General features: G+C 37.9%; 4 protein-coding genes across 7 annotated transcripts in view; 3 read left to right on the forward strand and 1 right to left on the reverse strand.

The window, feature by feature from the left end:
• Window positions 1-16,000: 16,000 nt before the first annotated feature.
• SDIR1 (RING/U-box superfamily protein) lies at window positions 16,001-22,967 on the forward strand. 3 transcript variants are annotated; one of them, XM_089143662.1, is made up of 10 exons: window positions 16,001-16,188; window positions 16,854-17,005; window positions 17,236-17,729; window positions 17,852-17,906; window positions 18,043-18,095; window positions 18,207-18,435; window positions 18,611-18,725; window positions 18,966-19,011; window positions 21,609-21,734; window positions 21,875-22,967. In XM_089143662.1, exons 3-10 carry the CDS (start codon window positions 17,652-17,654, stop codon window positions 21,998-22,000), a joined length of 828 nt encoding a protein of 275 aa, XP_088999788.1. In that variant the 5' UTR covers window positions 16,001-16,188; window positions 16,854-17,005; window positions 17,236-17,651; the 3' UTR covers window positions 22,001-22,967. The 3 variants fall into 3 exon arrangements, with proteins under 3 accessions (XP_088999788.1, XP_088999789.1, XP_088999787.1); XM_089143663.1 differs by having other exon boundaries at window positions 17,555-17,729; XM_089143661.1 differs by lacking the exon at window positions 16,854-17,005 and having other exon boundaries at window positions 17,555-17,729.
• Window positions 22,968-24,884: 1,917 nt separating this feature from the next.
• On the reverse strand, window positions 24,885-28,748 carry LOC149023126 (abscisic acid 8'-hydroxylase 2-like). Its single transcript, XM_089143664.1, has 7 exons — window positions 28,042-28,748; window positions 27,793-27,942; window positions 27,428-27,679; window positions 26,933-27,022; window positions 26,621-26,806; window positions 25,969-26,087; window positions 24,885-25,352 (listed from the first exon to the last, which is right to left on the reverse strand). The coding sequence occupies exons 1-7, from the start codon at window positions 28,573-28,575 to the stop codon at window positions 25,238-25,240; spliced, it is 1,446 nt and encodes a 481-aa protein (XP_088999790.1). The 5' UTR covers window positions 28,576-28,748; the 3' UTR covers window positions 24,885-25,237.
• Window positions 28,749-57,765: 29,017 nt separating this feature from the next.
• Window positions 57,766-59,166, forward strand: LOC149023127 (small polypeptide DEVIL 11-like). Its single transcript, XM_089142758.1, has one exon. It carries the CDS (start codon window positions 57,999-58,001, stop codon window positions 58,245-58,247), a length of 249 nt encoding a protein of 82 aa, XP_088998884.1. The 5' UTR covers window positions 57,766-57,998; the 3' UTR covers window positions 58,248-59,166.
• Window positions 59,167-65,298: 6,132 nt separating this feature from the next.
• The window catches only part of LOC149023128 (FKBP-like peptidyl-prolyl cis-trans isomerase family protein), an 11,375-nt gene continuing 4,584 nt past the window's right edge, over window positions 65,299-72,089 (forward strand). The window contains exons 1-2 of one of the 2 annotated variants that reach the window (XM_089143668.1): window positions 65,299-65,480; window positions 67,823-67,954. In XM_089143668.1, coding sequence (XP_088999794.1) covers window positions 67,846-67,954 — 109 coding nt within the window. In that variant the 5' untranslated portion in view covers window positions 65,299-65,480; window positions 67,823-67,845. The remainder of the gene's footprint in view (window positions 65,481-67,822; window positions 67,955-72,089) is intronic. The other variant, XM_089143667.1, reaches the window with a different exon arrangement.

A 72,089-nucleotide genomic window follows, 5' to 3' on the forward strand; every position in this document is an offset into this window, starting at 1 on the left:
CCAAAGTTAAGAGAAACTATGACCAATCGAACAAGACTATGCAGTCGATAATGTTGAGTCTGAGAGCCAAACAAGGACCATCCTTGCTGGCTTCACTCTCCATTGATACAACAAAAAAATCTGCATTAGTAGTCCCTTTGGTTGCAACAAACTGAGAAATAGAATCCTAAATAATACATCTTCTTCCATCCTGTCCAATATCATTATTCCATGCTCCATCTACAAAGATGGAGAAAATATTGGCTAGTCTATGACTAACAATTTGAACAAGCATAGGTTCCAGTGGTACAACAATAAGAGCATGAGATGGAAATGGAAATTACTTTAGCATAATACAATCCGAAGGCTACCATTGTGTAATGTAAGACCAAAGTTACACCATGAATGAAGGATCTTAGTCTTGACTTCTAGAGTCACATCCACCTAGCTGGTATCCATCCACTCGAATACCCTAGGGAGGAATTCATGGTCACAAGATTCGGTTTCATGTCACATCACACACCATTCCACTTAATAACATAATCATGAACAAGAATACATCAGGTGTCCAATATTAGAAGGTAAAATGTAATAAAATAATAAGAGGATCTTAGAAGGCCCTCAAAACCATAAGCAGAAGCGAAGTTAGATCTATTAAAAATGATAATCCTCAAAAGAAAAATAAAATGTAAATGAATAAATAAAAAACAAGGTCTAATTTTTCCAATATTTCGATTTCTTCTCCAAACGTTTATACACTGGCATCTTCGGATTGATGTCTAACTTTTAATCCCAACGGCAAGTTAATGGTCTCTTATCATTGTTGATCAGGGCCGTTATAGTACTCCATACTGGCACCCGAATTGTACCACGATTCACAATAAGCTCCCATCGATTCCTCAACTGTACAATCAAAGGAAAATACCTTTGAGCCATGCCAACAACAATAATGTAGAAGAAAGACCAATTGACCCATGAAATATTAATGCATGTCTTTTAGTTGGATGTTGTTATAATGATGTAGACTGCTCTACCTATCAAGAAACCATTTGCCTCAGAATATATGCAAATGTATGTCCCTACATAAAAGAAACGATTAAATTCATTTTCGTCATTTTCAGAGTCTTTTTTCTACACTAGTTAGAAAATGTACATGCAAATACACGTCGCTCTGTGTGTACTATTAAATGATTATTGGTCAATTGGTCTATAGCTAGGAGTAATCTTATGTGTAGTTTTGCACATATTGGATGTTGGTTATGAGTTATCTTTGTTAGTCGTCTTTTTTGTTTTATTATCTTTAATGATTCACAATTTGGAATTTATGGTAGGTGGGGACCGTGAGGTTGCATTAATATTTCATTCACCATATGTTAACTATATAATTTGATGAGATTAGGACTTTTTGTCTTGCAAATTGCACATTCTTCCTACTTTTATTGTTTATTTTTAAATTATTTAATATTATCTAAGCTTCTTTCTAATTCATGAGATTTTTTTTTTTGAGTATTTCTTATGTGTAGGCTGACTAAATGCAATTTCAAGTGCATGCCCATTAGAAGCAATATCAAGAGAAAGCCAAAAACAATGTCAAGTGCACACTTATTAGAAACAATAGTACGTTTACACCCCCCAGAAACATTCTCTTGTGTAGGCGCATGAAAATCAGAATTAGAAGCAACCTCCAAAGAAACATTAGAGGGTGGAATCCAGAGAGAGCATTAGTAAGTACAAAGCCATCTTGTCTTAAAACCACAACACTGTGTTCAAGAATAAAAAAAAAAAAAAAAAAAAAAAGAGTAGAAGGTCTATTGGTGTTTGGGATAAAAAAAAACATATTATGAAGTGATTAACCAATTTAGAGAAAGAGATCAGTTGAAAACTGAACATCCTAAAACTAAATGAAGCACCTCAAACAACATAAATAGATCCTCTATGTACAAGGCATGTGTTTAGTATATGATTCTAAATAACTAAGGTGCGCAGAACCTCGAGAAGCCGGATAGGAGATGACCACCAAGAGCCTCCAACCAAGTGGAAAAGCGGGATGCCCGCACACACAAAGAAAGCAAGAACGGCCGGCCAGTTGGCCGGGGAACCGCCTCCGACGCCAAGTCAGCCTAGGCAACAATAATGGTTCTGAGAGAGTTCTCAAGAACGAATGAGTAAGTACTCGATAAAAGTCTCGACCTCTCCATGTAGGAGGTAGGTATATAGAAGTACCGGAGGCGGCGATCCTAAATCCGGACGAAGTGAGGAGTGAGGGAGAGTGGAATAACGGCTCCTTCTTGCGCACCCGAAACGCCGATGCCGACTCACCTCCCCAACCGGAATAGATATGCCGAGTGTTTATGCGAACTAACTCTCTGACTAGCAAGAGAGTCCCGAGAAATGCTAGAGTTGGAATAGAATATATCCCAAGTGGGCACCCCAACGAATAAATGAACCCGACCAAGAAGGAGGGCCTCCCGAAGAGGCCCCGGGACCTCTTAGGGATGAGGGAGCCACCCACATGGGAGGGCCTCCGAATGAGGCCCTCGGGACCCTCAAGGAAGAAATCGACAACAAAGAGGGGGCATCGCCCGAGTGAGGCACTCGGGACCCTTTATGAGGGAAGAGATGCACCAGCCCGAGGGAGGTGCATCTCTCCCGAGGGGGGGGGGGACTCGGGACCTTAGTTCCCCACAACACTAAGAATCCCTAATTCCTCATTTTTTTTCCAAAAATAATATTTGATCAATGTAAATTGTATAGATTCCTTCTCACTCTACTCCCCATGAATACTAGCACAAAATGCCCCACAATCGATCTTGGTTGTCGTTTTATTTCTTGGCTCCTTTTGATATGTGAATGATAGTTTCTACTCTAAAAGTTGCCTATAGAATTCTATATCATACAGATTCAAGAGTCTTTTAACTCCAATGGGTTACCGGTTACCCCTAGAACATGGTAGACAACTAAAAGGCTTTTAACTCATGGAGATATCTACTCTAGTCACATTCAATCAATCCTCTTGCAAGGTGCAAGTAACATTTGATAACAATCTCATTGGTTCATTGTGTAAGATTATGGCTTTACACTTAGAAAATTTCCATCCATGATACAAATCGTTGTAAATTCTTAATTTGTAAGGCAATTTTTGAAAACAACACATGATCATCAGCAATTGCTCGCAAACATTGTATTACTCTTCGTCAGCTTTTGAGCTGATGGAAATTCCATCAATATGTGCCTTATGCAGTGCTCTTGCAATAGAATTTAATAATAATATCAATATACTTGCTTACGCATTTGATCATTTTTGGCCGAAACATAACAGTTGACAATCTTTCTTGCTACCATAAACTGCAAAGTCTGAAATGAAAAGAATCACCATCAACTATAGTAGGAGCTCAATTACATGAAATGAGGGCAAGGTCATCCCATGGCTACATAAGAGCAAAGAAGTATTTGTACAAGGGCCTCCTATCTGGATCCAGGTTCTTGTCATATTGTCACCTCTCATAAATCATCATAATCCTCCTAAACGCAGACTTGGTTGTTCCTCTTCCTCACCCATACTGTAAGATATTGAACAATCTCTCTCTTTTCCTGAGATATTGCATGCCACCTTGTTAGATTAGAACCTCAATTGAATTAGATAAGCTAGCATCCACAATAGGTAGAAGATTCTTCATCTCCACCTTCGATAATTTAAGCTCCTTGCATTTCAATAAACCTTCATGTGACTTCATCTTATTAGAAGAGATAAAATCACTATTATCCCCTTGTACTATAGCTTAATTACTAAAAGGACCCCACTCTTTATTAAATTACTATTACCCCCCTCAATTCTAGAGTGTTAAGAGACCGTTACACTTGAATGTTTAATGTCTATTTTGTCCATCTAAAATTAAGAAGTCAAAACACAATACTATCTTCATTTAAAAAAAGAAAAACCCCATATCAATTAACAATTTTATAGTTGTATTATTATTTTTTTGAATTCCAAAAAAAAAAAAAAACCTAAATTATTTTCTTTCTTGTTAAGAAAAGGAACTCCTTAAAGTTGTAATGCTAAATTGGATAGTAAATAAATGAAAACCTAATGAAAGTGGGAACTTCCTAAAATTGATAACATCAAAATAGAAAGTAAATAACAAAATCTAAAAAATAATACCAAATTGAAACGTAAATTTAAAAAAATTAAAAAAAATAAGGAGCTACCAAATTAGGGATAATTTTTTCCTAATAACTAAGGTAATAATGTGATTTAATACAAAATGTAAATAAATAGAATAAAATCTTAGGGTTATTTTGGGATTTTTAAATAAATAAAAGTATCATGTCATCACTTAACTAAGGAGTTTAACGGTAGGGGGAAATAGTAATTATAGGTTAAGTCTAAAGTTGGATTAGTAATTTCAAAAAGTATAGAGGATAAAGTAATAATTAAACTATAATACAGGGGGCAACAACAATTTGCCCATAATAGTATGATATATAATTGAAACTTGGATTATCGACAAATGGCTAATCTCAAAGCAAGATATTATTGTTTAGTAAATTAGCTAACATGCATAGAACTTAACTATTTATGACCATTACTCAAAAAGGAAGATTGCACACTTGACAATAATTCAACATTGGAAAATTTCCTCTCCATGCAATATAAAAAATTAAAAAAAAAAGAAAAAAACCAAAGGAGTTTTCTTTCCATTAATGTATAGGACATTTGGCAATCGAAGGCCTTTTCAATATCATTTGACATGATCCTTAGAGTCGCCATCTCCTTGGTCAATTATCTTCTAAATAGGAAGGAAAGAATACTACCTATTGGTAATTAATTTGGATCTCCACGTGGTTCCTCATTGTCCTAACGATCATCACTTGGTGCTTTGGTTTCTTGGAAATCCTATTCCGTAGCTAATGCCATATGACAGGTTCTTCAAGATGAGGAGAGTTAATGCACACACAAATTTCCACACTGTTATTTACGTGTAAGATAAAGCTACCAAATGTTCACAAGCCAAGAACATTATTTGTTATTATAAATAGAGCCACACCTTCACCATTTCTCTTCACCAAGCGAGTCTTCTTCATTATGAACATGGTGATTAAAGCAACAAAGTTATGTTCCCTTCTCTTACTACTTTCTCTCTTCCTTTTTTCTATTGTATTGGCTTTTGCTGAAGGAGAAATTAGGCTTGACCCTCCAAGGAGAGAACATCAAGAATGCCAACGTCGTTGCCAACAAGAAGGGCGAGACCCTAGTCAGCAACAACGTTGCCAACACCGTTGTGAAGAGAGTAAGCACAATGTAGAACTTGACAACCAGCGTGATCCACAAAGACAATGTAAGCGGCACTGTCAACAACAAGAGCGGGATCCACGACAGCAACAACAATGTCGAAGTCACTGTGAGGAGAGATTTGAGCAATGGGGTTGGTATGAGGATGAAAACAATGAAAGCAATCCACGAAGAGAATATCAACAATGCCAAAGGCGCTGCCAACAACAAAAGGCTGACTCACGCCAGCAGAAACAGTGCAGGAGAAGTTGTGAGGATAGATTTGAGGAGGGTGGTCGAGATATGGATGAAGACAACCAACACAATCCTCAAAGACAACACCAGCAATGCGAAAGGCATTGCCAACAACAAGAGAGCGACTCACGCCAGCGACAACAGTGCAAGAGACGCTGTGAGGAAAGATCTAAGGAGGGGGGTCGGGATATAGATGAAAATAACCAACGTGATCCTCAAAGACAACATCAGCAATGTGGAAGGCGTTGCCAACAACAGGAGAGAGACCCACGCCAGCAGCAACAATGCATGAGACATTGTGAGGAGAGGTCTGAAGAGGGGGGTTTGGATATGGTTGAAGACAACCAACATGATCCTCGAAGACAACACCAACAATGCAAAAGGCGTTGCCAGCAACAAGAGAGAGACCCTAGCCAACAACAACAGTGTAGGAGACACTGTGAGGAGATATTCAAGGAGGGGGGTCGGGATATGGATGAAGACAACCAAAGCGATCCTCCAAGACAACACCAACAATGCAAAAGGCATTGCCAACAACATGAGAGAGACCCACGCCAGCAACAACAGTGCAGGAGTCAATGTGAGGAAAGATCAGAGGAGGGGAGTTGGGATTTGGATGAAAATAACCAACAGGATCCTCAAAGACAATGCCAACAATGTGCAAGGCATTGCCAACAACAGCAGAGAGAGCCATGCCAACAACAACAGTGTAGGAGATGTTGTGGGGAGAGCATTAAGGAGTGGGGTCAGAATGAAATAGATAACCAACGTGATCCTCGACGTCAACACCACCAATGTTTGAGGCATTGTCAGCAACAAGAAAGAGACCCAAAACAACAACGACAATGCATGAGACAATGCGAGGAAAGAAATTGGAATGAATATAAAGACAACCAACACGATCCTCATAGACAATATCAACAATGCACGAGGCAGTGCCAGCAGCAAAAGAGAGATCCAATGCAACAACAACAATGTCAAAGACGTTGTGAAGAGAGATTTGAAGAGAGCAGACAAATAATGAAGATAGAAGATTCTAGTGAGATCCTCATAAAGAATATCAACAGTGCAAGAGACGTTACCAACAACAAGAAATAGATTTGCATCAATAACAACAATGCCAGCGATGCTTTGAGGGGAGACATGACGTACAATAACGGTAACTATGCTTGTAGCAAGTGATTCATCAAGCCAATGAGTATGTAATAAATAAATGAAGAAATTTTTATAGCTCTTCATTTTTTATGAAACAAGCAAAAGAATAAGAGAAATTTCTCTATTTTGACATTATTGGATTTCTATTTGTTTGTAACTGGTTTTCCTATAATTCCATGAAATTCCGTCTTGAGATTTTGATATGTGGCTATAAAAATATCCAATGGCTTTGTTAAAAACTTAGATTAAAATGAACTCTCGTCTCTCCTAAATCCCCTCGACTAAAGTCTACTGCTTTTTCTTGCACATATATTCCTTGCCATTTCTTCTTTTTCTTGCTTCACAATTAACACAAGCCTAAAATTTGGGTTTAAAACTCTCTCTAGTTGCTGCAACATCATGAGTGTATGAGTAAGAGATGGTGTGAAGTGGGGGGATAATACCATATTTCCAATGGAATCGAGAGGACTCGTGCAAATTTTATCAAAAAGATCGGTGGCTTAACCCACCAAGTTTTACTTGGCTAAAAAAATATGTAACTGCATTAGAAGGATGTCCAATCTAGAGAGGTTGGACTAAAGTTAAGAGAAACTATGACCAATGAATTGTCAAACAATACTATGTAGTCAATAATGTTGAGTTTGAGAGCCAAACAAGGACCATCCTTGCTGGCTTCAGTCTCCATTGATACAACAAAAAAATCTGCATTACTAGTCCCTTTGGTTGCAACAAATTGAGAAATAGAGTCCTATATAATACATCCTCTCCCATCCTGTTTAGTATCATTATTCCATGCTACATCTACAAAGATGGAGAAAATATTGGCTAGTCTATAACTAAAAATTTGAACAAGCATAGGTTCCATTGGTACAACAACAGGAGCATGAGATGGAATGGAAATTGCTTCAACATAATACAATCCAAAAGCTACCATTGTGCAATGTAAGATCCAAGTTATACCATGAACGAAGGATCTTAGTCTTGACTTCTATAGTCACATCCACCCAGCCAGTATCCATCTACCCGAATACCCGAGGGAGTGATCCACGGTCACAAGATTCGGTTTCATGTCACATCACACACCATTCCACATAATAACACAATCATTAGCAAAAATAAATCAAGTATCCAAAATTAAAAGGTAAAATGTAATAGAATAATCATAGGATCTCAAAACCGTAAGTGGAAGCGAAGTCAAATCTATTAAAAATGATAATCCTCAAAAGAAAAATAATTTGGAAAGTAATAAATAAAAAACAAGGTCTAATTCTCCAATATTTCGATTTCTTCTCCAAATGTTTATACACTAGCAACTACGGATCCATATCTAACTTTTAATCCCAATGGTGAGTTAAGTGTCTCTTATCATTGTTGATCAAGGCCGTCATAGTACTCCATACTAGCACCCGAATCGTACCATGATTCACAATAAGCTCCCATTGATTCCTCAACTGTAAAATCAATTGAAAATACCTCTAAACTCGAAATTGGCTCTTCTTCACCTGTGTAGACATCTAAAACAACAAACCATGAGAGATGATCTTCAAAGAACTCAGTGAGTAATTCAAATAAATATGCATGTCCATCATTCAAACATGGAATAACAATAGTTATATGTTGATATAATATGAAGTTTTATGATTGTGCAAATGTGATGAAATAATGCTCCTATTGTCTAACCAATGCAGGTTTCTATCTAGGAAGACACATATTAAGATGTAACCCCAGCCTTCTCTCAGTAGTCTCACACAAACCTCTCATGGAGTCTCACTGATCTTGAGCATCATGACCGAGTTATAGGGATAACAATCCTCTCATCAACCATGACTGGGGATATAGGGCCACAATCTCTTACCACGACCATTGGCATGAGTATTGGTGCTTGTCCGGGAGAAACCTAACCCAATGCAAGTAATCTACTTAATTATATCATTCTAGGTTCAGATACCTCCCCTCATGCTTCTCGCCTTCTTGGTTCAGTATCCTTCCCTATCTAGAGTCAATGTATCCTATGGCTCCAACCAACTTGGACTACGCCTTCTCTCATATGTAATGGGGAGGAAGCTCTTATGTCCTCTCATGGAGTCTAGTCGATCTTGAGCGCTCACGAGCCTAACTCTATTATATGCAATCCTACCACTGAATGACCCCCACAATGTAGTTGTGTCCTCTCATGAGTTGGTTATACTGGTCTTGAGCGCCCACCACTTTACCCTACTGCCACGGTTCACTTGGCATCAATACCCCCGCCGATAAGGTAATGACATGACGAGGTGCTTAACCATGTTTCATCTAGACACCTAGAGATGTCACCTATTCTATATGCTCCTTCTAAGGTTCGTTCGGTAATGGTTAATCCACTAACCCAAATCAAGTCCACTTTTATTCCGACTCAATAATAACACTTATAATTCAGTAAGCAATTATGATTCTATAATTTTAGAACATTGAAAGAATATAAAAGTCTCTAAAAAATAGTATACAATTCAATATGCAAATCTAATATCATATTAGGAATTAAAAATAAGCATAAGTATATCAATGTCCTCACCTTGCAAGTAAATTGAACTTCTTCAAGAGAATCAAAAGATGATCTAACTTGTCCCAAATAATCTTATTTAAATGTTGGTTAAAAGTTAGAAACAACCCTAGAAGTCCTAAGTAAAAAATCAAAACAAAAACTAACACTACCTAGTATGGTCTCTTGAATAGTAACAGTATGGGTCTCCTAGGGAGACCTTGGTCAACTAACCCAGAGGGGGTGTGAAATTCCCTAGAATCCTAATCCATTAACCCATGGTTTTAAGTCTATGAACCTGAAGCTTGAGTAGAAGGCAACTCTGGATCATTGGAGTTGAGCCTAGGGGTTTGAAAATCGAACCTATGGAAGTGAATACCACAAAGAAGAATCGGTCACCCTAATGGAGTTCAAAAGAAGAGAGAAGATCAGTCCGAGAGGCATTAAAAGGAGGTTTTGGCATGCATGGAAACCTATGATAGAGGACTCAAATGTCAAGGTAAACTATACCGTTGATTAGGCTTATTTGAGGTTTCTACCCTCCGAAGTCCATTGGGATTGGCCTTCGCCTAAAGGAGATAGAGGGCCGGTTACACGGCTAGATCAATCACCCCCTATCCAAATTTGGGGAAGTTTTAGGATTTCGAGTTTAAAACCCTATTTAATGTGTCTTCTACCTGATAAACGCATTATTTGCTAGAGGGAGGCTGAGAGCTTGGGAGTGGTGAAGACCTTGAATTTTGGTGGGATTCTTGCACGTGGAGGAGTGCCAAAGTGCGATTCATCATGGTAAAAACATGTATAGGTAAGACACTCATGAAACCCTCTTTTGAAGGTATTTATGGAGATTGAATGCAATGTTGCGGTGGTTATTGATGTTGCGTAATAATGAATACTCAATCTTGTCTCCATTTATGTCTCTCAACCCCTTTGAATGTTGGTTCATGCAACACTTTGCATTTGAGACTTATTGGACCTCTTTGAAATGCCCACAAGCGAATCTTTGAGAGCCAAATTGGGGCTTTTTATTTGGGGACTTAAAGGGTATTTTTGGGACAATAGTAGTGTCCCATTGAAGTCACAAAACCCCCCATGTGAGTTGATTTCGAGAAGGGTTTGAAATCGATCAAACTTGGTTGTAGCTCGGGGGGGGGTCCACTGGTCCTGGGAGGCCTATCCAACAGCCCAGACTATGGGTGTGTGTTTTGGCCCCTATGATTTATGGTTGATCCCCGACTGATACCCATTTTGATCTTCATGTTTCTAGGGTAATTTTGGGTCATTTGCATTCTCAATTTGTGGAATTCTGGGACATTGGAGTTTATTTTTGTTGTTAATAGGTGAGGGACGCATTTTCATATATCATATAGTTAATTTGATTTTTTTTTACTTGTTATTATATTGTGAGGAAATACATTACCATATCTTTTGTATTTGACTTATTCTAAATTCTCAATTATATTGATGTTGTATATTCATTATGAAATGTATGAGGCTTTATATGAATGAAAGGTAATGATGGTTATGTTTATTTGTTATTCAAATTACTTGAATGATGATTGTGAACATGATATATTTGGATTGGATGGTAGAACACAATTCACTTATACTTATATGCCGACTGGGGTTGTGGGTTCGCCCATTACCTTGGTGACTGTACATTCACTTAGACTTGTTTGGTACATGGTCAATAAGTGTCTAGATGTGTTGGATAGGGAATCTTTGAGTACTACTACCCTTTCGGCAGGGGTATTAAAGCCAAGTGACTTGTGGTGCCAGTGGCTAGGTCCTGTGTGCATCAAGCAAGCCCACTGTCATCATGTGATGTTAGAGTTGCATATATTAGGGATGGCCTTATGGGGGCGTCGCCTAAATGACCATAGGGTTAGGGAAACAAATGCCTCTAGTTGATGATATTATTCCCAAGTGGAGAAGAATACTGGACCAAAAGAGCACTAGGCATGTGGGAAGGTATGCGGGCCACATGTAGTACAATACTTTATGACCTTGCATTAGCCTAGGATTATCCCTGATGCGTGCTAGTTCTTAGACCAATGGTGTTGTGAGAGAGTGGTGATCTAATCCCCAGCTATGGTCTGATATGATTTGACCCAATTACCGCAAAGAACCCAAGAGACGTCTCATGTTGAGGGAGAGTGACAAGATCAACCCAGAGGAGGCTAGTGTACAACTTAATGCGTATCTACCATGGAGACTTCATTGTTAGAGTTAAGAGCATACTTGCACACTCATTCATATATTCATCTCAGTTATATATATATATATATATATATACATAGATTGTTTATTGAAATGTGCGATGGATGCATGATATATGGTCATGTTGACCTCAATGAGTTTATATATATATACTTTTTAGATCTTATTACAGGTTGTGAGGACTCCATTCAAGTGGAGAGTACGCAACCCCATGAATTTTATAAGGGACCGCAGGCAAGGATGCGGGGGCACATGAAGACTCATGCCCATGTTCGGATTGCTCCTACGAAGTTGAGTACTATTGAGGCCATGGCGACCTCTTATGAGAATGTAATTGCCCTTGTGACCATTTGTTATATTCTTTTTATTGAACTGATAGATGGTGGCGCTACTTAATCTTTTGAACCTCTTCGAGAACATAAACTTCTACTAGTGAACAATTTTTTTTTTTTTTTTTAACTTTGACATTTGACTTAACTAATTTTGGATAATGATTTTTAATTCAAATTCTTGGATGATTATAATAACATTTTAATACTTGATTTGATACCTTTTTTCTTGCTCTTGGATTATGTTATGTCATATTATTATTATGGATTGACATTGAACCTAGATCCTGTAGTGTTATCAGCCCCCGGGTATTCGGGTGAGTTTGGATCCGGCTAGGTGGGGTGTGGGTGGGGTCACGTGATAGGAAGCCCATGTATGGAGACCCATGTCTGAGTATGGATAAAATCTGTTCCGACACTCAGACGACTTTGGGATTTGGTTCCAAATAACTTTCAAAACAAAAAGAAAGTTCTAAAAACACCTAAGAACAAGATCTATCAATAGGAAGCATTCAAAAACTCAAATTGAATCGAAAACTTAATGAATCTCAAATAGGTCTTCTCCAAAATTTATCCGGACATAAAAGGTAGAATGGAGTGATTGTGGCATCACTCTAAAGCAATAACAAAGATAAGGTTTAGGTCTCTTTTAATTAAGGATCTCTCCACAATGATCCACTAACGGTGAATAATCAAATGGAGATGAACTAGGCAAAAGGAGAAGTGAACTAACCTTATAAACCTCAGTTGGAACACAAAAAGTTCACCATACGATCTCCGAAATATTCCCTCTTCGCAACGAACTCTTTAACGCTCTCTGATGGCTTAGGAGTGAAATAACACATTTTAGGTTGAAAAAAATAAATACATAGGGGGTCCAAAATACTAAAACGTCCATCTTACACTCACGGGCACTAGTGTGGGTCACCTGAGGAGACCCATACCCCTAGAATTAATCTAGGAGCAGTTTCATGGGTGGTCTTTCCCTTGGCTCATCTTCAATGCTAACCCACACTTAGGTAGGTCTTACTTGATCTTTGGGACCTTCCAATGGTGCCGTCAATGAACTCTTAATCCACTTTCCATATTTGGCATTGTTCGAGTTAGATCTTCTTCCAAACTTTAACAACATTCCAATTTCAACTTCATCACCATCCACTTTCATTGGTTCAGGTTCCAATCTAATGGTCTCTATTTGCATGGCTCACAATACATTCTACTCGTGCTCTAGGTTCTCGGACCTACAATATGAATTTTTGGGCTAGGATCATGGGGGATTTCACATCTAGATTTGTCATGAAAGTTTTCCAAGAATACTATCAACCTATGCAATTGACTTAAAAGAAAGTATTTATCCCAAACAAAAGAAAAATAAAATAAAATCATGCATAGTAGGTCCTTTAAATTAAGTAGTGTCTAACCTCAAGGAAGGAGTTCTCCAACATGCACTTGCATGGTCACACCTAAGCATGAATATTAGATTCCACTTCACCACAAATTGGGCAGTTGTGGGAGTTACCTGACGCCTGAAGAGAGAATCAATGGTTGGTGGCAAGAATTCTTTGGCCACAACGCCATAAAAAAATCTTCAGTTTTGGAATAACATTCATTTTCCATATAGCCTTCCATAAAAGGGTTAGAAGAGGATGTAGAAGCTTGTATGGATGGTCTCTTTTAGATGAGATACCTAACCAACATGCAATCTTCACAAAAAAAAAGTAACAAACTTGGCTGGACCCTAAATCCAACTACTCATTCGACATTCCTCAGTGTTTTCTCAAGCTTAGGGGACTAGATGATCAAAAACAGCCGATTACCTTTTTTTGCTAGATTTCCCAAATAATCTATGACCATATATATTCAACATCTAAAAATTTTGCTGCTATGAAACCCATCCATTATAGCAAGGATTCCCCCATCAAATTCATATGAACCCCATCCATTATAGTAAGGATTCCCCCATCAAATTCAGTTGTATCCATTCCCAAACTTGAGGCTCTCCAGGTAGCCAATGCATGATGACACATGAATAGAACTAGCATGCTTAATTGTTCCTCCACTGGTACTTGCTAGTCTATTAAGTGATAGTTCACTACCAACCCCTCTCTCCTCCAATGCCATAAAAAATAAGTTTTAATTTTGGAGATACTGTTTATCTTCCAAATGCTTGTCCATAATTTCTGAATATTAGGATCTGTTGAGGTTGCACTTTTGTGTGATATTTTACACTACAACCGACATGCCGATCGGACGGTGGAGTGTCCTTTCGTTGTTCCAGTTCGTATCCATGTATCTTCTACTTCTTGAGTTAATATGAAGATACATTCTATTCATTGGACTTCCAATGGTGAGAAGAGCTTACACAGAAGTGATTCCTTCCAAGAGTTGGTATGCTAGTTTATGAGATCTGTCACCATATAAATATATTTGGTAAACTAGATTAGGGCAACTATAATGGCTTATAAACTTCTTAACTCACTACTTCTTTAGATTTTAAGATGATATTGTTTTTTCATTACTTCATCAAATCCCAATTTAGTTCATATTGATTATTGATGTAATGATTTGTAATATTGAAATTTTCAAATTGGAAATGGATGGTCAACCCGCAGATTCCAAGGTTCTCTTTGATTACCCAACTTCATATGGACAATAGATCATTGTTAGTAACAGAACTCACAGATTGGCCTAGAAAAAGGTGGAAGATTCCACTATTGTTAAACCCTCTCTTTCCTCCACAAACTAGCTTTGCAAGTCAAAGTATTCCCATCTATCTCAAAACACCCAAGATGAATGGATGTGTGTTGCATCTAGATCTGCCTATCATTTGGCTATGGCTAATGCATCCAACTGTGACCCTACACAAACTTCCACATCTACTTTGACAACATGGAAAAAGATTTGGAATATCAAGTCTCTTCCCAAAGTAAATTCTTTTGGAGAGCATCACATGAAACAATTGCCACAAATAGAGCTCTATCCTATTGCAATGCTAGTTATACAACTCTGTGTTTATTGTGTCTTACAAATGTGAAAATTGTGCCCATTCCCTCTTTCATTGTAACCTTGCAAAAGCTTACTGAAAAGTATCCCCACTCAGGCTCGATATGACTAAATTCAGAGATGTTACAATACATGACTTGCTGGAATTTATTTAAAATAGATACAAAGATTCGAATCAAATAGAAAATGTAAATTCTATTTGGGTTATGTTGTGTTGGGTTATTTGGCTGTCAAGAAATTACTATATTTTTAATGGTGTTTAGCCGAATTTGTCTAGTACATTAGCCCTCTTCCAAAACCTTTTAATGGATGTCAATTCTATTTCAGGTGACACGAATTTGGACTAGGTAGAGGAGAGGCAAGTGGTGGACATACACTGTCTGGATCCTATTCCAAGCCACTTCAAAATACACATTGATGCATCATGGTTAGCTGCCACAAAAGAATGTGGTCAAAATAATATCATTTGGGAATGATGGAGATGATTGATTTATTGCTGCCAGAACTGTTGCTTGCCATGGTCTATCTGCCATATTATTTGAAGTAGAAGCGATTTGGGATGCTTTGCACTTTGCTTTTAACTTAAAACCCTGTTTAATTCAATCCAACTGTCAACCAATATTTAGAACCCTTAATGGGCAAGTTCAGTCTCTTGATTAGGTTGGTTTGGGATTGGTTAAGGAGTTTTTATTTTTGGTTAATTCTTTTGAGTCTATGGTATTTGTGTATTTACTCAGGACTCTAAATGCCAAAGCATATTATTTGGCTAGAGGCGCTTGCAAATTTAGGAGGTTTGCATCTTTGGTGGGGTTCACCATCTCCTTGTATAGTGAACACTTCCTTGCTTTTCTCTAGTGTTTCTCTCAAGTGGCTTTTATAAATTCTCTTTGATAAAAAAAAGTTTCAACTTGTGAATTTCCATATGTCAAGGGGTCTTGTCTGTAAATCGGAGAAATTATATTTATTACATTTTCATTCTCAACCATCGGATCAAATCTCAAACACATGGCAACATCTAACGATGGCACGACAAACCGGGTCGCCGCACAAAGAATCCCAATCCAGCCCCACCCACTTCTTCAACCTAATAATCAGATGGAGATAAAATTGGGGTTCGTCAAAAATCGATTTTCCTTCCAGAATTTAAGCTAAGCAAGACATAACGGATAAAGTTGATAATACGCTTTAAAATATTAATAATAATAATAATAATAATTATTATTATTATTATTCTGACAATAAAAAGGGACATTTGCGAGAGTACGAGAATTTTCGGACAATATTGCAACTTTGGACAGGAAGACGCGTCGTCTTCTTCCAATGTTGGTTCTTTTTCTCTCTCGATTGTCTGAAAATTGAGGGGAAAAAGGAAACATAAGTCCGGTTTTTGGGTTTCATTTAATCAAAGACGAATCTAGTGTTGATCCATTCTTTTTGCCTGCTCGTGTTTTTTTGATTCTGTAAGTATCTTCTTCCTAGCTGTTTTTTTTTTACATCTTTGCATGTTGGATGAAGGAGATTCTCAGAAGAAAAGTTTTGCTTTTTATCCTTTTAAGATAAGATTAAAATTTTTCTTCTGGTAATTAGATGTCGGGTTTCCGTTGATTTGAGTTGTTTCATTGATGATATATTGGGTTAGGGTTTTGGGGATCTGTGTGGTGCCAGGATTCCTGCAATTGGTGTTTTCTTTCAAGCTGAGATCTTTTCGTTTTTTGGGTTTTGTGTGCGTTTTTGAAGGGGGGGGGTGGTCTTGGCTGTTTACAGTTAGGATAATTCCCTGAGTAACAAGCCCTATGTTCATCGAAATGCAATTTTTTTTTGGGTGGGGGTGGAGATGGTGGAGCATGTTGTAACGGTTTTGTTTTCTGGAACTGGATTTTAGCTGTTGTAATGTAAAAGCAACCAACATGATGCTAATTATTTTTCATCATGATAGTCCTGACAGAGATCAACAATTCCAGAATGTACAATTCCAGTAAGAAGGGTTAATTTTAGAGGAGTTGTAAAGAGTGAACCTTAGGATAGGTTTAATTGGTCAGAAGAAAAAACCCTGGAGAGGGGAACTGTAATTGACCGGAGATGACATCTATATGAACAGCTAGCCGATTCACATTGTTTGTTGCAGTGCAAGTTGGAAGGACTTGAAAGGGCAGACGGGACAAGTATGCCAACTATAGAGTGAAGAAAAGTTGGGAGGTGTGAGCAATGACGAAATGAGAGAGGGTCCACTGAGATGATGTGACATATATGGTGAAGACAGACGGATGCACTGATAAGGTAGATGTTTTGTCCTAATTGAGGTGCTAAAGTGCTTTTGAGGTGGGATGTGAGGGTTGAATACATTTTGGGTTGAGGTTGTGGGGAATTAAATTAATGCTTATGGCATTGAAGTGGAATGGCAAAACAGAAATTATGTAGCTGATGCCAATTACTTGGGAAATCTCTTTGTTGAGTTGTGTTCCAACTTCTACATATCTTCTCCACCTTTTTTTTATTTTTTATTACAGCAAGGTTGATGCCTATGGTGAAGGATACTCAATGGTGGAGGACCTCCTGATTATCCTTTCAATATTGGTGGTGTACAAGAATGAGGACATTCTTGGTGCAGAGATATGTTGATTTGGCCCATTTTCAGCCTTCTAAAATTTGATTCTCAGAGGGTTTAAACGTTCAAAAGTCATATCAAGCTATTCTGTTTTTGCATCTCTTCTGAGTCTGCAGAATCACTGATAATCTTAGACTTGGTGTCTTTAGGCATTTATGTTGGAACTCTATCTTCTAAGATTTAGGTGGCACCTGCATTTTTACATTTTGTAACTGTTTCAGGTTATTGCTGGTCTGGAGGATTTAGTAGAGATCTACACTTTATGTTTGTGGACTATCTGATACTCTTATCCAGGAAGGTTTTTTAGTTACTTCAGCCATGAGTTTTGTTTTCAGAGGAACTAGAGCAGATATAGAGAGTGGATTTCCTGGTTTTATTCCTGAAAGGCGTTCTGTGGTATGTTTTTTCTCAGATCTGTCCCCATACCATTTTTGGTATCTGAAGGGTATTCGGAAGTTTATTTGATTGTATGAGTTTAGACTGTTTACATTCTGCAAATGTTGAATCTTCTGTCTCAGCGTGTTCATGCAGCTCGACCAGTTAATACAAATTCAATGGCTTTTCTTGTTACAGGTGGGTTTTTTTTTTTTTTTTAATAATTAAATCCCTAAACAGAATTAACTTCCCTACTCTAGGAACTAACTTTTGTTGTTGCTTGTGTTTTTGTTATGATGGATCTCTAATCATCATTCTTCCCTTTTCCCCACAGTTCTTCTATTGTTCATGATACTAAATTCACACCAAATGTCACCGAACTTTCTGGTATTACCTATCTTTTTTGGGGATGTTCTTGCATCTGATTAATTTTTATTGTTGGATCATTGTTATTGTACAAATGAATAAATAAGTTTTTCCTAAATTTTTATTCTGCAGCTTTGGCTATTTCTTGGTGTCTTCTTAATGGCTACTAGCCTAAGGATGTATGCGACTTGTCAACAACTTCAGGCTCAGGCACAGGCACATGCTGCTGTAGCCAGTGGTCTTCTTGGTCACACTGAACTGAGGGTGCACATGCCACCATCCATAGCCTTGGCTACAAGAGGGCGTCTGCAAGGCCTCCGGCTCCAGCTTGCTCTTCTTGACCGTGAATTCGATGACCTAGGTATATCACTTTTGCTAGACTATTCCAAATACTGACAATTGACATGTTATGTTGACTAGATTTTGATGTCCTAACATACAAAAAGATGTTGCCCCGGGATGCATTTTCCTATCCATTTTGATCTTGTGAAGAAGGTACTATTGCTTAGGAATGATTTAGCTCTTATGCCCTGCAGATTATGAAACTTTGAGAGCATTGGATTCTGAAAATACTTCCTCAGCTGCTTCAATGAGTGAGGAAGAGATAAATGCACTTCCAGTTCACAAGTACAAGGTTACTGGTATACAGAGGCAAGTTGTCTTCTTTTTCCCACCCCTTTTTTTGAAGATTTTGTTTTCACTGTCTTCTAGAGTTGCTCTTTATCTTGCTTGCATACTGAATAAACCGTATAAATTTTTGGGTTCTGCAATAATGCTAATTGAGTAATTGTGGTTTACATATTTGGGCACTGGAAGAAAAATGTCATATATATGCTTGGTAGAAAATCTATTACGATGATAATGGTCTGATGTTAGTTGTTTTTGTTACAGTGATGGTTCCTCAATGCAACAGGCATCATCTTCGTCAACAACTGAGGTACTTATTCAGTTTATAACTGTTGAGTTGGATTTTGTTTGCTGTATTTTCTACACTGTCATGGATAACTTGCTGTTTATTATTTAGTTGGACAATTTTCATGTATTATAGTAAGGTGCAGCTTTGGCTGGCCTGTGTTGAGTAATTGATGAAATCTTGAAGCTCAATTGCTAGTCTGTTGTCGCAGATTGAAGCCTAAATTTCTGTCTTTCTAGCATTGGTTGCTTAATTATTCTGTGAGACAAGGTTTATAATTCTGGAGGAATGGTAGCAATAACAACAACCCAGCCTTATCCCAATTCCTAACTAAGTGAGGTTTGCTGCCTGAATCCTTTCAAAACAACTAGGGAAAACTGAGGATGTTGCAAAGATCAGTAAGATGGATGAAGATTAAACATGAACAAGAGAAAGGATCGATGAAAAATGTAAAAGAGAAGTGAAAAAAGAAGTTGAAATTAAGAGAATACCTGATACCCTTTTCCCACAACTTCCTTACTTACAATCCGTAGTAGTAGCCCTCTTTCTTCTCTCTCCTCCACATGGCCTTATTCTAGGTCCTAACACAGGAAAATCTTTGCTACATGGTGTTATCTAACCTGGATCATTTCCCTCCAGTAGCATTGTCCGAGGTCATTCTTGGTACAGGACCTAGACTATGTCATTTTTCACAACTTTACCTGTGGTCTTTCTGGGCCTCACCCTAGCTCCTTTCGTTCCTTTGATCAGAATCAGATGAATTGTCCTTGCTTGGCCATCCTTAGGCTTCTGTTGCCCATGGCTAGCCACCTCAAATGACATCCTTCAAGGCGGTCACTTATCAGGTCTGCTCCCACAATTGCTGTAATATGTTTATCCTTAACTTTATCCTTCCTAGTTGTTTGCCCATCCTTCTTAATACCCTCATCTCTGCAACACATAATTTAGCTATATGACGCTGTTCTATTGTCTAACATTCCACGCCAAAGATCATAGCAGGTCTTGTAGAACTTCCCATTGAACTTTAGAGGAATGTGTTGGTTAGATAGAACTTTGGTCTCACCTTTCCACTTAATCCTTCTTAATTGAATTCTTGGGAGACATCATCATCTTTGTCTTTATCTTTGTGTATAATAGACCCCAAGTATCTGAAATAATCATTTTCACCTTCTTATCATCCATCATTGGGTAGCTTTTCATACACTTTATCTTTGATCTGTTACCTTAAACCCTCTATTTCCATGGTCGTTCACCACATCTCTAACTTAGTGTGAGTCTTTGGCTCTTTGCTTTTGTATCCATCAAAACAATATCATCAGCAACGAGCATAAACCAATGATGCCATGGTACCTAATCTTTGATGTTCTTGGTTAATTCTTCCATGATAAGCACAAATAAATAAGAAATTAACCCTGATTCTTGATGCAACCCTACTCTAACTAGGAATTCCTTGCCTCGGCCTACCATAGACCATGCACTTCTCACCATGCCCTAAGATTATCCAATCGGGTCAAGTGGGCTTTAGAAAACTTTATTGAACCCTTTTGGGGTTCTATAGGCCATAGGCTTTTGAATAACTTATTGAAAAAAGTAAATGCTTGGTTTTTAACATGAAAAGACAATTTTGAATAACTTTTACTTTTCTCTTTTTTGTTCTCATTCTTCCCTTTCTGTTACCTCTGTTTGTTTTTAGTTCTTAAGTCTGCCTTCAGTTTTTTACTATCTATTGCTGTAGTAGATTAGTTTTAAGTTTGCAATTCTCAAACCTTATAGGGAATTTGTGTAGTAACTAAATAATACACAGTGTTTCTTCTTTCATGTTCTTTTGGTCCCTTTCATTTTCCCTTGAGATCACATTTAGTAACTTGATTGTTTCTTTTCTGTCCAGCCTTCTAATTGTCAAATAGCCCTACACATATAAATGGAAAACCAAAATCTGCTTTTGAATTTGCATTCATATCCATTTAGAAGAATTTGGATTGGTCCGAAACTAATCAAATACGGAAATGATTACCCTTCGTATTCAGCCAATTATTATCTGATTTGTTGAGCATCTGATTCTTTTGCCTTTTTGGATTTTATTTATAATTTTTGGGATTTTATAAGATAAGATAATCATAAATAACCGGGTACAAATATGATAATACCTCTTCTAGCTTTCTGCTTTTCTCTGTCAGTATGACTGTAAGTATAATCCCTAGTGGTTTCTCATCCTTCTGTTTTGCCAAATCGTAGATGTCTCTCTTTCTAATATCTTTCTGATCTTAGAATTTGGAGTAGAGGTAACCAGTATATGGTGTTCAATCATCTGTGTTTTGTTTCACTGCCCCTTAAAGTATTGATAGTTATTCCCATTATATTTCTCCTTTGTGCCTTTTTTACAGCTGATTTTGAGACATATTTACTCCACAAAGTGTTTCTTTCATTGTTCTGAATGGAAGGGTGGGGAGAAAAAAAGAGAACCATACATGATTGAGGGTTTTTTGTGGCCATTGGATATTCTCTCTGACACTAATTTGCAGCATGGTTAATGCATGAGCGAGTCAAGCTTAGCTACTTATAAATATTCTTGCATTTAAAAAGCGATTGATCAATTTTGATATCATTGTTTTGTCAAACAGAAAAAGCAAGACTCTTGCAAGGGTGATGGAAACATCAAGTCTCCAGATGATGAATTGACATGCAGTGTTTGCCTGGAACAAGTTAATGTTGGGGAAATCATCCGCAGCTTGCCATGCTTGCATCAGGTTCGACTTTACTGCTTTTTGACAAATAATTTTTAAAGTTCTGTATTTTCTATGATTCATCTGATGGTAACTTCAACTTAAGACTGTATATTGACTTTATCTGTTATTTGGTGCCAATGATCTACTATTCTCTTTTGAAGTTCCATGCTAACTGCATCGACCCATGGCTGCGGCAGCAAGGCACTTGTCCTGTGTGCAAGTATAGAGCAGGTTCTGGGTGGCAGGATGGTGGAGAGAATGGAATGGATGCATCCTACATGGTTTGAAGCAGCACCATCTGCATATTTAGCTTATAGTTTACCCTTTGTACACGCAGGAAAAGTTAAAGCTCTGACCATGTAACCTGTCATTCTCTTGGAATGGCGTGAGAAAATGATGGGATACTGGGTTTGGTTGCAGACCCAAAAAAAAGGTGAAAGAAAAATGTTTACTTCAAAGTCCTAATGAGAATGCTTTCAGCCATCTTAGAACTACATTGTTCATGCTGGAGAGTTCGTCATGAATGTTAATGCCTGACCGACCTGTAATCAACTTATTGTAAGTGAGTTGTTAGTTTATGAAATCCATAAATCATTTACATGTGCAATTATGCAAGGCACATGCTTTTCAACAAACTGAATTTACCTCATTCTCTTAGCCTTGCCTTCCTACTAGAAGAGTAGACCGAAATGCTCCTCATCCATGTAAAATGATAATAATGCCTCTCTCATGAAAACCCTAAAATATATTCAATTCAATTTTGAATCTAAACTTAAGAGAATCTTTGCTCTTTAAGTTTTAAGTTATTAGGGTTTTGTCTGGACCCCTTTTTTCTTCTTCTCTCCAATGCGATTCTCTCTGCTCTCTGCAACTAAGATTCTGAAAGAACAAAGAGAAGAGTCCCTAAATTGGAGAGGAACGAAAACTTTCTGTTGAGAAAACCAGAGTAGCTCGAGCTAATTAATTTACTCTCTTATTGGATCTCTGTTTCGTACTCTTCAATTCATGAGGCATTGTTGGAATGAGTTAGGGTTTCTGCAAACAGATTTGACTACTACCTTGTTTTGATCTGCAATTTTCCTTCCTCATGATGTCACGAAATGCTGCAGATAAGAGTTTGTGAATTTGGCATGTTGGAATTGACTGTTGAGCTTGAAATGCTGAAATTTTAGGGTTTTGCAATTTGAGGTTTTTTTTTCTGAAGCAGAATTTGCTTGCTGATACGGTTGCCAATTCAATATACTTATTTGAGTTACTTTCCTCCCTTCTGTTCATATCTTTCTGCGATCAATGTAGATTCACCATTTTGTTCTTTTTCTGGGACTTCGAATGAAAAATCTAGCAAAATTTAAAAGATAATTGTTGCAGCTGAAATTCAGAATCGATAGAGACAAAGTCCCGAACCTTAGATCTTTCTGATGCAAGGTTTTTGTTTTCCAGAAAAGGTCGAGGGAAACCCAGTAGATTAGTTTCTCCTCAGACCAGTCTCTGGTCATGAATCGTTTGAAATAAGGATCGAATGAGGATGGGAGTTTGAAAGTGAAGAGAGAGAGCATAGAAGCCATGGTCCCATGAGCTTCGCTGATTTGCACAAGTGGGGAGCCATCTTGGTTTCTCAAATAGAATTCTTTTGCCATTTCAGTCTCAAGACTTAGGAAAGTAGTTTTGTAAATTTGAAAAAATTAAGTGATGTTTGGTAAAATAAAATAAAAATTATATATTTTTTTCACTCCATGACCAAAATAGTCATTTCAATAATAGAAAAATAACTTTATGTTTTGGAAAAATTCAATTATTAGGAGTTTCATATATTTTCTAACAATCAAGAACTTAGACCCATGGGCATCATGAAAAAAACTCTAAAAAGAATTAGATTTTAGAATATGGTAAATTCATCTTAAAAATATAATTACAAATAAATCTTAGAGAAATTTTCAAAACCACATGGGCCGGGCATGAACGCCAACCGGATTACAAAGGGAGATTATACGTGGTCAGGAACCGATCAGAAATCTGGTTCACCACAAAAGTAAATCAGATTTAGGGTATGGGTGAAACCAAGTTCACCACTAAAAGCATTAAGCATTTGAACCACGATTCCATAAATGTTTTAGGTGAATCCGTTCTTCAAAAACGGTTAATCAAACAGTTAGTTTTATAAAACATATTTCCATAGATTTGAAATCTCTAGATTTTTTAAATCTTTAGACTCAAATAACCAAACTGGCCCTTAGAGTTATTTTCTAAAATTAATGTCATTTCCTAAGTTACCTAATTGATCATTTGGAGTCTTCGGACCCTATTACTAACATAGTTGTACCATTAATCTCAGTTTGTTTTTATCTATTCATTTCCAATTTTACCCAAACTTCTAAGGGAAGAAGGTGAAGGAGAAGGAAATGAAAAATATACTCATAGGAGAAAAATCATGAACATGCAAGAATGGTAGGTAAAAATGACTGGTTGTAGACGACAAGAAGATGAGTTGAGTGTAGGTTTATTCAGGTTTTTTTTTTTTTTTTAATTTTTTTAATTTTTTTAGTTTAACTTGCTTACATCAGTAGTTGACTGTAAATTTCTTACGACAAGAGGGTGACATTGTTATATTTTTCTCCTATAGAGGGTTTAATTGATAAATTAAGTAACTCAAGAGATAATCTTTAATTTTATGAGACAACTCAGGAGGTGGTGCTGAAAATTTTTCTAAATCTTGCAGGTGTTACATGTATTTATTTGCATTTTCTCCTTTAACTAAAGATCTGATGGGATAGAACAACTATGGAATCTCAAATAATTTAGAGAGTAGAGATTGAGTACCTCCTAACACATGGGATATGGTGACCATGGAATCTCAAATGATTAAGTGGAGAGATTTGGGTACCTCCTAACACATTGAAGCATTAATTTATCATATGTGTCTTTTTTATGCGATACCAAGGCACCAAACATCATTTTGTTTGCTATAGATAAAGAGACAAGAGAACCATTAAAGTTGTCTAGCATATAGTAATGTGTCTCTGTCTCTCTTTTTCTCCCTCGAAGTGTTATACGTGGAGCATGGAGAAAAGTCAACTGAGAAACCTGATAGCAATTACATGAACAGAAGAAAATAAAGTATGCTACTTAATGATCACAACAATAATACGATTTTGGATCTTCTTTAGCCAGTCAGTTCATATAGTCATACATCATCACTCATGTAATTGTATAACCCACACTCATGTTATGACACAAGGCAGATTCGGTCCCTTAACATGAGTCATGTCCATGAATATAAATTGTCTAACTAACTATTATATGTATGCACCCACTTTGTAGCCTATATCATCCTCACAAAAACACAGGAGAGCTTTCTTAAATCTTCTGCATGCGTGTATCTTACAATTGTCCACTACATTCAAGTAAGTATAAAGAAACCCACATTAGTTAATCATCCCCACCTCCTAATAACCCTCAACACCCACATCAAATCATTCAGAGCTTGTGGAATTTGGGAGCTAGGTAGCTAGCTTGCAAGGTGTTAATTAGGGTAGCTTTGTTGTCTTCTTCTTCCTCGCGGTGACCTGTATGGGTAGTCCTTGCTTTGGTACAGGAAAGGGACCGTGTTGTATTCCATCGCAGTCTCCTACTACGTCCCACCTGTATATATATGCGGTGCGAGCAATAATTTCAATCATAATTATTAGTAATCACTAAAAAGAAAATTAGAATTGGTGAATTATATTAAAGGGTGGGGACAATTTTATATACCATAAGAAAAATCGATTTATGACCTCTTCAGCAAGAGGTGTTCTTGGTGATTGTCATTACTGAATAACTTTTCAATGGTAATCAGTAACTAGAAGCTTAAATAATAGGGTCCTCATTTGTTGCATCTCCCTTCCTCAAAACAAGGGATGGAAAGCAACTCCATATTGGAGAGTTCTTATTCATTATGAAGCAAACAGAAGAGAGTTCCACTTGGCATTCAACTATCAACCTAGCATCTCTTTGATACCCATCAACCACTAGGTGAAGATTCTCCTTGAGTAGCTCCAGATCGAACACCTGGGTCACTCAGGTCTTAATTTTCTAATTACTTGGTTGCATGCTTGCCACCTGTTATTCGATCCTCTATACCTATGGGCTATGACCATGGTGGTTCCTTCTCCTCCTCTCACTACTAAGCAATGCTATTGGTTATACAAATAAGAAATTAAGAGTCAGACAAAGAGAGTGGGTAGAGAGCGAAGATGAAGTGATTTAAAGACGAGACCTGTAAGTGGTGATGAAGTGGTGGAGGAAGATGGATATCTCAAGCTTGGCCAACTCACTCCCTGGACATGAATGCAGTCCATTGCCGAAAGGAATGTAGGTGTTTGGTTTTGGTGCAACCTGCATCAATTACAATAAAACATATTGACATTTTTCACAAGTTAAAATTTTTTCCTTTTCTTTTTAACCATTTAAAGCCCGGACCATCACCCCCAAGAAGCACAGGGTGCTCTCCACGCTTGTCGATCACAGACTACAAGGACTACAGGGTATAGATGATGGATCTCACTTTTTTTTTCTCACTTTTTACTTGTGGGCACCAGATATTTGTATTTGTGGTGATCCGGGGCAGAAGCACAGAGAAGAGATGATCCACACTTGATACATACACCATTACAAACAAAATCAATTCACGAGCATTCATGCATATACTCAATTGCTTTCCTAGAGAGTCTTATCTTTCGATTTGTCCATCTACCCACTACAACCTTAGAAACTTTACTCCCTTGTTTCACCAACCACTATTTTTAGGATAGAATAACCATATCATTTGAAGGATAGAATAACCAGTACGACAGTAGCAGACCCACTCGTCTCTCTGACTCTCTCATCTGTGTGTCTGTGTGTGTCTGTGTGACAGAGAGAGAGATCACCTCGAATCTTGAAGGGTCAAATTTTTCAGGGTGAGGGAAGAAATCAGCGGAGAGATGAATGCTTCGGAAGAGGGGAAGAACCTTCCAGCCTTTAGGGATTATGTAACCTTCAAACTCTACATCTTCAACTGCTTCTCTGAATGTGAAGGAAAGAATGCTCGCTCTCCTTAGTGTTTCTTGAATCACCTGCAATAATTAATCACTCCTATATGAATAACTACAATGATCTGAAGAAGGAATGGAAGAACAAAAAATAAAAAATTCCTTATTCGTAGTACTATGTATATATAGTACTCAGGAATGGTGGTGTACCCGGTTGGTCAACGGCATCCTCCTCGTATCAGCCCATGTAAGCCCACGTCTTTCTTCCATTAATCTTCTTTCTATCTCTTCCTGTTCCTTCTGCAAACAAAAAAAAATATCCCCATTTCCGGTGAATCTTATTTAGTACTTACTTCTATTTCACGTATTTTCTCATGCCAAAATTTAAAAAACTTCAGTCACTAAAATTGTTAAAATATGACGAAAAAACAAAGGGTTTTGCTTCTCTAAAAAGAAGCCAAATTAAATAAGAAGGAAACTCAATGGAACTATCTTTCTGTTTCCTGCAGAAAATTATTATTTCTTGATTGGGTTACTCAACTAGAGGGATTTGTTTCGAACAACTGGTGACGAGAAGCTATCGACAAATGGATCCGAACCCAAGAAACAGATGTAATTGCTTAAGGTTCACATGTGAGTAATCAATAAGGACAACTGGCCAGAAATAAGCTCAGTGAAAAGAAGAATGAAGGGGAATTTACTTACAATTACAGATAGTAGGACATCTCCATGATCATGTAAATATTTTAGAGTCCAGGTGAGGATGGTGGCAGTTGTATCGTTAGCAGCAAATATGATTCCAATGATATTATCAGCAATTTGAGAGTCAGTGAGACGGTTATGGTTGTGGTCTTCAAACCTCAGTAGAACTCCCAACAATCCCTCAACTGCTTGGTTTTCTCTTTCCCTTCTTTTCTCGATTACCCTTATCAAGGTCTCGTTAAGAAGCTTTCTTGCCTGAGATGCATGATATTGGTTTCATGTTAATTAAAACCCATATCAGAATCAGAACCACAAATGTTGGCAAGTACTTATTTTGGAGCAATGTGGGACTGAAACAAGTAATTTACCTTCATTGCTTTGCGGAAGGGAGTGCCAGGGAAGTCAAAAGGCATGGAATTGTAACCTTTCTCCAAGCAATGATACAAATCTCTGATCCTCGCCTTGTTTATGTCCCAAACCTCACCAAAGGCCATTAGCATTGCCACCTCGAAAGTATACTATAGAAAAGGCGAAGGAGATCGAACAATTAAGGGCCACATAAAATGGATAAATAATATATATTACTCGTGTAGTGAGGGAGAATTGAATTGAATTACCTTCTTCATCTGTTCAAATGTGTTAATGGTGGAGTTGTCCCAGGAAGGAAGGAAGTTGAGTACAATTTGTTCAATTCCAGAGACAGATCCACTGATTGCAGTAGGAAGTAAGGTGGATTGGACAACCTTCTTTACCATGGAATGGTATGAACCCTGATGGAAGAAAAGTGCCTCACGTCCTATCATCTTCTCTTTACTTGGCGGGAAAGTGGGTTTGAACAAATGAGCTTTACTCACAAGCACGGTCCTTGCAGCTTCAGGGCTGGAAACCATGACGCAAGGACAACCTAGTATATGTGTCTTGAATATATCACCATACCTATTCTTCCTATTGGAGAAGAAGGTGCTGGGGCTCTGGGTATAGGCCTTTAGAGTTTCACCGAAGTAAGGCCAACCCATGGAACCGGGTGGGAGGAGCTTACCACGGTGGTGGTGATGGTGATGTTGACGCCATTGAAAGAGCAAGAAGAAGAAGAAGAAGGAGAGAGGAGAAAGGAGGAAGAGGAAAGTAAAAGAGGGTGAGAAGGGCTGCATGGTGGTGTCACAAGTCAGAATGGGAAGAATTGGGAATTGGGGGGATGATGAGGTGTGGAGGAGGGGGGAAATTTTTATAATGATACATCACAAGTAGGTGAAGAAGCACAAAGATGGAGGTGAGGGGTTAAAGGAAAAGTATTATATAACAGTATGATTTTAAGTAGAAGTAACCAAACCCAGGCGTAAAGGGTGAGGTAAGTAGAGACAAATTCGTCCTGCACTTGTTGGGCTTTCAATCCATAGAGCAGAGAGGTGACGACTTTGATGATAGAGAGAGAAAAACCATCCTCTCAAAAAACACTCGATCAGCAAGCGATCTTCATGGTACTACTCTCTGTGCTTCTCTCTCAATTCAGGCTACCTGCCCAGTTCATCAAAACCTCTCTCTCTAAACTTTGGTTATCCACTTCATCTCAGCGGCTCATCCATCCTGTGGCAAGCATGAATTAGAGATGTTTGGTTAGCCCTTAACACCTGTCACATTTGTTTCCCTAAAATGACTCAATATGTTGTGTTTTAAATGGTGATGCATGAGACAGGTGTTGAGTATTCTGTGCAACAAAGAATAACTGAACTCCACAAACAAACCCTAACCCCACCTTGCCCCTGTGCGTGTCAAAGCAATTAAGCCTCATCTCCTACACGTAATCTCTTCTCAGAGACTCTCTGTGAAATCTTCATAGAACAAAGACGTACAGAATTGAAATGCTACGTACCCTACAGATTTTACCGACTTCAATCCATACCTGCATGTGTCTTTTTGTATTTTCAGAAGTTGAAGACTTTTGGCTTTAAATTTTTCTACAAAATCTTAAGAATCTAGTCTTTCAATCATCGGTACAAAGTGTAGATCCTTGACTTACAGTGCTAGCTTGTACAATTTTATTGAATCATTTGCATGTTAGAATCTTTCAAACCAATTCTTCATTTACTGTTACTGTTATATTTTAGTTACCCCTTAACAAGAAATTGTACGATAACAAAAATTATCTTTTCAACATTTGAAGTCAAAAGAAGACTAGTGCAAAACAAGTTTATGTCGGATTTTGTTTGAGAGCGGTGCTACACTCAGCAGTGGACAAGTGGACAACACAAATTTATTGCTTTAAATAGATTAGGAAAATCATATATTTAAACAGTCTTAGATGTCTATTGCTAGAAACAGTGCTGTTCCAAGAAAAATTCGACATATATGGAAAAGTAGGTTTTGAGTCTTTTGACCCGGTGCACTCACACAAGTCGAGTCAAAAATTTTGGGTAAAAAACAAAAAAAAATCGTCTTTTTTTAAGATGAAAAAAATGAAAAGGTAAAATGTATTGGAGGGAACCACAGCCATGCACCCAAGGTGTCCTCCTTGAGTGTTATGTAATTAATGTGTAGCACCACACAGCATATAGTCGATATCGAAATGAGAGTTGAAGTTTCGATCTCTATCATTCTTTTCGCACGTGTAGAAATCAATTTTGTGAAATCAACAATTCTGGTTTTGATCTCAACAGTGCGTAACATGATACTGCGCAATTAATGTGTAGCACCCAAACAATTTTTTCCTATGACAAAATAAGAGCATTGGACCATGTAGAGCAGGTGGTGTGTTTGGAGCACTTTAAGAGCATTGGACCACGTAGGGCAACCAACCTAAAACAATTACTTACACTAGAGACAGTTGTGGGCTCCTTGCTCGCAAACAATTCTACAACAAACTACGTGGACCCCTTCAAATCTCCATGTATGCATGCGTGGTTTCTTGCCCACCCCTCACTTACACGTTCCCAACTTCCCACCCTCCAAACTAAAAACTCCTCCGATATTGCTGTCTACATAATTCAGAAATCTTTTGGATTTGCGCGTGTATTATTAGTTAATTATATAAATTTAATATATAATATAATTTTTTTATTAAGTATTAAACTTGAACGTCAAACAATGCACAGCATCTGCTACCAGCGTTCAAGATTAAAATCTAAATCAATATTTTGATCTCGACCGTTGGCAACACAGTAACACTGAAGTTTGAACCCTCTATTTACTTTTTCTTACTCACACTCACACTCACGTGCATTGGTTGCCTCACCCATTGACTGTTCTCGAATTTTGAAAAAAAAAAAGGAAAAAACTTACTTTATATTACATGTCAAGATATCTTTTTTTTGGGGGGACGAAATACTTACCCAAAAAAGATATTTTCATGTTGGATAGATATTTTTATATTGTATGGAGGAGCTCAACATCTTATGCTGATACGTGACATAAAAGCTAGCTTGGTGATGACACATCACTCATCAAACCCCAACCATATTTCTATATTATATTAAAAAAGTCAGAGCTAATTTTCAGGACTTAGTGGGAATCTCTCTCATTTTGCTTCAGTATGCATAATTAATGTATAGTAGCTATAAAGTATGGTTGAGATCAAGATTTCGATCTCGATCGTCTATTTTGTAAAAATGTTGAACTTACTTTTGTAAACGAACGATCAAATCTCAATCTCGACCATATGCTACGCAGTGCTGCACACACTGAAGCACGACCCCTGTGTCTCTTGACATTATTTTTTTGCTAGATATTTTTTATATTAAGTGATTTTAATATTGGTTGCAGTTTTATCCCCTTATAATGTTGATTTTGTAACGTGTTGAGACAATCCCTTTACTTGTGCATCGTATGACACGAAACGTATATAATATTTCTTATGATAATGTACCCACCAATCATTAATGCAGGGCTGCGTCATCAAATTATTGTTATGATCAAAACTCATAACCTTCTCTCTGAGTTTCCTCTTTCACATTTTCCTTAGCAGCATTCTTTTACTTCTCGAAATCTTAAAAGCATGTTTGTTGTATAATTTTACTTCCTCTGAGAATTGACAAAGCAAATACGTTGACCAATCCAATCAGCCAAAATCTTTTGGTCTTAGCCCATTGATATATGTAACATTGATTTTGGTGGAGTTTTATTCTGCTAACTTCTAAGATGGATGGGCATGGACAGTGTGGGCTTAGTTTATCTAAATCAGGCAGAATTACCAAAGCCCAGTTACTTGTAAAAAAAGCTTTTCCTTATGGATGAATGATATATTTTCATTAGTTACATCAAAAGGTTGAGATTAGATTTAGAAGTTTCAAATTTTTTTTCATTTTCATTTAATCTTAACACTTCGATGTAACTCATAAACACGTGTCACTGATCCAGAGGGAAATGGATGGTTCATTTCTGATGAATGGACCTGATAAAATTTCATCTCGTATAGTCACTTCGCGGCGCCAAGCCAGGAGCGCCACCCGGCGCGTTGGGACAAGGTGTGTTGTGTTGTGTGTATAGTCACTTGCCCCTAAAGATGTATTTTGCCATTGTTGCACTCCTTGTTATTTTTCTCCCCCCCCCCCCCTTCCGAAGACTTTGTTGATGCGAATTAGGGTTTAAGATTTGCCCCTAAAAAAAGGGGGTTAGGATTGAGACATTTTTAGAAAAGAAATTTCATATAATGTAAATCTCTTATTGACTAATGTGTGGTAAATTATCACTATTTGTACAATACAACAATGAGTTACCTATGGTATGTACAATCAATGCAATTTGTTATATATAGCATATACAATAAATTTATTATCTATGGTATGTGTTGCTGGAAAGTCTTGCTTGATCACATGAACAACCTAAACAGCAAGAGCATGCTCAACCGGGTTGGTTGAGTAACATCTCCTACAATCAAGTTAATGGAGCACACAAATTTAGATGAAGAAATCAAATTGCAGATCTCGATGCTAGTGGGAATAACTCAAGAATGTCTATTTGATAATGATGAGGATATGAGTATTTATAGCTTAAGAGAGGTTACCTTGGCTGTGCAGTGATAGAATTCAACTAAAACTCTTGAAGTAGTGTGGTTAATCATTGAAGTTCACAAATTCTATTAGCCATAGCATGGTATTCAGCTTTAGTAGAATAACATGATATCGAGCGTTGCTTATTTGTCTTCTATGATATTGGATTGTTCCCTAAAAAAATACGATATCCTATGGTGGATCTTCGGGTTGCCAGAGAACTTGCCGAATCCGAGTCACAATATGCAAGTAGACAAAGTGTATTCAAGGCTGAAAAGTAAAATCCTAGGCCCACGAAGGCTTTGAGATATTTGAAAAGACTATGAGCAGAATCAAGGTGAGGCTACCGAGGTTCATGCATAAATTGGCTGAGAATATTGACAGCATAAGAAATGTTGCGCCTAGTGACAGTCAAATAAATTAGATGCTCGACTAGTCTTCGATATTGTGACAAGTCATAAAGAACTTCACCACTATCTAAAGATAATTTAGATGTTGCTCCATGTGAGCGTCAATTGGCTGTGCCCCAATAATTCCACAATCGATCAAAATGTCAAGTGTATATTTGTGCTAACAATGATGAAGTCCTTTATTAGGGCGTGCAACCTCAATGCCCAAAAAATATTTCAGCTTCCCAAGGTCCTTGATATAAATTTTTTTAAGGAGCATGGCCTTAATAGAGTCAATCAATGGCTTGCTAGAACTTGTGATGACAATATCATCAACATATAGAAGAATGTCAATGGTGTATTGATAGTGTCAATACATTGGCGATATTTAAGAGGAGAGTGATCCAAGTTGGAGTTGGTAAAACCGTATTCGCTCAAAGTCATGGAAAATTTAGAGTACCATTGGCCGGAGACTTGTTTGAGATCATATACGGACTTATGTAGGGGACAAACCAAGTTCTCCCCCTTTTTTGGATATCCAGGAGGTGACAACATATAAACTTCTTCATTGAGATCGCCTTGTAAAAAAAAACATTATTTACATCCATTTGTTCCAAAGGCCATCCATTTGTTCCAAAGGCCATCCATTTGTAGCAGCAATTGCTAAAAGTATCCGTACAATCACAAGTGTTGCCACTGGGGCAAATGTTTCTATAAAATCTACTCCCTCAACCTAAGTGTAGCATTTTGTTGTCAAACGTGTTTTGTGTCGTTTAATGGTGCCATCAGCCTTACGCTTAATTTAAATACCCAATGATAACCATGAGTTTCTTTCCTGGTGGTAGGGGAGCAAGTGTCGATGTTTTATTAAGAGTCATGACCCCTATTTCATCCTTTATAGCATGACGTCATTCCTAATGTTTCATTGCCTCTGTGAAATTATTAGATTCAATCTCATTAGATATAGCTGCAAGGAAAGCCATGTGTGAGGATGAAAAGTTAGCATAGCTCAAGAAATTTGAGAAAGGATAGAGTGTATTAGTACCTGTCTCCTATAAGGATTGAAAAAACAGAGGGAAGGTGCAATGAAAATCTGTAAAACGACACGAGAGGTGATAGAAACATTGAGATTTAGGGCCTGCAATGGAAGTAATTTCATTAGGATGTATAGGTTCAACCTCAGTAGGAGTGGGAGCTTCTTGTATAAGGGTGGCATCTTGGCTGTTAGTCACCAAGTCTAAAGGGACGACATGAAAAGATAAAGGATTGGCAAGTGGTGTAGAGAAGATATTATTAAACTCTTTGGGGACATCTTATACAAGTAAAGGTAAAACATGTTGTAAAGTGGTGGAGTTGTTTAGAAGGGCACAAGAAAAAATGTGTTCTTGGAAAGTAATATCTCTTGTGACATAAATCTTTTTTTGAAGAAATGTCAAAAATCCTATAGTCTTTTTGTCCATAGAAAAAATTTCAAATGGAGTGAGGCCTCTCAAGATGGTAGTGGATATTTGAATAATTAAATAAATAATGGTTTGGACACATTTATATATATATATATATATATATCCCATAATATTGACCCATGTGTTATGGGAGAAGTCACGGTACTAAGGAACGTGCACCCGAGAGAGATTTAATTTTATAAGATCCCCAAACATCCAAATGAATTAAATCAAAACAAGCAAGGGTAGATATAATACTAAAAGAAAATAACAATTTAGTTTGTTTTGCCATGGAACATACAAAACAAGGGTACAATTGAAAGTAACATCAGCATATAAATTATTTAAAGTGGTAGGGGAAAGGGTGTCTGGGTGCATGGTCCAAATGACAATGCCAAATATCAAAAGAAGAAAGAGAACCAGTGGTCGACGGTAGAAAAAGAGACATTGTATCAAGATGGTAAAGATTATCATTGCGTCTACTCGTCGCCAAAATCCTCTTCAATTGATGGTCCTAAAAAATACAAGAATCTTTATAAAAAATAACGTTACAATTTGAATTGTCAGTGAAGCGGCTAATAGAGAACAAATTGAAATGAAAAGATCGTGCACAGAGAATGTTATCCCAAGAATCACTATCACAAATGAAAACACTACCTGAACTAGTAACAGGAACAACATAACCATCCGGTAAAGATATATGATTAGAATTAATGGGATTTAATGAATAGAATAAAGTAGGATTAATGGTGATGTGATCTATCGAACCTAAATCCAATATCCATGTGTTAGTCGAGGTTTGACAAACAACAATACCTAATAAATTTACCAAAAGATTATTTTTGGTTGGGAAAACGACGAAGGAGGAGAGGGATGCAAAACCGGAGAAGTCCTCATCGGAGAATATTGTCGGGTATCAGCTGCCGGCGGAGATTCTGACCGTGAGAATCAGTCTTTTGATGGGTTTAGATTTGGCTACCTACCATGGGTTGAGTTTGTAAAATTATAAACCCTAAAACCCAAAAAAAAAAAACAAAAAGAACAAAAACAAAAACAAAAAACAAAAAAAAAAAAAAAAAAAAAAGATAAAAAAGGAACAGATAGAGAGGAAGAAAAAGAAGTTATATTTTCATATAATACTCTCCAGTTTTTAATCTGGACCATTAAATCTAAATTTGATGACGTTGTCGAATCTCGACCGTTGGCTGCTGACAGCATCTGTAAATAAAAATCCAAAGACCCAGATATGCCACTTGGCCTACCAGATGTAGTTGGGCTCCACCGGAACCAGAACACAGGGAACTCCTATGCAGTTACGCAGTTACGCTAAGCCATTTTTTCAACAAGGGAGCTTTTTTTTTATAGGGCAATGGGGTTGGGTCATTACAAGCGGCCAGGTGAACAACAATGTCTTCGGGGAGAGGTGAGTTTTCAGACCCTCGGATCTTGACCGGAACGGAGGAATCTGGATGGGCCATGGGGATGGCGGCGGTTGAGAACTCACGCTGGACTGAAGCAAGCAAGGTTCCTCCATTAACCGATAAAGATCGTGGGTTTGGATGCCACGACGTGCATGGCTATGCAGTTACGCTCCTCCCTCCATCACGGATCTTATGATCCATCGGAGAGACTCAGAGAGCCGGGCCCCACTATTCCTCTCCCACCCACCACTACTTTCCGCGTGTCTTCCTCCAATTCAAATCAAATCAGGAGCCATCCATCCATCCCCAAGCTTCCAAAGCGGTTTCGCGGTTCACACCGATATCATATATATATACACGAAAGTCGAAACCCTTCCCTCTGCCTTTCTGTTAGCTTCGCTATTGGCAACTTTCTCTCTTCTCACAGATTCTACTCTCGTTACTCAACTTTTTCATTCTTTCTGCTTCTTCTTCTTCTTCTTTTTCTTCTTGTGTGCTGTTCGGGTTTTAGCTTAAGAGGGGAATGGAGAGCATAGAGGATGGATGCCAGACGCCGAAGCGTGGAGACTGTTGGATACCTGCGGCTTCCTCCGTGTGCCCACCGCCTCCCAAGAAGAAACCGGTTTACAAGAGGAACAGAGACCCACCCAAGAATGGTTACTTCAACCCACCTGATCTTGACCTTCTCTTTTCCATGGCACCAACACGTCAAACTTGCGCTTACCCTACTTCCTGAAGAAAGAATGGGTTTTCAACCAACTCTGTCTTTTTCTTCCCAAACTGTTTGTGTTGTGGAATGTGGATACTGCATGATTCTGATTCTTTCTGCTCTTTATGTATGTTACTAATTACTACTGATGCTTCATGATATGTAATTGCTTCTGTTAGTTCTTAATTTGTAAGTGACTTTGTCTATCTCTCCACAAGGCGTGAAGAATAGTGTCTTTGCTCCACCGTTCTTAACTAGTGGGTTGTGCAGTTCTTTGAATTCAAAAACCACCCAATGTGGGTAACTTAGTTAACTGATCAATCGGGTGCTGATAAGGTCTCACTAGCTCGTTTCGATTCTCGAACGAGGCTCTGAAACCGCTCCATACGTACGATACTTGTTGCATTGCCATGACCAGTAAATGAATCACGAGTCCACTCACCGACTTTCTGTGTGCAGCGAGCTGTGAGCTCCCATTTTTCGGCGCTGGGCCCATGATCTTGGCGTTGAGGCTCCTTGATTGATTGTGGTAATTTTAAATAAAAGTACTTTTAGAACATGCTTTTAGAAGGAATCAGGTTCTTATTCTATTTCTTCCAAGTAGGAAGTTGCAATGTAAGAACCCAGCAATTGCCGCTCCTGGCCCAGGCCCAGGTCCCCCGAAATGATTTGAGTCACCCTCTCTCTCTTGATGTCATTCCTGTGACACCTAGTCGCCTAACCTACTAGGGTTTTTCTTTTAAATTTTATTATTATTTTTTTTCCCCCCAAAAAAAATTGACCATGAAAAGATTACAATAAACAAGACAAGAGCTTCTTCTTTACCCAAGGATTGGGTACAAGCCAGCCCATTTCCCAAAAATCAAACGTGATAAGGCCCATATGACACGAAGGTAATTTGTCTTCCCGAATGAATAACACATCTTTTGTACGGCAGGCCCATCCTCCAGGCCCATTAATTTGGTCGAACCAAGGGAGTGTAGAGCACCGACATCCCCACCAAAGCACTCATCCCCTTCAAACTATACCACTGATCGAACTCCTAACAACACTTTCTAACCAAAAAAAAAAATCCTAAATAAATTGGATTGTGAACCAAATGATTTGATGATACATTTTGAGAAGATTTGAGAGTTATGTTCTTAGGATAGTAGATTTGATTTCACAAGTCACAATATAGTTCTTGGATGAACTTTTGGTGCTCATGCAATTGTTTTCTGAGTTTAATAACAACTGAAAAATATAGTTTATGGAGTCTTCTTTTCCACACAGTTTTAGGATTGTGAGGGTGCGTTAAAGAGTTTTGGGGTCATTTTAAAAGAAGAACTATGTTTCAGGGAAGAATGTGTAATTAAGAAAGCTTGAATGGTGCAAATCCAACGGTTATAAATAGGCTAAATATAAAGATCTGATTTTACGGACAAAGATTGATGCGCTTGGAATCATAATAATCAATATGGTAAAAGATTGATGCGCTTGGAATCATAATAATCAATATGGTAAAGATTCCATCGCGTAGATTTTGGCAGGTTGGGGACATTTTTTAAATGGTGTGTCGTGAAGCATGGTGGTTAAAATTATCATGTGTATCGTAGATTAAAGATAAAATCAGAAAAATTCTATTTGAAATAATCTTGTGAAGGGTACTCTAATCTTACATTACCTAAAGGATCTGATGGCCTAGATGTGACGCGCCACTTTAAGTGGTTATTGAACTATTTTAAGGTTAGATACTATTTGTGATGCATCTAGAAAGTGTGATCAAACGAACCCTGAACATTCATGCTCTTTTCTCTTCAAAAGCTCAAATTTGGGCGTAATAGAATGTAGTTTTGGGGGTTTTTGGCTTCGGGAGATCAAGAAAAACATGGAAGACAAGCCAAGAAGTAGGATTAGTATAGAGAAGACGCGTAAAAGTATAATTTGATGAAGATATTTAAAAAAGTAGATGAGTTTCCTATTCTAATTTCTCTCATTTGAATACTAATACCTTTCAAAGTAGTTGCTTATTTGGTATGACTTTTTCAAGTTATAGCTTCATTTCCTTGTGGGTGCAAGATTTTATACTGGAGTGAGTGCTCCATGTATTAAGTGTGTTGAGAGTAGGTGCTCTCTAATTATTGTATTGATCCAAATTTTAGCTAAAAAGCATAAAGTAATACGAAGCCCTATGTAGGGCATACTTTGTGGATGTAGGTAGTTTGGTTGAACTACGTATATTTGGTGTCATACGTTTCTAGTTTATTTTTATGTTGCATATGTTAGAATGTTTTGAATGCAAATTAAGTAGTGGAATACTCTCTGAGAGACCCAGCTACATTGTAGTGTGTGGTGACTACAAGATCGTCATTAATCTTGTCTTGAGATTAAAGAAGAACTTTCATATTTAAGAGAATTTTTAAGAGACACTAATCACCTCCTTCTGAGTGTCAACCTCTGGGAATAACACATTCATATTTTGATTTTAAACCTTGTTGTCTTGTGAGTAACTTATTTTCTTCATTGATTGATTTCAATATATTCCCTTTATCATTAATGATAAATAATCTATTAATCATATTAATCATACGATCCTGTGGAGTCCTGCATGCCATATTGAGGCTTTAAAATGGTAGCTAACTATAATCACTCTCAAAAAACACCCTCTTTACTTACGACTTACCCCATGCCACCCAGTAAATAAAACTCATTAATTAGTGAGAAAAACAGGTCCTCGATCGCATGGCTAGCCTCCTAAAATACTTCCAGTTAAAGGAATATTGAAACATAAAAACAGAAAGAGCAATGATGCAAATCTCTCCATTGGCATAACCTACAAGATATTATAGGTCTGCTTGTCTTTTCGTTTCTTGATTACTAAACCACAAATGGAAAGCATTACAGCTGGTTCTCTCGACTGATTCTCTATCTGCTCCCTCCCTTTCTGTCTATGGAAAATAGGAAGAAGGAGACTTGTCAGGATGAAAACAATCCAGCAAGAGAGAGAGACACTGTTGCTGCTGTGTATCTTAGTTGAAAGAAGGGACAATCAAAGAACGCAGATCAGTTAAGGCCAAAACTGAAGGGACGGGGTTCCTAAATCATAGTGGGTAAAGTGATGAAGTAGGTTTTTACTGGAAAAAAAAAATAGAATAATTAATGATGAAGAGGGTAATCATAATTTACGTATAAGAATTGGAAAGAGATCCATCTTTAATTAATGATTGATTAATTAATTGAGTCTAGAGTCTCTAGCTAGCTCACACCAGAGAGTTGGAGGGATGGATGCCAGAAAAATTCCTTTCTTTAGAGATGGAATACAAATTTTATTGCTGATAGTTTTCCGGTTGAGTTTTGAAAGATTGGCAAATGATTCTTGGCTTCTGAAGCTCTGCACATATCGATGCCACTTCTAATAACTCTTTTAATCAATGAATGTTCTCTTCATCATTAAGAAATAAAGCAAGAATGAGAGAGAGGGAAAGTAATGGAGAAACTTTCCAGTTTCCATGGTTTCCATGCTCACGAGTCAAACGCACAGTGAGGGACGTCTGAGCTAGCGCGGTCTCTCTCTGTGTATTCTGCATGCGAAGCGCTGTGTGAAGCACAGTGGTCTTTGGTTCCCCTTATATTGGCATTGGAGGCTTGTGCGAGTGCAGGGAGGAGTAGAGAATTCCGTTTTAGGTGTTTGGCTCGTCCAGGTGCCTTCTTCTCCAATGCTTTGGCCGGCCCCTACCGTACGAACAAGTTTGGAGACCCATTAATTTACCCAGAGTCTCTCTGTCTCTCGACCTTGCTTCAGTCATGCCCATAAATGAACACGGAGAAAAACGACCATCAGATCAAGATCTCAACCGGACTTAATTCAATGATGTTTTCTCTTCACGTAACAGTCCTTAATGTACAGGACTGAAGCAAAATTGTCCTTAACGGTCTCTCTTTTTTTTTCGCCCAACAGTCCTTGATGGGCAGGACTGAAACAAAATGGGTCTCTCTCTTTCTGTCTCACAAGTCCTTATGTGATGTGATCTGATTGAATAAGGACTTGCATGAGGTGAATAATGCTAGCTGCAACCATGTCCATTGACATACCGAGATGCTTTCTTACTGTTATCCTCTTAAAGTCCAACGCTCTCACAGTGATCTTTCATTTCTACTCAATCTTAGGGAAGATGTCTTGGTGGCTGAATTGGTATCTCACATATTATAATTAACTATTCATACTTGTAATCAACATTCTTTGATAAGGTCTATCGAGGAAGAAAAAAAAAAGGTAGTTAGGAATCTTGGATCAGTAACAATTAATCTATGAGTCTGGATAATGTACTTAGACATTCAAAACACTCCAAGGGCTGAAGGGCCCACCTGCTACCATATAGAATCCACTGTTTTGTGAGTGTAATCCATTGCACCACGAATATGCATGGTTGATTCATAATATCTCTAAGAAAATATGGACTCCATATTCATTCAACGTTTCAGATTTGCTTTGAACTCCAAAATGCATCTGGGCCTTTGACTACTGGGAGCAGCGTTGCTCCCAAGCACGATCCGAATTAAAAGCCTTGTCCACTAGGAATACAACGAAATATTGGTCAAGCCCTAAGATATGAAAGTAACCCTAATCAACTCTGGTTTGGCGTTATATATTCAATGTTGTTGAATGATCAGTGCTTGGAAGCCACTAGTCCAAAGCCAACGGGAAAGAATGGTGAGTCAGTGTGGTTTTTTTCGTCGTTAAGTTAGCTTTTACGTACGCATCTCTTCCATCAGTTTCCAAAGCGGACGAATTAATGAATTCAATCTATCTACTTGGACTCTTTCTAATTCAACTGTTAAATCCGATGAACAACGATGATGATAATATAGTTGGAAAGAGGAAAAGATAAAGCCTACTTTCTCAGATTCTGCCTCCTTTACACGTAGTGCGCACGTTGCACCCCATAAAATCACAATTAGTAGTGGGATTAGGGTTTTAATCATCTCAAGATTTGAAAAAAACTATCATTCTATCTTAGACTCTTAATCCCCCAGCTGCTAAGTGGACAGAGATGAGATGAGTTGAGATGAGATGAACCAATTAAACCAAGCATTTTTCATCACTTTGCTGTTCAACCCAAAATCTTAAGGCATATATAAGATAGAAAGAGCAACTCAGATATTTAAGGTACCAAGAATCTACAAAAGCCTCTCCTGTAACATCTCTGTTATGGGCTTCTTCTATATATTCATGCAAAGATTGAAAGAATTCTGGGTGGCAGTTCTTGTATGTTAGTTTACTCCATTATCGTCTTCTTCATTTTCCCTGAAAGAAAGGCAAATACACAAAGGTACGTCGAATTGGGCTAATTAATTCCTTCCATCCTCTATCTTTCCAATTATACAGTGGTTGTTGTAGCTAGGTTGGTGATCCATTGAAACATTTCCTTGCTTTGAAATTCTTATATTCTGTGTTTGTGGAGCCAAGTTTAGCAACTCTGGTGTTACATCTCATTGCTGCTGGCCCATGCATTGTCGACCCTTAATAAGACCTTTCAAAGCCGCTTATGTTGGGTTGATTTTCTGAATGACCCTTAATTATCGTCTTCTTTCATGACAACACCTTTTACTTTCCGAGTGGATTTACCATTCAAATTAGTGTACGGACCAAGTTAATTAATATATCAATGTCATCTTTGCTTAGTTTTGTTTTCTTTTACTCATTTGTCTTTTGCGTTTGTTGTAAACGTTTCAATGGGCTCGAGTTAAGTGCTGCGCAATAATTGCGCAGCACTTTGCTGTGAACAATCGAAAGAGATTTCGATCTCGACCGTTCGCTACAGGTGTTGCGCATTAATTACGCAGCACCCCAATAATTTCTCATCTCAATGCATCCACTCTTGAGTGTAACTTCTAGTATACTTTGCTCTATACAAATGACTTGGTCTCTAACATCTGTATCGGAGGTCTTCAACGTGTAACTATAAAACCATTAGAAAAAAGGAGCTATTCAAGTACTACATTTAGACACATACAAAAGAAATAGTCCAAAGTTTTATACTTTCTTGTATTTAGACTTTCTTGTGTTTAGGATTCTTGGCACCTAGAATATTTTTATTTAAAATTTGAGCAAATTACATTTACACTCTTTGTGTATAGCAAATAATTATGTTTACACCCTTTGAAATTTATACTATTTCAAACGTACCCTTGTGCTTAACATGTTAATTTTAGATGTGAAAATGACATATTTATTCTTAATATACGTTTTCAATTCAGTCTCTCAATTTTTATTTTTTTATGAATTTTGAAAACTACTTAAAAAAGAATATTTTTTTAACACGATTATAATAAATTTACTAAAATAAAAATATATATATGTTTTTTTTTTTTAAAGTTTGAAATAAAGAAAAGTAACATTAAAAATTTTAAAAATATAATGCATACAACTCATTTAATTTTATTATTTTAACAATAAGGGAATAGTTCTTATATCATTCAAAACATACAGAAGGTAAACGATGTTAAGAAAAAATTATAAGGAGTGCAAACCTAGTTGTTTATAAACACAGAAAGTGTAAATGTAATTGCTCTTACAATTTTAATGACATTTGAAACATTTGAACTGACTTAAGTTTCGGAAATAATAGAAAACTTATATAAAGATGTCCATTTCAATCATAACTTATGTCAGGCACAAGCCAGGGTATGTCCCTCTTAATGCAACCATTCCCTATCTCCTCTAGTCCTTACCTTAACTTTATTATAATTCAATCAAGCTCGCATAATTTACCTTTTTTTCTTTTCTTTTTTGGTGTTTTGGTTTACCCTTTCTTTTTCCTTCTTCTCTTTCTCCACAAGCAAGCCATTTGAATTTTTTTTTTCTTTCTAAACATCCAACCACGAATTCTATTTTTAGGGCCATTCTCTCTCTCTTTCATGTAAAAAAAGAAGAAATAGATGTAACAAATTAAGCCCCTTGAATTTGATTAAGTATCTTAAATATAAAAATTAAAAAAAAATAGTGAAAATAAATTTAAACACAATAATTGAGAAAGTGGTAAAGATTTCTATTTTGGAGAAAGAGACAAGCACAAAGGATCATCACACTTGTCATACGTACATTGGAGATGGACATCCATGAAAATACAATGAAGTACACAAAGCAATTCAGCTTAATAAGAACTAGAATAAAAAAATCTGTACCCAAAAAGAAAAAAAAAAACAATAGGAATCGGAACAGGAACATGAGTACAAGGATAAAAACCCTAAAAGCTAGGGAATTGAAAAACAATGAGCTCTACATGTGATGTGAGCGTAGCTGATATGCACTAGCTAATTAAGGCTCTCTTTAGCTTAAATTTATGATTATTTGACTTGTTATCATAAGTAGATGCATTTGACATGATTTATGACCCCTGTTTCTCATTAAAATAAACTGTTTTAAACATAAATTCATAAATGGGTTAGAAGCTGTTTATGACTTATCACCATTAATGAATATGGGCAGAATTAATGCTACTTAAGTAAGAATAAAATGGTAAAATCACTAAAAATTAGAAGGAATTTTTTTCTTGTCTCCCCAACTTCTACATTGCTTTCATCACTACTTTAACAATATCTCTATGATATCGGAATTAGGTCACACCAATATAATAGAGCCAAAATCAAAACTAAAGCTGATATATATTTTACAAGGTAATTGAAACCAACCCCAAAAATATTTGTTACTTAATATATTATTCACTGAATGGTATCAAACTTATTTATTGTTAAGTAATATATTATGTTTATAGCAACTAATGAAAAAGTGTTTATCACTCACAACCTATTATCATAATCAATTATTCATACAAAGGTCATAAAGATAAATTATGCATGAGAAAGAAGAAAAGGAAAAATCCCCTGTGGCCTGAGGGGTCCGTTGAAATACATACGGGGTCAGGTCAGGGCACTGTCAATTCCTTCCAGTTGAACAGCAGAAACTTGTAGAGAAAGCAAGAAATCCTCCAAACCTGAACGCCAACTATTAGAGGGAAAGTTCCCATTTCCATTCTAAGACGTTACAGTGTTGTATTATTATACGAGAGAGAGAGAGAGTGTGAGAGAGGTGATGTTGTTGTTGACATCTGTAGCAAGTAGGGTAGGGTAGCAGAGCAGAGAGTTTTAAGGTTTATGGGTAATTATGGAACCAAGGATTGCGATGTATAACTGTTGTGGGCACAACACCCTTCTCTCCCGGCCCCCATCCTGATTCCTGACAGATCTCATCACCAACCAATCCTTCCCTTCTCTCATGCATCTAGCTACAATTCATTTCTCATCACTCCTCCATCTCCTTCCACACTTCAAATCCTCTATATTAACACCTTCTTCCCCAACCTTCATCACTACACACTCCACTCTCTTCTTCTCTTCCTTTATGTTCTCCCCTTCTTTAGTTTCCTCTCCATCTCTCTCTCTCTCTCTCTGTGGATCTATGCTTGCTCAGGTCTTCCACTTTCCCTCCTGCTGGTTCTTCTTTATTAGGTGTAAATGTGCTTTGGGGGGGTACTGTGGCTTTTCCTTCCCAGTGAATCTTATGTACTTCATGTTGGTATATGTTGCTTTATCGTTCCTTCCCTCCTATCAGTCGCCACTGTGTATGTGTTTCTGCTCTTTTACTTTTCATCCATCGGATCACTTTTCCTTCATCGGATGCTTATAGGTTGGGTTAGGGATCTTAGGGTTAGGGTTAGGGTTAGGCTAAGGGTTAGGGTTTCTATTTCCTCATTCTGCTATGTTTGCATGGGAAGGAACAATGGTGAACAAAGATCTCATAAGGCCGGCCCAGTCAGTATTTGCGGATGCAGCATCTTCAAGATTCAAAGACTTTAAGAAGTCCTTGGAAAGGATGACTATTCACTTGGCTTCTCCAAGGGTTCTCGGCGTTGGAATCTTGATGATGCTGCATCGGCTGATAAATGACTTGTTTCTCCACAAACGAACAAATCTTCCAAGGTAAGCGCTTGTGTTTTACTATCATTTTCTGCCTTTAACAGCTAGGCTGTTCTCTATACCCCTCCAGAGAAATTAAAATGGGGTGAAAAAGAAGTCTGGAACCCTAGCTTGCTTCTGTTTAATGTGATCTTGGACCTCGAACTCACTTATACGAGTGCAATACTGATGATCAGTGAAGATCGCCTAGGTTTTGTCTCAGTTTTAAGGTAAAGTTGCCCGATCCGTGGCGACTGAATCGGGAATGATGATAGCTTTTGCTAGAGTGTGGGATAAAGATCATTGCTACCGTACGTAAAGATTAAGAAAAGGCATTCTGTGCTGTGATGGTGTAATCTTTACTGGATTTTCTGACCCTTCACTGAAGTACCAGCTGAAGAATTTTTCCCAACGAGAATTTTATACAGAAGCTAGCTTTTATTTCGTTTACAGTTAGGGTTTTCAGACCTCATCTGCTCTCTCTCTCTCTCTCTCTCTCTCTCTCTCTCTCTCTCCCCCCCCCCCCCCCTCTTTCACCCACATCTTGTTTTCAAGTCCTTCCCTTAGTGGTTCTTGTCCCTGTATTACGTTACCAAATTCGAATAGTTTCTTAGCTTTAGATTTGTGTTTTTCTAACTTTCCTTTTTTTTTTAATAACTTCCTTTTGAGCTTTGATCCTAATCAAGTTCGGTTAATTTCTCTTTAATGGATCTCTTACCTTCATGTGTGTTGAAATGCCATTAATCCATGATCTGATACAATTTTGGATGAAAATCTATTTATATTAAATAATACCTAAAGATACATGATTTGCACATCTCCTAGCTCTTTTGAGTTTCATGGTTGGGAGAAGACATACATATCTATTGCAGAAGCGATTTAATGAAGAACTTTGTACATAAGCTTGGTGTATTCAAATACTAAAGGTCTTTTTAAAGATTGGGGCTCACATATCATATGTATAAATGAGAAGAAGCTGATTTCCGATCTGCAGGTGTTGATGCTTTCTTTCCTTTACATAGTTCATATGGATGGCCTCAATAATATTTTCTTCTTAGAGTTTTCAATTTTCCTAATTATCATATCTGGAATTAACTTTTAACTAGTCATGTTCATGAGTTTGTCAAATGTTCCTTCTTTGTTTACTTGGTTCTTGATATTCTTATTTTTCTTTTCGTTTTTATGTTTGTAAAATGGTGGATTTCTCTTGTTGAACTTGGACATGAGTTCAGATTAAATGTATTAACTAATGTCTGAGACTAATACTGAGAAGCAATCTGAAGCACCTGAACAGGATCAAACTACTGTTGTAATTAGTTTTTATGGGTTTGTCAGAAGTGTTGGACATCGAGCTTCAGACCATATTGATCCCAAAAAGAAAAAAAAAGCTTCAGATCAAGCAACCTTTTACATCTTCAGTTCAGTCTGGGTTTCATCAGTGAGATAAGATTCCAAAATGGCATTTCTGCACAGGAGCTACTGTTCCGGAGATCTAGAGCGAATCTGTATTGCACCACGCTTCTGTTGTAAATAGTGCTGAGAAGTGAGAACTGAGAAAAATATCCTCGTACAATAATGCTGTCTATATAATTAAGATGATGGACCATGTACGTTTTGGTATAATTACACTGGGAGTGTAGGCCAATCCAAGATGATGGACCATGTACGTTTTGGTATAATTACACTGGGAGTGTAGGCCAATCCCTTTTTGTGATTCATGACTTTTCTTCAGAATTCTACTTAGAAACAAAAAAAAACTTTCTTTTATTAGAGTTCATGTCAAGCAAATGCCACGAGGCTGGCCCAGGTTCTTTATATCAAAACCATACTAGTACAGGCCTGAACCACACACATGGAATCCAAGGAGGGAAGAGAGGCCCCTTTCATCTCGGATCCCCTGTGTATACCCAGAACCTATGGATGAGTAGTGCCTGAGGTACCTAAAATAATTCTCCGACATGGTTGATGGCCTGATGCATATCTCCATTTAGTCAGGCTTAGGTTCCCGTACCTAAACCATCTTGCATGCCCCTGAGCATTGCTTCACTTTAATGCACAGGACTGTCAAGCAAAATTTTGGATCGTCAGATCCAAAATTTCGGTCGAGATTTCGATATCAGCAATTGAATATCAAGACCGAGATTTCATTTAAGTGGCCAAGAATGTTTTGCTTGACAGTCTCGCACATTAAATGCGCAAAACTGAAGCAAAGTCTGCCGACAAGGTAGATGGAGTTTAAATTGCAGACTTCATGGACTCCACCAACTTGGGCGATTTGGCTTCAGTAATGCGGAGTACTAGAGGTGTCAACGGTGCGGTTTGGGGCAGTTTTGAGATGAAAAACACATTGCCAAACACGGCTCATTAGCAAAATAACAGTTTCGAGTCGGTTTCAGTTTAAGTTTGGGCTAACTAACAGAATATGGTGTGTAAGAAAAAGAACAAAAAGAATATTGAACATTCTACAATAAAACAAAAGCCAAAATTCTATGGAAAACAAAATTGCTATTGGTCAATTTCCATTAAAAAAATCCACCAATTCTATAGAAATCAAGAATCTAGATTTTAAGTAGTAGAATGATTATTTGATCTTTGAATTCATGCTTAATTTTTTTAGTTGTTTATACCAACTACTTAGTGGTAATATATTGATTCAAATACTATTTATGTAAAATTACAAAACGGGCTATAACGTGTTGCGGTTCGGTTTCGGGTTGGGGCGGGCTTCTCCACCCTCAGTCCAAACACAACCCATTAAGGTTCAGTTCGTGCCGGTTCGGACTATAACGGGCCAATACAATTCAGTTTTAACGATTTGGGCTACAAATTGACACCCCTACGCAGTACTGAGCTACGAATGGTTCAAGACCACCCATTTTGAAAGAAAAAAAATTTGGGGGGTTTTAGTGGTGTAGTTCAAAAAGTGAAAGGAACCAAAATGGGTGGTGAATTTCAACCACCAGAATTCATCCACATCATTCGCAGCTCAGTAGCTGTACATATACTAGAAGCAATTTCCCAAGTTGGGATCTTGTTTGTGTGTGCAAAGGAGACGTTCAGGGAGATCATCAGTTGTCAGATCGAGATTTTGATTGAAATCTAGATCTCGACCGTTGAAAATCAATGATTGAAATCGAGATAGATCTTGGTCGAAATCTAAACCAAATCCTGCAAGATAACCAAATCCTGCAAGATAAAATGTATCAGGTTGGCTCTAGGACAGCTGTTCAAGATCCATTGTGCCTCAGCCGCAAGGTGTCTTACTTGTTGTAGTATCCAGACTGGTCACCTAGTACCACAGACAGACAGATATCCAGTGGCCTGAAAGCACACCTTACTTGGACCAGCAGTAGGGATGGGCTTCTAGCTTGGGCCGATGATGGTTGTAACCTGGGCCCTGCGATATGGGCAATTAGCTCTGGATCAATGACTAGGGCTTGGGCTACAATGCTTAAAAGAAAGTATGACATGCTATTTTGTTTATCTACGTTAAAACGCAAGCAGTTACATGCCTGAGCACTCCATTCAAAATTTCAAATTCGTATGATATCGCCATAAGTACATGCATGGCGAAATTGCTTCAGTCATGTACATTTACGGTCAAGTGAAATTTTGGTCCATTTGCTTCGAGATCTCGGTCTAGATTTTAATCTCGGTGCTGACGGACCAAAATGATTGACTTGATGGTCCTGCGCATTAACCAAAGGAAAGTGCCATGCATGGAGGATTTGTTGGGAACAGGGCAGCTAGCACTAGAGCAGGAAAGAGATTGTATCTTAAAGTTGTGGGAGACATGAAAGGTGGGCACGTCAAGGATGATAGGTGCTAGCCAGAACTATAATGAATTAATTGGAACAAGCAAAACCATAACCCATGATGATAATTAGATCTTTATGTATTTATTATATAATCTCTCTGTCTCTCCAGCATCATGTTAAAGCTGAGTTGTATTAGAAAGGATGAGCAGTACGGTTTCCTAGTGCAAGGCTATAAAGAATAGATGAGGAGATACAAAGAAGCTGGAAGCAAGAAATAAAATAGACCAAATTAATGCAATCAAATCTACTGATTTGGTTCCTCAGAGCAAGTGAGGATATTGAATACACATCACTTTGGAGGAGAAGCTAGCATGTTAATTTCTCTCTTTGGCGGCTAATTCTTTATTCTAAGCAATGATAGAATGAAGGTGCAACTTGTAGCTTTAAAAGCAAGCAATTTCTTGCATGTTCCCAAAGCATAGATTCATATCTCTCTCTCTCTCTCTCCTGTAAAATCCTTGACCACAGAGATAAGGTGATCATCAATCTTATAGTTAAAGTGCTCTGAATGCTATGTGTTTTGAAACCGGCAGAGATATCTGGTATGGCTCAGAGACTCACATGGTGGCATGTGGGACCTAATCAAAAGCCTTGGTGTCACCAACTCATCACTGGATCATCAAATTAAATGACTAGGGATGGAACAAGGAAAGACATGGAAATATTCTGTGATCAAGAAGACAATGGCAGCAGGGGGGAAAACTATACTTATAAAATTGTATTTGAATATACAAATCAAATTAAAATAACTAATTCAAATATGCATGCCATTATCGTGTACAATAACAACAAGAATTAGAAATCATATCCCAACTAAATGACAAACATAATCTTAAAGAAGATTATATGACAACATAAGTATATACCTAAAAATTATAGTTAAATCCTAAGTACTTTTTTTTTTTTTTGGGTAGAAGTTAAATCCTAAGTACTTAAACTATTGATAAATTCGCATCTATATTCATACTATATAAGGTGTTATCAAATGAACTATTATCTCTAGGAAATTCAATATTGTTGTGGATTTCTTAGCAAAGAAGGCCTTCTCAGTTAAGATTGTATGAACTGTTAATTTTCCCACAAAAAGAAAACATGAAGTGTTGGAATCTTTTCTTTCAGCCCTTGGGCCTTGACGAGTTCCTGACCATATTTCTCATGGGCTTTGGATTTCTTGTTGGTCCATGTGGATAGTGGGTCAGAATGGGCCAAAGGTGTAGGCAAAATTGAAGGAATTCAAAGGTCAGAATGGTCTGGAAGACCAGAGCAGTTTTCACATGGTCAAACTAATATGTATGAATTAAATAGTTAAAGTAGGTAGATTCTTATCACTAAGACATACATGTTAATGAGTTAATCCCATGGAGTTGTAGTGGAGATCATGTGGTGTTATCCTATCTCTAACCTCCTTTTAGCATTTGTTTTCATTTGTTACTAGTATTGATTGTATCACAATTAGGTAGATAATAGGATAACCACGTAGCCCTGCAGCTAGCCCCATGGTCCCAACCCAAGAGATATAATAGGTTAAACACCCAAATAAGGTAGACATAATATATGGTCCCAAATCAACATGAACGTTTAGCTTTCCAAAGAGTCGTTCCTTGTTAAGTATAATTTTAAGGAACAAACATATATACCATCTTTACTTTCTTAATAATTAATTAAAGCAGAGAATCTAAGGGGGGAAGGAATAGTAAATCAATCATTTAGTACTTAGCTTGTCTTCTATTATGGTAATAATCCACAACATGTACACTAGAAAGCTGCCATTATGCATAAATAGTTGCATCAATGGGAGACATGCATGCATGCGTGGTCAGGGATTTATTTCACCCCACCTACACATACATATTGTACTAGCTAGGCCTAGGAGATGATCATCGATCGATGTATGTTCTCTCTCTCTCTCTCTCTCTCTCTCTCTCTCTCTCTCTCTCTCTCTCTCTCTCTCTCATTTCAATGAGTTTGTCTGCAGTGGTAACACATTTGGTGGATCGTTGAATGAGTTAAAGTGTATATGTTAAGAGTTATTGAGAGTTGGGAGTTAGAGATGAGTTATGGTTTATCCATCAAATTAAGCTCTAATTAAAAGGATATGAAGAGGAGACCAAACCCATTAATTAATGAGTAGTTAATCTATCTTTGAGTCTTTGGGATTTTGTTTTGGAGTGACAGTTTTGGAAGAACAGCATCAGCCGCCTCAGAGAGTCCAAACTGAATAAAGCGTTTAGTTTAGCTATTAGCTTTTGGTCCAACATGAGTCCACATGGTGGATGCATCATGCATGTGCAGCCGAATCTAAGGTAGCTTCAACTACTTTTTGTCATCCACAAAATTGGACCGGCCGGGTCGATCCAATTTGGCTGACCCGGTTCATTTTGAATTATTATCATCATCAACTTTGACTGTCTAGAGATGTTGATCATAATAATGATTTGTTAGTCAAAGTAAGCATGGCTATTAACGATTGCTGGGCCTGGCAGGATTCGAGAGGATCAGAGTCCATTAACCGAAGATGGAGCCCACTATGAGTGAACATCATTATCCCTTGAGAAAAACTGTGATGTTAGTAGTAGTAGTAGGAGTAGTACAGCAAATATAACACACGGCCGATACAGATAACATAACAGATCCATGATGAGCATTGATATACATGTACCGTGCTGAGTTTCTGCTCAGACCGGTTTGGTTGGTCCACAAACTCAGACACTGCTGCGACGTCATGAACAACAAGAGAAAGAGAAAGAGAAAGAGAGAGAGCAGAGCAGAGCAGAGCCATAAATGTAGTAATGAATGAATGGAGGGAGGATTCGAGTGAGGACGGCCTGCGTTTTGGTCCGTTCCGCCCCCCCCCCCCCCCCCCCCCCCCCCCCCCCCCCCCCCCCCCCCCCCCCCAATTTGGCCAAAAGTCGGGCGACTTTTGGTAGGGGTTGAGAAAGAGGATGGGTTGGAGAGAAAGAGGAGCAATGAGGAAAAAAAGGAGGTAGAAAACAACAAACAAGTAAGAAGAAAGGAAGGAAACAAAAACCAAAACCAAAAAAAACAAAAAGAAAAGAAAAATGAAAAAAAGCACCAACCAAAAAAGAAACGCGAAGAGGTAGGTGGATGAACGAGAGCAGAGCCCAAAAAAAACACCCACCAAGATATGAAAATGCTAAGAATCATCAAGCAAGGCAGGGGAGAACCAATGAGGGAAGGAGAATAGGGAAGGAAGAGCAGGCAAGATGCCTTGTTGGAGAAGACTCGAGGAAAGAGAGAGAGGACATCAAGCTATGAAGAAGAAGGAGGGGAAAAGCTAGAACGAAGAATAGAGGGGAAAAACAAGCCACGAAGGAGGGAGAGGGACACCAAATACCCGAGGCCAAAACCGGTGTGGAGCCAAGACCATCAAGCTCATGGACCCCAGAGCAAGGACAGGAAACAAGCAGGGCCCGATGGTGGGGGACGGATAGAGACAGGAACTCACACCAGACAAAGAGTGGAGATCAAAAGACCTGGAGGGTGGGGGGTGTGGAGTGGAACAGAGAGCCCCACCACCACCACCACCACCACCACACACCACCACCACCACACCACCACCACCACACATCCCCCCCCGACAGGCGAGAGTGGTCACGGAGTGTTGTGGGCTCCTCGTGCGGTGCACACCAACCCAGAGGGAGGGAGGGACCTCTGGGCCAATACCACCCACAAACCGAGCGAGCTAGGGGGCTCCTCAGGTTGGTCCAAAGGCCACCGTCCAACATCCACGAGTGAGGGGATCTTGGTCATCTCGGCAACATCAAATATATCATCGAGATTGATGTATTGCCTTCATGAGGCCGGCAAGAGCCAACCTCATATTATAGTGAATAAATACGAGGTCATAGAGGGCTCCAACCGGTTCTCCTCCGGGAGTGGATCATGGAATGTACCCAACCCCACATCCGAGGGAGCAAGTCGAGAAGATGAGCAACTCGTAAGTTTGATGAACTATTGCCATAGAGATACCACCATTCAGGCATTATCACAAAAACATTAAGTTAGAAACTCAAAAGTCAAAAGACTCAAAACATTTAGCATCTAAGCCCTAAGGATCTAACTATATAAGTATCTAACGGATCCATGGTTTCGGACAAAGAAGCCCACTAAAAGACCAAAGCATCTCAAACAATTTGATCGCAATAATACAATCATTAGTATTGATTGGTTATCTAAATTATTTAAACAATTAATACAACTCACTAATCGTTTGAAATTCCCAATGTCTCACCTCATTGTGGCAAAATGATTGGACCACCACCGGCCCAACCGTATCACCCGTATCGGGCATCCAATAGGTTTGTGTCCAACCCTAAATGTTGACTATATTGATACTTAGGGTTTAGAAAATATGCCGATAATTAAAAAAGCTTAAAATTAGTACCAACTACCAAAGTACCAATACCACAATCACAAGCCACAAGTCACAAGACTACAAGTCACAACACAAACAACAACGAATATTTACACGCCCTATGAAGAGGATGACGATGAGGTCCATCGTGCATCGACAATATCTAAGAAAGCCGATGTCCTCTAGGGTTTGTGCCTTTATAGCATCCTTCATACGCCAAGGGATGCATACAAGTGTGGCATAGTGGGTCCCTCAAGGAAGAGTCCACCAACGAAGACCTTACTATAGGATCTATGGTGAACACACAGAACACATCTCCGAAATCATCGATGATATGTGTACGGGGGCGCCCATTGGTCGTGCTGAATTATCACAAACTCATTAAGTCAATAGACAATAAATATCATACAAGATAATCATAAACTCATAATATAAATATAATAATTTATAAGATGAAATAGTAGATAGTTGTCTTACTTGGATCCAGCCAATCAAACCACCGCGATGCAAACATGGATCCGAGGGACTCTTATCTTGCAGCGCCAAGGCGACGAAATTTGGAAATCTTGTCGGACCAGGTGCACCAACCACCTCCACATGATCTCCGCATCATTGCCAAAGCAACGTATGATTGTAGATGAAGTTGGTTACCGCCTTGCACCTCAACGGTGTTGTGGACAATGCTGATTTTTCCAATGTCCTTCAAAGATTAGGTCAATTGAATGTGCAGACAAGGTGTCCACATAAGGTTATAATCAGTGAAGCCATAACACTTCACGGCCTTCTTATAGTTGGAGCATTGTCGGAAATTTGACAATTCTTCCACCAACCGGTCGATCACATCCCGAGAGACCCATGATATATCCGTGGTCTTTGTATGACCAGAGATCCACCGATTTCAAGAAGACAGCTTCTCCAATCACAAGATACCATGAAGTTGATGATGGACTTTCTCGCGGGCGGTCCATCCATCGACATGATGGTGCATCCATAAGTATCCCAAAAGGGTTTCATACTATCAATATACCCGCAGCTCTTGCTTCTCCCTTGAAGGAGGGTGGTCATCAACTCGAGGGTTGGGACCACTATATCCGGGCGCGCGAATAGTATCAATCATATTCGTATAGTATGGACCGGGCGTGTTTGCCGGGATGTGATTGTAATAAATCCACTTTGACATTGCCTTCTTTACCTTCTTTGCCAACCTTTCCATGCACCGATATCTTGGGCTGCTTGGCCCTTTTCTCGAATGTATCGAGATCTTGCTCCATGGTCGGGTCCGGACGGCGTGGATAATCGGATGGTTGCCGTGGTAGTGGCAGAACGGTCCGAACGATGTATGAGGGGGGACTCGTGATCGCAAACAGCCAAAACACCACCCTCCCGACGAAGGTCTAGCCCCGAGGCCTAGATGGACCAGCCCCGTAGCTCAGCTCGGCCATATCCCGCTCCCGATGGTGCAACGGTCTCGCCATGGCCCGCGATATCCCTCTCCTCCCGATCTCTGTCCACATCAACAGGATCAACATCCCTATCATCATCGAATCATCCACATATGATGACGGCCCCCACCGCATCATCAGTGCTCTATTGACTTTCCTTCGATCATCTTCTTCTTCCCCTTTGTTTTTGTAAACCCGAGTAACTTGATTACATCCGGATGGGCCTTGTGCATTTAGTCACATCCTTTGAACTCCCAAGATGTGACCCTGAACCACCGATGCACCCGAGATATCTTTGTGACAAAAATTACACTCGCTTATTTTTGTCTCCATCAATAGCCGACAATATGCCAGCCGGGTCGGCCTCCTCCTACGCCGATCTCTCAGTTGTCCCCGACCCCCGACCCGCCCGCCCCCGCCCGCCACCCCGGGAAGACCCGCCCGACCCCACCACAGACATGATGACCGTGCATTCAAATAACATTAACAAATAACAACATCATTATAATTGTTTATACTTTATACACATATAAACAATCATATATGAAATTATGAATATTGCATGTATGATATAATTATAAAAATAGCGCCCATATCAAAACCGCGATGAAGCCACATGGCAACACAACCAACAGTTGAAAAATACTTATATAATTATTCCATAATTTTCAAAACATTTCCCCCATTTTTCCCTATTTTTTGCATTTTTCATAATTATTGATATTTTTATTAATATCGATATTTTTGAAAAATAAAATAACTTATTTTCGGTCAAAAATATACCCGGAGTCCAAGATCGCCACGAGTCCACATATGTTTTTTCTATCATCATACAACCACCGATCACTAAAAAGTAATCATACAAGATAATCAAAATATCATTTTTTACCCACAAAAATAAAAAATTAAATACATGAAAAAATCGACCGGAAATCGAGATCGCACATGGTATTCAACATATATTAATTCAAAATCATCCAACATCATATAGCATGCATTTTGTGAAAATTTACTGGATAAGAATGGTTACCATTTGACGAAAAAACCGAGGGAAACGGCACCGACGAAAACAACGGATATCCGCAACAAGGAAGCAAGAGTACCCGAGATGTCGAAGATCGGACGAAAATATAGTGAAAAGTGCGAAAAATGAGAGAGAGAAGCCGGAGAAGAGAGAGAAGAGAGAGAAATTAAAAAAATAACGAATTGGCAAATTGCCGAACGCCATATCGGCGAAACCGAGAAACGAAACGGTCGAAATTTCGGCGAATATCGCGAGAAGTCGGCAATCGACCGACCGATGATGTCGGTGCGCGGGGGTGTCGACGCGGTGCGGCGATATGTCGCCGACATTTGGTACCGTGATCACAACTCACAACTTCACAAGAGAAGAAAAAATAAAATAAACATTTTGGTTTTTGGTTTTGTTTCTCGGAGAAGATGACCAAATTCTCACTGTGAAGTGAAAGAGTTCTCTATAAAACCACGTAGCTAAACAAGATTAGATGGACCTATATATCTAATATCTATCGATCACGATATGAAGTTTTTTATATTTGTTTTGAGTGGGTAGAGAGGTCTATCACATGGGTCATGTGTCATGTGTCATCTCACATGCATACACGTACTTATTGAGGAAATGGCTCATATATATAACCAACCATTTAGTGGTGCTTATTGTTTATGTGAATCCGATACCTTCACCAAGGAATATTATGGGCCGGAGATATCTTTATCAATGCTTTTATATATATATATATATATATATGAGAGAAACTCATTTTACCACTATAGATAAACTAATTAGTTTTTATCATATTTATATAGTGGTAAAAGTTAAATTATAGATATGATTATAGGATTACTACGTAAAAATGAAGTTGAAATAGAAGGGAGCAGTAAAAGTAAAAGTTTTAGTAATCTACGGGCAAAAGAAGATAAATAAAATAATGAAATTGCATGCTTAAGGTAAACAAGCAATATTTGGTCAAACCAAAGGCAAGAAGAGAACACTTATATCATGTAATCACTTCACCATACCATACCTCCTTTTAAACTCATGTCATCAAATCCATTTCTTCTTTCTTCTAGATCACATACTTATCTCATCAATTATATCCGAGGTTTATAATCCTATTATCAGGATCACATTGGCCGTGGATTAGATTGGTTGTCTTACGAGTTTGAACATCTTTCTATCTATATTTTTTATAAGTATAAAAGGTCGGTTTTTTTTTTCTTTTCATCTCCACTTTGCGCAAGAAGAATAGATTAATATTGGGATTAATCTTGACCAACATCTTTCTATTTGGTCACATCATGCCGTATCTTTTTCCTCCTTCCTTATCAACTCCAGCTTTGCATGACTAAGTATTCAAAATTATATTGGATGATGATCCATCCCTTTACCTAATATGTACAAATTTTGTTGATGCAAAATGGATAACGTTGGAAAAGTTATAACTTTTAACAAAATTTAATTGGATTGTGAGTCATTGCATTGTTTGGGATGACATACAAGAGCCAACTTTAATGTCATGCACTCATGCTTAATTAGAAGCACTAGCCAACAAATTATCTATATAATTATTTTTTTTAAAATTAATAAGAATTGGATTAATACTAATTAGAGGTTACCATTTTCTCCCAAACCTCAAATGCGTGTGAAAAAGGGGGAAAAAAAAGAAGTGGGCCTCTCGAGGCAATGTTAGGCCCAGCTGAGTAGACACGGTTGATGGACCACTGCCAAACTCCAGTTACTCCACGTTCCTCAAAATCTTCTCTATAAATACCCCGAGCAAGACCGTCTAAGGCATCTATCTCCATTCGCTCCCTAGGGTTCTGTCATAATCTGTATCCTCAACTCGAACTTCTCAGAGTTCTTCTTCGATCTGTTGTGTTCTGCTCTGTTCAATTCTTCTCCGATCTTGAGTTTAAATCTGTGTGGCATCTGATTCTAGAAAGGGAAAGAGATCAGAAGATTGAAAACATCGAACTCAAAGAGGGGTTTCGGTGTTCAAGCTACTAATCTCATCATCTACTACATCATCGTCATCATTATAATGGCGGTTGCAGCTGCTGTTCCACAGTTCTACTTGGACGAGAAATGGAAGTTGTCAAAGAAAGAAGGATCCAGGAGCCGATCTTCTTGTACCTCGTCTTCTTCGCCTTTAATGAGGAGTTCGTCGGAGAGGAGAAGTTCCTTCACCAGGAAATGTTCGAGTTTGGTCAAAGAACAGAGAGCCAGGTTCTACATCATGCGACGATGTGTCACAATGCTTGTCTGCTGGCGCGATTACGGCGATTCTTGATCTTAAAGCAGGAAGGTTAATTAGGATGGAGACGAAGATTTTCAATCTTTCTTCTTCTTCTTGCCTTCTTCTTCCTTCGACTGTGATGAGCGCCGCAGGTTTTCGCCGTCCAGGAAGGAAGACGGTGTAAATTAATGAACTGGCACAAATTTGGGCGAACTTCAAAACTGAAATCACAGAGGCAGAGGAAACGAAGATCGATACTTGTATAGATACATTACGATTCTTTCTGTTTTTGTGTTTTTACAGTTGCGGATCTGAGAAAAAAAAGAGAGAAATTCGTTTTTGAAATTAATATTAAAGAACATGATTCTGAAACTCTGGCTCAATTCTCTAGACGGCTAGCTAGCTGCTAGCTACTCGAAAGGCTTAAATCCCTTTCCGGAATTTTGTTTTTCGTAGGATTTTAGGGTTCCTGATTTCTCAAATTTCGTGAGCAATCTTTCTATTTCCGGAATTGTGTTTCGTAGGATTTTAGGGTTCCTGATTTCTCAAATTTCATGAGCAATTTTAGAAGAAAGATAGAAATTCGAGGTTTGCTATGCTATAATTGTCTGCCGGCCTCGGCCGTTGCTAGTTGGAATCCGATGTGTTAGCTAAGCTCGGCTGACGAAGTTGGATTAGAAAAATAGAAGTTGCATATGGAACTGAGATGGAATCAACGTGGCTTCTGATTGTATGTTTTCATTTTTTTAATGTATGAATGAATATAATAGATGCATGGGAGTGCTGAAGAGGGGCAAAGCTATGGCATTCTTTAAGAAGTAAATCAGAAAATTAATTAGGAAAATTGGAAGTAACACCTTCTCGGTACTTGAAAAGCCATGCACATATTTATCTAACCTAAAAAACAATAAAGATAGAGAGTCCATGCACACTTCTACACATGCTCCAACACATGGGACGCACCACGCACTACGTGTAATTTTCCTTTTTAATTGAAGAATAATACATCCTTCAAAACAATGAGGGAAAATGCTTTGGAGCAGTTCATGGAGTTGGGTCCACATTAAACTTGGACCATTAATGTGAACGGCCCAGATTAAGTAAAATCTGAGAGTTTGCTTCAAAGAGCCGGCCTAGTAATTTTAGTTTTGATAATCAAACTTCTATTGGTTTGACCAAGAGGGAAGACATATAGAGCTTTACTTACTTTGACTAAGGTTCTAAAGCCAAGGAGTAGAATGTCATTACGATGTCTTTACCTCTCTCAATTACAACTTTAATCACAACATAGATTCCGTATGACATGTAAGAAGACTGATGACAAACACAAATTGGTTTTAGGGTCTGTTTGGTTATCTGAATTTAAAGATTTCAAATCCCTGGATCCATGAATTGGAGATTTATATCTGTTTTGTTGTAAAACATCAATGGATTCATGAAATCCAATGACTTGATTTCTTGGGTATTGGGTTTAGGGTTGAAGAAATCCATAGATTCTACAATGCTTAGTTACTATTGAAGATCAACTACAATGCCTTTTCTATTTTTTTAATATGATGATAAATAGAGTTCCGTTTATCAGTGTAAGGAGTACACTTTAGGTTATATGAACATAGTTATAAGTAACAACCATGGATTGGAATTAGGCCAGTCAGATGTGACTGACATCCGAGCCAGAGGATGAGTTGTAGCATCACATTCTCTAGATTCCAACTTTGAAGCCAGCAGGTAGCCTTTTTTCCTTTATTATATTCATTAGATCACAAGGTAGAGTAGATTGAGTTTGAATCATATGAATAAGAGCCTCTACTGGCGACCACCATCAAGTGGTAAACAATCCATACCTTCACCCACAGACAAAAGAAGACCATCTGAAATGGCTAATAAAGGCTTCACCTATAATAGGAGTTGAGAAGAGGATGGAACTAAGACAACAACCACACAATTTCCGGAGTTGTTTCCCTGTACTATTAAAACCCACGTCCGATCCTCCCATTGCCTCCAATAGTGCAGCCTCAGAATTCAACTTATTGAGAGTCCCTAGAGGGGGGAATCTACCTCACAACACAATTAGTCATAGGAACTTGTGTAGGAGAAGACAGAGGAGACTACTTTACTCAACTGGATTCTTAATCCAAAGCTTCTAACTGCCTCAAGCAGTACCAAGGGGAGCTAACAGTAAACTCAAACACCAACAGATATAGGAAGCTAATTGGTGTTTCTGTAAATTGTCCACCCGTCAAATGTCTGCAAAACAAACGTCAGACGTGGGCCGACTCATGGATCAGAAAGCCACTTCCGATGATTAAATCAATTAAGAGCGCCACTAAAAAGTTCGATAAATTGCTGAGCTTAATTGCAAAATTCAATAGAGAGAAAATGATTCCATCAATTTTTTCTTATATTATGCTTTTCTTTGCTTTATATAGAATTTACCTCTCATTGCAAATTATTGGATTAATTCACAAGTCCAATTTGTAGCCATCCGATCATAAAGTGTTTCTCCTTCAATCTGAGTTCGTTGTGGTTTCCATATGGAGCACGATTGTCTATCCCGAAATTGGCGGGATCACGTTTCTTCTTATAATCGTCCAGTTCCTTTGTGCTCAAGGCACCTCTGGGTTTGCTTCTAGAACCGGTCTCGATCGTGCTTCTCAACTCCTTATTGATACCATCCCAATAAGCTTTATGAAACAAGAGAGGGAGACATCGTCAACAGGTGCTGCAAACCCCAGTTCAGATTGAAGCCAAGTAGCTTTAGCAAAACAACAATCAGGTAAATTGTGTTGTATATCTTCACCAAGGGTTCAACTTCAGTGTTGTGCATTTGTTGCCAACAGTCAAGATCAAAATCTTGATCAATGTAATTAAGCCATCCAAGAGAGCTCTCCATAGAAATGTTTGCTCCTTAAGAGAAGCATTGCACCTCCAAAGTGTCCTCCACACCTCCTTTAGGGATCTGAGACACTAAAATGCATTTGATAAGCAATTAATTAAGCATGAGTCTTGTTGGACTAGCTAGGTCTTAGATCTGACTACTTATTGCGTGACTAGATTCAACATTCTAGTAAGGCTAAGGTGACCATGATCAGCTCAGGCTTCAACTAGTCTTGGTTCAGTTCAGTTTTGACTTCATCATATTTTAACTTACTTGAAACTAATCATTCTCCATCTATTTTGACTTCGAAATCACAATAAATCATGTTTATTCTTTTAATTTAAAGTGAAAACAGAATCTTTAATCCATCTATGGTGATAACAGAATCTTTAATCCATCTATGGTGATTCAAAGTGTTTGAGGATTTTGACCTAAAAATGAAACTACAATTAAAAAAAAAAAAGTCTTACTAGGTTTGACATTTTTGAAGTAAGAAAATTTTTGTGACTTAATTAATAAGTCAAACACTCGATAATAGTGTACATAAATAGTTGACAATTAGGAGGGTTGACAATTTTGGAGAGTCCACCCTCATGTCTTGCCATTACAGTTAAACGAAAAATCGTATAGCAAACAACAAATAAGAGCCTCTGGTCATTATTAAGGAATGGCAAGTGGGATTAATACTTAACAGTGACAGCACCTAATTAAGCTGACAATAAGGATCAGGAAGAAATTAATAAATACAATATGAATTCGATTCCTTTTCCTTGTGGATAACACTAGCCCTAGCTGCTACTGTATTATCACTCATCACCATCTATGCAGTGTGGTCCTTCTAATTCCTAAATTTGTTTACAAAAGTTATTTGAATGGTGCACGATGCATGAAGTGAGTCTGAAAGAGAAACTACTGGTCCATAACATGGTCGGTCCTCACACTCTTTCCAAATTCCAATGTCACCACAAATTTTATTAACATGTAACCATCACCACTACTTTGCATTTCACAACTCTAAAAATACAAGAATGTTTAATTGTATGTACTAATTTATTAGATTAATGACTAAACATGTGGAGGGGGTGTAGAATCAAATTATAAGAATGAAAAAAAATTAAGAATCAGATTCTAGTCTACGCACATTAGGTCAATGGGTTGACTTGGTACACTCCAATGGTTGCAGTGTTTTTTTTTTTTTTTTTTTTTTTTTATGGTGATAAAAAAGAGGGGATGCAGTAGCGGTGACCTATGCAAGCATTAGCCCTGTGCACTACCAGGGCAAGCACTGGCCCCGTCAGCGGAGCCCCACCGGAGACCTAGTGTAGTCCACAGAAGCCAGTAGCAATCATGCCCAGAGCACCCAATTGTCCAATGCAAGAAACAGAGGAGCAGAGGGGATTCGAACCTTGGACATAAGGTTTGCAGTGGTGTGGTGTGAGCTTGGGAGTGAGCTTGGGACCGCTAAACCACTACCCCCGATGGTGTTGCAGTGGTGTTTTGATGTTTGTGTTGTTTGTTAATGATAAAGTCCTTTCAATTTATCATCTTAAGAAAAAAAAATCCTTTTTCATTTTCTTTTTTTAAAATATTTAAAAGATTAGGAGAAACAATTTCATTAATCTATTCCACTTTCAGATGAAAATATTTGCATATTAAAAGAAACTTTTTTTCTTTTAGAGTGAGAATACAACATATAGTAAATCCAATATTCAGGCTTATGAGGGTAACAAAAAGTTCATTTTTACAATATTACAAGTTCTTAAACCTATTTCCAGACAAGATCATCGCAGCCATCATCCGAATGTAATTATAAACTTAATAATTATTTTTAATCATGGTTAACAAAAATTTATGTTTTAATTTTTTTCTTTATTAAGACTTAAATTTCTACTAAAAAATGAAATATATATAGATGCCACATTATTAATAGACTAACATAACTTAACATTAGGAGTACGTTAGCAATTGTAAACAAAGTTGAAGGTTGTATTCATAATTTTAAAAAGTACAAGGGATAAAATAGTAATAAAATCAAAGTAAAGGAAACATAGTAATTATCCCTATTTAAAAATAACTTAAAGTGAAATTTTATAATAAAAAATGCAATTATTTGAAGTTAAACGTAATAATCTTGATTACAAAAGTTTTTTAGCATGTCTAATATTTTCTTTGTTACCTTTAAAATTCTTTTTCCTTTTTTTTGGAGATAAGGTTCATTCGAGCCAGCTTGTGCGCACCTAAACTACATCCTCTAGGGAGACGCCTCAACGACAGTCAAACCTACAACCTCTTCACTAAGAAGCATGGATTTTACTGCTAGAGTAACTCTGCATTAGCAATTATCCTTTAATTTAGTTTTTCTTATAACCCAACTAAACATTAAGAAATTGTATTACTTACCAAAACAACAAACCCCCCCACCCCCACCCACTCAAAAAGAAAAAAAAATAGAAAATAGAAAGAGAACCAGCTGTAGATATGGGCATTTTCGATGAAAAATTCTAGAATACTTCTTGAAAACTTCATCTCCCAAACCGATTTTGCAGCTTCTTTTGGCTAATTGTAAAGAATCGATTGATGACTAATGCTAGAAAACGCCACTTGCATCTTTAGGATAATGATAATCTTTGCATGAAGCATGGATTCTTGTTGCTTTGCAAGAAGCATTTGGGAACGTATGGTCAAACCACGATATCAAAAATGGTTTTTTAGATGCGAAAATGAGGAATGGATCTATGCCAATATCTGTGAGTTTGCTGCCAAATGGAGCAAAAATTGGCCTAAGCGATTTGTGTGTACCCTACAATTTCTTTGGGGATGGCGAAATCGAGATATTCATGAGGTAGATTTCTCCAGACTAGGGAATAGTGTGCTCATTATTGAGGAGGAATTTTACCGCGCCAATAAGGAAGCTTGGACAACATGCCGAAGCCTTGTTCTTGAACCAAGTAAAGAGTTGGAAGTTTTAGGGTGGACATGCCCTAGAAGAGGATGGTTTAAGTGCAACACGGATGCTGCTGTGAATGTGAAGGAGTGCTACGCTCAATTAACTAGGGTGATCTGGGATCAAGTAGGCTTGTTCAGAAGAAGATTTGCTATCAAGATTCCTCTATGCATGTAGTAAAGGTGGAAATGCACACAATCAAATAAGGGGTAAAGGTAGCGTTGGACATGGCCACTCCAAATAGAATCAGACTAACTAAAGGCCATAAGATTATTGAAGTTAACGAGCAAGGATCGATGGGAAGATTAGTTGCTGAAATTCGTAGCCTATATGCTTCTAGAGGCCATGTTAGATTTGGTCATGTGAAGCGTCAAAATAACATAGGCTACTGATTGATTGTCTAAGAATGGGCTAATTGGAAGAGAGGGACTGGTAATTTTCAATGATCCCCGCAGAAAATGACAGACATCTTCATAAAGGATTTTCTCAAGGAGTTGTGTTTTAGTTTGATTTGGTTTTTTTTTTTTTTTTTTTTTTTTTTTTTTTTTTTTTTGTTGGTCTTTTGACCCCATTTTGTAACAAAAGAAAATAAATAGGAAGAGATATTATAAATGAAATAGGTTTGTGAGCCTGGCCCATGCCTTTCATGGAAAACCCACTTTTACTAATGGGCTTCTTCTAAAGGAGGGAATAAAGAAATCCAGCCCAATAAATGAAATTATGCAGCCCCTAAGACATCAAAATTTGATCCATATACGTCAACGCCCATGGGCTTTTCACGGTACCCGATATTCAACTATCTTTTTCTTATTAATTTAAGATCCAGATAAAGGGTTTGAATTTCCAGTTGTTCACACGGTTGGGACTTTGCTTGAGTCCTGCGCGTTAACATTAAGGTAATTATTTTAGTTGATTGGATCGGAATCTAAATCTTGATCAAAATTTTGATCTCAGACATTTCAACTTAGTTTGCAAGTTGCAACACAATCTTTATCGAATTTGATCAATTGGACACGAAGCGGCTGGGTCAATCAGTCCATGTCGTAACAACCCGTTGGAAGAGTCGCTGATTTTAATGACACCTGGCCGATTCGGTTGATTCTGTCCAAATAGGAATCGGCCGCTCCGTCTCGTTAATCCTTAAACACTGGGAAAGCAATGATGCTTCTCTGTGACAATTAATTGGATCCGCAGCAGTCATCCCTAGAGATGCATTGTAGCGGATCAACCCACATCCGCAGCACAAGTTTATAAGGAAGATCTCCAGACTGTCACGCAGGAGATACTGAACGGGCTATGGCCGAAATCATCTGCAACAGTTTCTTACGACATCAAGAGACGATCTGGCCAAGTGAACCCTCATCTAGGGTTCCGATACCTTCTTTTTCTCCTACTTTCTTCATCGATTTGAAGCTTCTTCGTGTTGAATTTCAAAGTTGAAACAACTACGTAAGTAAATTTCGAAGTAAGGAAATTTGGTACCCTCATGTATTCGTATCAGTTTTTCAGTTTGATCATCTTGAAGGGTTGAATTTCATTTTTCTTGTTCACTGCAATTGAATTTCATTTTTCTTGTTCACTGCAAATGATTCGCCTGCAAATATATTTATTTACTTTCTTTCCTTCCAAGTTATCTAGGAGAACTTTAATTTTACTGGTTATTTACCTATTTACCAATAAAAGAACACGATGTTGTTTCTTGACCCTTTTCGGTTCTAGAAATGATAATTTACAATATTAGGTTTAGCGGATGATGCAGTTGCTTCAATCCTGAGTATGAGTTTTAATTCTTTTTTTTAGGTGCTACTAGCAGTAATTTTATTTTTACCATCGATCTCTTATGGCTGAGAATTTACAATAAACAAGTAGAAAAAGGGATGATCAAACAAACAGCTCAAAGTTATACAGAAATACCAATTTTACAAATATGTTCTAATTTTATGTTCAAGGTTGAATTTCAAGAATTTGGGGGGAAAAAGTTACATACAAAAGATACCTCCCTCTTAATTGCAGTAATAGATGGAAAAGGAAAAAGAAAAAGAAAAGAGAGAGGGAAAAATATTTGACTTATCAAATGTTACAACAACAGAAACCAAATAAAAGAAAATTGGAAATGTGATAGTGAGAGCCATTAATAACAAAAACAACCTCCTAAAAACATAGAGCACTGGAGAGAAAGCAGTGAAGGCCATTGACTGTGAGGAGAAGCTTTGAATAACTTATATACACAGAACACAAGCTTGAGCCCATTCTCTCCAAGCATCCCTTATGGAAATAACCAGTGACATCACAGCTAGTAGTTTCCCAGCGCACTCAACATTCAGAAGGCTTCATCTCCAGTTCAGCAGCGAGACTACGGGGACCAATAATGGAGCTAGACTTGCCTGCTACAATCTGTTCTCATATGCTGAGAGTGGAGAAAATATGCTGATCTGTCATCAACCAGCAATCAAACAGTGATGGGTCCTCATCCATGAAATCTGCTTCCAGTTTGATGCAAGAGAGTATCCATACCTTCTATGCTCAAATTACTGTTGGTATTTTGCAGAGTTTTCTCCCATTTAATGGTAAATGATGGATATTGAAAACAGGGGTAAGTTACAATGACATTATTAATTAAAACCCCACTTTAGAGCACATGCTCATTAATGTTGAGAGTGGAGAAAATGTTTTTTGATCATGATATATAAATGTGCCTTGAGCCTTCTGTCTTTTTGACCCCTTAATTTAATTTGTTTTAAAATAAAAACACAGTCCATAATGATACCAAACAACGCAAAAATCCAAGTTGGTTCTTATATAGCTCGGCTATTGGTGCACTAAATTAGACAAATCAGTTTTAGAACCCACTAATTTCATTCAATTCCTTGCAAAATCCTCCATGACATTAAGACAGTACATATAACCCACTGGTCATATTTATAGGTTTAACAGATTAGTTAACTTTCTAAATAGACCGGATTCCAAATTTAGAGTCGACCTAATTTGTAGGACTTAAAATAAAGAAAATAGACATTAGAAGCTCCTTGGACCAGAAGTGGACTCTCTAACTGTGTTACAGTGTTACTTGATTCACCTGTATGAAAATTCACTTCTAGAAACTGAAAATACACTCAAGTCTCATATTTGACTAAACTCATAATTCGGCTCATCCAACTGACCCTTTACAACAGGTAACCCCTAAAATCGGTAGCCCAAGGCCTATAAAATCCAACATGGGCACTTGTGCCATTTAACCTTTGCTTCCTACATCTAAAAGCCAGATGTTATCATTAAATTATTGTGAATGGATCATGCAGGCTTTCCCTCTCAACTTAACTGCTACTTTGTTTTCACCGTAAGCATTATCCCATTGCAGTTAAAGCTTGGTTCTTCTAATGATTTGGCCCTTTATATTGACAAAGGAAGGTGTTTCATTCTGAGAGTTCTTTTTGTCCTGTCATTGTTGTAAAATATGTCAAGTATGTATGTACTTAGTGACAGTTACTTAGTAGTCTCTTGTTAAATGATTTTATTTCCAACTCATGGAGTAAAAAGTGTGGCTAGTGCTATCTGATTGACTTATGCTTTAAACCATAACATGGTGCTAGATTTCCTTTAAGAAACTTCATTAAGAAGATAAAGGTATTTTGTACACCAGTTTCTCCTTTTCAATACTGTGGCAACTTTGCTTGAGTTACTATAGAACATTTTCCGTCATTGAAGTTCTCAGTTTTCCCTCGGCATGACTATTGTAGTTTCTTTTTGGTGTTGCCATATTTATAGTTTGGACTTTTAACTCAAAAATGCTTCTTTCTGACAACCCAGGGTATATTGAGACTTGAGAAACCATGGGAGATGTGATTGAATTAACTGCCGATGGAGGCGTGACAAAGAAAATTGTGAGGCGTGCAAAGGCTGATGCTATGACTCCATCTGATAACCTTCCAGTAGTTGATGGTATGTTTAAACTTTCATTGTTACGTAGTGTCAACAATAGCTTTTCACAAGGTAATGGCAGATATGAGGTTTATATGATTCTGTAACTATTTGATACCTTTGCGAATCACATTGTGCAAATCAGAATTGGATTATTAACTTACTATCTACCATTTGGTGAACCCTTGTGGCTTGATACATCAAACATTGAATTAATTCAGTAGAAGATCCCCCCCCCCCCCCTCAATTAGCAGAAGCAATTGAGGATATGCTTAATGTTCAGGTATTTTTCCATGGGTTCTCATATCTTAAACAGTTGGACTCATATCTTTGGATGTGTTGTTTCAGAACTTTGTGAGCTTTGATATTGTCTTATGCATGACTATGGTTACCTGCTTACATTAAAACTTAGCTTTCTTTGTGGTAGAAACATGGTCAGAAATTTGACTTCTATTAGGAGCCACCACCTTCTTAACATCTGTAGGTGCTTTCACCTTTTGATAAGCAAGAATTTTGGTTGATTTTGATTTTGTAGTTGATGTGGGAAAGTCCGATATAAGCGCTTATTTAGTTGGAATAAGTATTAATATGGGATACATAGCATAGAGACGGAGACACCTTTCGATTCTCCTTTATTTGCTTCTTTAGTGACCCATATTTTAGATGATAACGTGATTTTGTTTTCTTGTTAAAACTTTTATTATTTTCTTTTAGTTTCTTTTTCTTTTTTAACCACCCCCCCCCCCCCCCAAAAAAAAAAAAAACCAAAAAGAAGTAGGACAGTTTAAAAGCTTTCTTTCTTATAGTTCCTCTCAACAGTAATTTCTATTTTCTGCTCTAGAGTTTTGTATGACTAGTAAATGAGTGATGTAGTATTGAACTCATGGTTATCAAGCCAGCAAGGTGACCAAAGCGGTTGGTTATCTACCTAGGCGATTAGGTGATAAAGCGGTTGGGTAAAAAAAATTTCAATACAACTATTTTTAATAATAAACTAAACAAACATTCAATAATCACATTCATCTAAAAAAAATAGAGCTCATCATTCCAATTTTCAAGTCATTGTCTATTTAATAATTCATTGATTTTTTATGTTGAGTATGGCTCATGCTTCACATTCTGTTGCCGACGGTTTGGGCCTCAAAGTTCCTTTGCAGTGTGAGCCTTGATTCCGAAATAACTAACTATTACAATTATATACAGTTTTGTAGAATAAATTTATATAAAAATAATATAATTAAGAAAAAAATATTATGTAAAAAATGTTAAAAAAGCAGCTGCTTTAGCGTCTAGGCGGCAATAAGGCACACAAAGTGACAAAGTAGTAGCATGTAGGCAAAAACAATAATAGCACGTCAATTAAATGGTTCAAAACATGGCGGTTGAAAAACCGCCTTGCCACCTAGACGCGCCTAGGCGGATGCTTTGACAACCATGAACTGAATAATCAAAACAGTACTAGTATAAGACCCATCCTCAAAGAATGAAAGTCAAAGCAATCACATAGCATGAAATCGGATGGTTAGAACAATATTAAACTCCAGTCTAAATTCAACAAAAATTTGCAAAGAACAGTTGCTAGCATTTTGAAAATTTCCCTAAAGTTGAATCAATAGATATAGATCAATTAGAGCTGAATTAGGAGAATTGTATCACAACAATTTGACACATCAGAATAGAAATCAGAGAACAGAGATAAGTTGAGCAATGAATATGATTACAGGATATAAATGATGTATCCCTCGATCGAAAGTGATATCTGCGGGCTAACAAACCAGTTGTAATTGACAATTGAAGGAGCATGTTGCTAGAGTGGTGGGTTTCCTCAGGGAGAACTTGTGGCAGCCTAGAGAAGAACTGTACAGAATTTTGTGAAGTTGAAATCCCAAGTCATCTTCAAACCCAGTCCCATTCTTCTTCTTCCTCCCATCCGAAGCCCTCCCTTACCCCTCCCAAGCTCTAATTCTATAGTTACAGCTCCTCCCCCATCGCAAGACTCCATCACCCCTTCCTGTACAGTCCGGCATCCCCTATTCCCTTTCCCCAAGCCCTTAACCTTAACCCCCTACCATCCCTGCTCTAGGTTATCAATTCCCAGCACTTCCCTCTTTTTTCTTTCTTCTACCTCTTCATCTAGAACTTGCGGCAATTCTGGAATTTCCAGAAAACTGTAAAACAAGAGTTGCAGCACATTCCATAGCTTAGAGTCCCTTAACCCCTTGACCTGTACCAACCCCCTCCCCGGGGGGGTACTTAAATACCCTTCCCATCCCCTTTGTTCGACCCTAGGTTTCAGCCCCTTGCCTCCCCTCTAACCATAGAAAAATCCTACAATCCATCATCTCCACCATAAACCCTGAAACCCTAAAATTACAAATTCCTAGTTCTCTTCAACCTTCATCCAAACCCTGAACCCTTCTAGAATTAACTTCACTCAACCCTATGGTTAGGACTGCTTTATAAGCTTAGAAGCTCTGGGTCAAAGTTCAAGGAGATGGAGGGGGTTATGTGTTCCCAATGTGAAGTGTCTTGATGGCTGGATGCAAAGTAGTTGCAACTCACATATTTAGAAGGTTAGTGGTAAAACAAAAAAGATCAAGGTTTAAGAAGAAGAATTGGGAGTTGAGGATGGTCAGTAACTCAGTGTGTAGTTGCGGGGAATCTTTGGCAGCAGCTTGTTACTTGATGAATTTGATGATAATTTGTTTGAAGACTTGTAAGAGAGATCTTCAAACAATTGAAATACAACTTTTAATTTGAACTTCTTTGGCTTTCCACTGTCAAGGAATTGGGTGGATATACACACAAATCCCTTGGAGTTTAGATGACTTAAACTAACTCTCACAAGGTAGAACAAAGGAGGCAGCAGCAGCACCACAATTAAAAAATCCAAAGGTTCCCCCCCCCCCCTCCTTTTTTTCTTTCTCTCTTCTCCATGATTCTCTTTATAGATAGGGGCTCAAGGGTCTGCAGCTGTGGGGTAGGAGTCCTAGGCTGATCCTTAACAAATCACACCACAGGAATTCAAGAAGGGTGGGGCTACATTAGTTGCAATTAGAATCAACTTAAACTTAATAAAAGACAACTTAAATTGTAACTGTTGGTTCACACCAGGAAAACTGGTTCAATTGAAAACATGAAATAAAAACCAAGTATGGTAGCACTACTACCGCTACTACTACTGGAGCACTTTGGTTCTCTTCTTGCATATGTAGATCCTGGATCTGCATTAATAACAGAAAGAATAGATTACTAAAACTGATTCAGGCAATAAACTGTAGAACTTATGAATCTGAAATAAAGGACAGAATTGGAATATCAGTATTACTCCGAATCTGCAGTTTTGATCTGACTGAGATTCTTGTTGAAACTGCCCATTGCAGAGATGAATGGATCCAAAAGTATTTGAATGGCTGGGTTGCTCTAATCAGAATTCATGCTAAATGAACTCTTACATAAGAAGCTAGAATTAGATTAGGAGTTGCTGAAAAAAAGAAAAAGAAAAATTACTGTCTGTGGAGAGGATGATGGAAAAACTAATGAAAAAGAAACACTAGGGCTTCAAACTATAAGATGGTTTTATTGGATCAAACACCAAGCCACTTTGCTCACACATAAGGGTTTCCTTGATCAAACACAAAGGAATGGTTACTGAAGAAGAGCAGGAACAGCTTTTTATGTACAATGCTTGCGCCCTTACAACCCTACATAGATTACTCAATATTGAAAAGGAAAGGCCTAATCTTCTATGGATCTTTTGATCTTCACCTCCCTTAAGTATCTGGAATTGTGAGAGGGGAGTGGATATTCTTGACTCTTTTGAATGGATTCTTTTTGAAACAATGGGTGGATAATCTCCAGTCAGGTGGATTCCTAATGCACAGGTAGGTCCAATTCCCTGTTGCAATCTTTTCCACTTCTCCTTCGATTTCAGCACTCATGCAGACTTGGCTTTGATAACTATAATTTGTTGTCCTTGACTCACCCAAGTGTGCTACGGTCAAGAATTCATAAATAGAGGCAATTCAGTAATTAAACTGAAGTTGCAAGAGGACATGGGATCTTGTGATAGAATCAATTGTAAAAGAAGAAGCAAGTAAATGAAGTGTGATGTGTTAATGGGAGGGCTATTTATGAGATTCGAATATTTAGAGTG

Source organism: Hakea prostrata, chromosome 2, assembly GCF_041222555.1.
Source record: "Hakea prostrata isolate BN-2017 chromosome 2, UWA_Hpros_2, whole genome shotgun sequence".
In the NCBI taxonomy this organism is placed as follows: Eukaryota; Viridiplantae; Streptophyta; class Magnoliopsida; order Proteales; family Proteaceae; genus Hakea; species Hakea prostrata.

Bases quoted from the DNA above. Each gene is read 5' to 3' on its own strand.
- SDIR1 (XM_089143662.1), top strand. From the start codon at position 17,652: ATGAGTTTTGTTTTCAGAGGAACTAGAGCAGATATAGAGAGTGGATTT. The intron at 18,096-18,206 runs GTATTACCTATC...TTTATTCTGCAG, and splicing joins AAATGTCACCGAACTTTCTG to CTTTGGCTATTTCTTGGTGT. The intron at 21,735-21,874 runs GTTCGACTTTAC...TCTCTTTTGAAG, and splicing joins GCTTGCCATGCTTGCATCAG to TTCCATGCTAACTGCATCGA.
- LOC149023126 (XM_089143664.1), bottom strand. From the start codon at position 28,575: ATGCAGCCCTTCTCACCCTCTTTTACTTTCCTCTTCCTCCTTTCTCCT. The intron at 26,807-26,932 runs GTACACCACCAT...TAATTATTGCAG, and splicing joins GGATGCCGTTGACCAACCGG to GTGATTCAAGAAACACTAAG. The intron at 25,353-25,968 runs GTCTCGTCTTTA...ATATATATACAG, and splicing joins CACTTCATCACCACTTACAG to GTGGGACGTAGTAGGAGACT.
- LOC149023127 (XM_089142758.1), top strand. From the start codon at position 57,999: ATGGCGGTTGCAGCTGCTGTTCCACAGTTCTACTTGGACGAGAAATGG.